General features: G+C 45.4%; 1 protein-coding gene across 1 annotated transcript; it reads left to right on the plus strand.

Moving 5' to 3' along the window:
• The first annotated feature begins 18,495 nt into the window (after positions 1–18,495).
• On the plus strand, positions 18,496–55,418 carry NPM1 (nucleophosmin 1). The gene is made up of 11 exons (XM_063445275.1): positions 18,496–18,677; positions 38,713–38,795; positions 41,490–41,609; positions 42,503–42,596; positions 49,330–49,430; positions 49,503–49,552; positions 49,643–49,679; positions 53,386–53,463; positions 54,752–54,859; positions 54,944–55,018; positions 55,190–55,418. Exons 1-11 carry the CDS (start codon positions 18,617–18,619, stop codon positions 55,238–55,240), a joined length of 858 nt encoding a protein of 285 aa, XP_063301345.1. The 5' UTR covers positions 18,496–18,616; the 3' UTR covers positions 55,241–55,418.
• Positions 55,419–72,089: the final 16,671 nt, after the last annotated feature.

Consider the following 72,089-nt stretch of genomic DNA (forward strand, 5'->3'; position numbering starts at 1 on the left):
CTCCCCAATATAGGATAAGTTTTTATGATCCGTCAAAATGGTAACAGGATGCAAAGTCCCCTCCAATAGATGTCTCCACTCCTTTAAAGCCATGATAACCGCTAGGAGTTCCCTGTCACCAATGTCATATCTGCTCTCAGTACCCGATAATTTTTTGGAAAAATACCCACATGGATGTAATGGTTTATCCACACCCAACCTTTGGGACAGGATGGCACCTATACCCGTCTCAGAAGCGTCAACTTCGAGTAGGAAAGGCAGAGTAGTATCAGGGTGAACTAAAATTGGTGCGGAAGCAAACAGCTCCTTGAGAGTCTTAAAAGCCAGAAGTGCTTCAGTAGACCAATTCTTAGTGTCAGCCCCTTGTCTGGTCATATTGGTGATAGGAGCAATAATAGAGGAGTAACCCTTAATGAAACGTCTGTAATAATTAGAGAAACCAATAAATCTCTGAATGGCCTTGAGACCCTTAGGTAAAGGCCAATCTAAAATGGATTGGAGTTTCTCCGGATCCATTTCAAACCCCTCTCCAGAAATCACGTAACCAAGAAAGTTAGTCTGGGATTGGTCAAAGCTACATTTCTCTAATTTGTAGTACAAGCCATGTTGAAGAAGTTTGTGCAAAACCCTTCTGACCTGTCCGTGGTGGGTCTCAATATCCCTGGAATGTATAAGTATATCATCGAGGTATACAATAACACAGTCATGTTGAAACTCCCTAAGAACTTCATTAATTAGATCCTGAAATACCGCCGGGGCATTACAGAGACCAAAAGGCATTACTGTATACTCATAGTGCCCATAACGAGTATTGAACGCAGTCATCCACTCGTGTCCCTGCTGAATTCTCACCAAGTTATAAGCACCTCTAAGGTCTAACTTAGTGAAAATCTTGGAACCCTTTAATCGATCAAAAAGCTCGGTGATCAAGGGGATCGGATAGGCATTTCTAATGGTTATCTTGTTCAAACCTCGGTAGTCAATGCAAGGTCTTAAAGAACCATCCTTCTTTTTCACAAAAAAAAATCCAGCCCCAGCAGGGGAGGAGGGTCTCCTAATGAACCCTTTGTCTAGGTTTTCACGAATATACTCCTCTAAGACTAAGTTCTCATTCGTAGACAAAGGGTATACATGGCCCCTGGGAGGCATAGTACCAGGAAGTAAATTAATTTTGCAATCAAAAGGCCTGTGTGGTGGTAAGGTATCAGCCTTCCCTTTGTCAAATACCGCCTTTAAATCTAGATACAAGGACGGTATCTGTACTTTAGTAGAGTCGGTAGAGTTATTAAGTGTGTTAACAATACAAAGGGGTGACACTATCTTTAAACATCTCTCTTGACAACCCTGACCCCACGAGACTATTTCCCCTGATTTCCAATCTATAATGGGGTTATGTCTCTTCAGCCAGGAGTATCCCAGGACTATGGGAACAGAAGGAGATGAAATGAGTAGTAGAGATATCTCCTCCTTGTGTAGAATACCAGTAGTTAAGTTAAGAGGTGTGGTTTCCCGGAAAATCACAGGCTCAACTAAAGGTCTACCATCTATGGCCTCAACAGCCAAGGGTGTCTTCCTTAACTGGGATGGGATAGCGTGTTTGGTGAGAAAAACTTGGTCGATAAAGCTCTCAGCAGCTCCGGAGTCTATCAATGCCATAGTCTCTAAAGTTCCCTTCTCCCAAGTTAAAGAGACGGGTAATAGAAGCCTGTGTTCTTTGTAGTTATGAGTAGAGGACAAAATAGAAACACCCAAGGCCTGTCCTCTAGAGAAACTTAGGTGCGAGCGTTTCCCGGGCGATTGGGACAATTCAAACGTAAGTGACCTCTGACTCCACAATACATACACAGTCCCTCCCTTCTCCTGTACTGTCTCTCCTCTTCTGAGAGGCGAGTAAGGCCTATCTGCATAGGTTCTGGAAACCGTGGAGTTTTGGTTTCAGGGCTTTGAAATGATGGAGCTAGTCTAAAGGAAGGTCTACCGGTTCTATCTCGAGTGTTCTGCCTCTCTCTTAGACGTTCGTCAATGCGAGAGATAAAGGAAATTAAGTCCTCCAAATTCTCGGGAAGCTCTCTTGTCGCTACCTCGTCAAGTATTACATCGGATAATCCTTTTAAAAATACGTCTATATAAGCCTGTTCATTCCACTTAACTTCTGCCGCCAAAGACCTGAACTCTAGTGCGTAATCCACAAGTGTTCGGTTCTCTTGTCTAAGGCGCAACAGTGATCTAGCTGCATTGACCTTTCTGCCAGGGGGGTCAAAAGTTCTTCTAAAAGCAGCTACAAAGGCATTATAGTTATAGACTAATGGATTATCATTCTCCCACAATGGATTAGCCCATCTCAGAGCCTTCTCAATGAGTAAGGTGATAATAAATCCCACCTTTGCCCTATCAGTAGGGTAGGAACGGGGTTGTAGCTCGAAATGGATACTGATCTGGTTCAAAAAGCCACGACACCTTTCAGGAGAACCAGCATAACGTACAGGTGGTGTAACTCGGGAAGAAGCACCTACAGTGGCTACCTCTAGCCCTGAACTCACAGGAGGAATAGAAGTATTACGCATCTCCTCAGGTGGATTATTAGGACGTGATAGTAACGCCTGTAGTGCTAGTGCCATCTGATCCATTCTATGCTCCATGGCGTCAAACCTAGTATCAGGAGAACCAAGCTGACAGTTTGTACCTGCAGGATCCATTGGCCCTGTCGTAATGTCAGGATCGGGACAGGGATCCAACACGCAGAGTACAAAGAGTAGCAGATACGTATACCGGACCTTAGAATGGCCGGACTTAACGTAATACTACGTATAGAATGGTCAGGGACAAGCCGAGGTCGAGGGAACGAGAAGACAGGTAAGCGAGAGACAAGCCGGGTCAAGGATAACAGAGAGGACAGGTAAGTAATAACAAAGCCGGGTCAGAACCAAAAGACAAGAGAATACAAGAGCACTGTGTGACTAGGCTGGCTAGAACCACGACAGGGCAATGAGCAAATGCTGAGAGCTCCCTTAAATACCCTGGTTCTAGAGACTAATCACGCCTCCGCCGAGACCTGATTCGTGTCCGGGATTTGACTGACAGGTCGGGCTAGAATAGCGTCATGACGTCGACTATTGAGCGTCACGTTACAAAAAGGCATAGCTCTCTCGCGGCCGGCATTTACATGCGCGAGGGGACCGCGAGGAACGGGAGAATCATGCTGTCTGGATGGAAAAACGTCTAAGTCTCTACCCGTCTCAGGGGTAGAGACTACAGGTACCCTGACAGGTGGCCAGGAAAGCCGATGACTATCTGGATGCCCACAGGCAACAGAAAACTGTGGCCACCAGGACAGCAGTAAGACCCTTAGGGGGGACTAGCTACCCAACTAGCGCAACAGTACCCCCTCGGCAGCTTCCACCACCCCCACCAGTCGCCTCACAGCAAAGGCTCCATCAGCCCAGCTCTGTGCAATGCCACCAGTGCCAGAGGTGGGGACTGTAGCAGATGGTACCAGGGCTGTCCTAAAAGACTGTATTAATATTGCAATTCATGTGTTGTTTCTGTTTTTATGGTTAAAATGTATGTGGGATTCGTATGATTGTTCGGTAGTTTCCATCCGTACTCCACACGAATGTAAACTACTGAACCAATAGACCACCCCAGAGAGAAGTGTGTACGTATCAAGCGTTCACACTTCTCTAACCGCAGGTTAATCGGTACTTTAGTGCTGTGTCTGGGTGGCCGCCGTTCGGTATATGAACACGTGGCGGCGGTCATCTTACGCACGAAAATCTCAGCGGTGTTTGGTCGTCGAGTGTTTGGAACTCAAATCGGACACTCAATTACCCGAACACCGCTGAGACCTCCATGGCTCCGTAACTCACGAACGGGAAGGCTAATCAGCCTCCAGTTCGGTAGGTTCAAAGTACCGAACAAGGGGATTCATACGAATCCAAGATTAATCGTGGATGGCAGTATTTGATGTGTGTTTTACCTCCCGAAAGGAAGACCGACCGCAGGGCCAAAACCCATTCGGATACAACCTCGTGTGCGGTCGGTCAAATTACACCCTCCACCTAACTCCCGAACCCCTGGTCCGATCTGGGTGATTTTTGGATATGCTAGACACCAAGATCAGGGCTACCAGGGGGTACCCCTAGTATTATTGCTTGTTTTGGGGTACATTCAGAACTCTGGGAAAACTACAGTATGTAGTATGTAGTAGGATTAAGTGTCATACTGAGGGGAGGAGATGTGTGGGAGGTAACGGTTACACTATTGGATACTGTACTAATTACTGTGAATCCCTCCCTTGCATGGGAGAATGCTTTATAAGGAGACTGTGTGGATTAAAAGTCAGTTCTGCTCCTGATGCTGTGTGTCGTCCAGTCATTGGGATCTGTATGGGGATATGCGTGGATTACTTATTTGCTAAAATTACTGCTTCATGGTGCTTTTATTACTTGTTCCTGAGCCTCACTGGGATCTATAGTGGAGTTAACCTGTGGAATATCAGGCCTCCGCTACATTGGTGGTAGAGGTGGGATCCAGACTCACAAAGGAACAAGGACTAATGGAACACGGATGGAGAGCGATTATGCTAAGCTAAAAAGAGCCACACTAAAAGACCTACTAGAAGCAAGAGGTATTGCAGCAAGCGACAAAAGGAAAGCAACCCTCATTGTAGAGGTTATGACAGAATACCAAACCGAGGGCAATCCCTGAACAGCGAAATTCAACAAATGGCTCTGAACAGGAAGAATTTCAAAGGCAGCTACAATTTAGGCTGGCCTTCTATGGGGAAAATCCAACGCCTGACATTATCTCCAGGACTATGACTGAAGTGCAGGAATTTATATTACGCCAAAGGCCACCACAGGCCACAATAAGAAACACAGCAACCACTACCAACACAGAGGGTAAGACAAAAATTCCTTACCAAGCTTTTAAAAATTATGTGGAGGCAGAGGAAGACATAGATGCGTTCCTCAAGATTTTGAAAGACTGTGTGCCTTGCATAAGATAAATACTGAAGATTGGGTACCTATTTTGGCTGGGCGGTTAAGTGGGAGAGCAGCAGAAGCCTATAGGACTGTACCAGACAAGGAAATACGGGACTACAGTAGAGTAAAGGAAATTATTTTGGCCCGGTATGCCATCACACCAGAGGCATACCGAAGGCGGTTCCGGGATTTAAAGAAAGCGGAGAAAGACTCGAATGCTGAGTGGGCTTGTAGGCTACAGCAGGCGGCCCTTGGATGCAAGCTAGCAAAGCACGGTCCATGGAGGATGTTATACAAATGTTGCTAATGGAACAATTTTATGATGGGGTAGCAACCGATGTCGAGGAGTGGGTAAGGGACCGTAACCCTATATCCCTCACAGAGGCTGCTAGGAAAGCAGACGACTACCTGGATGCTCGCAGGCCACAAAAAACGGTAGTCCCAAAGGTAACAGTAAAATCCTTTGGGGGGACAAACTACCCCACAGTACTACCACGACAGCTACCATCACCACCACCTGCTGTACAACCGCGTTTCCGTCAGCCTAGCTCAGGGCCCTGTCATTACTGCCAGAAGTGGGGAGATTACAAAAGACCAGGACCACCACCACCACCACCGAGAGCAGCCGCACATCACTACCAAGAGGAGACACCCGCCACCTATGGCTCTGCAGTTCCTGTCACTACAATAGAACAGTGGGAGGTACTGCATGAAGCCAACCCGCTACAAGCCCATGCAGATAATCGCCCAAGATGGCGGATTCCGTGTGTGCCCAGACCAGCGGAGGTGACTACTCCATAAGGGAGATCAGACCAACCAACCAGGCCTCCAAAAACGAATACAGGGGGCAGGAAGAACATAGGCCCAGCATGCCAAGCACCGCGGCCCCGCGAGCAACCTCCTACCCGCCCTCCCCACGAACTATACCTCGGACAGGCAACGGTGGAGGCCTACCCGGATCCATAATGGCTGCTGCACTGGCGCATACCGAACACCACTCACCCATGTCAGCGACTGTCGGCCTTACCACCAAACGAGGTACTCCCGCGACGGGGCTGACCACATACCCGCCCTACACGCAGCATAGAGCACAGCGGCCAGGACGAGGATCCCACAGGGCCCCCCAGCACTCGATCAGCTCCCAAGCGTCCTCCCTAATGGACACTCATATTCGGACATCCAAAAGGGGCACGCCTGACTGGCTGGGGAGACTGGCTGCCTACCAGAAGCACGAAGACACCCCTGGAGCGGCACTACCCGACCACCGACGGACACCGGCACCTGGTCACACCTTCATAGTAGAACGGGCATCGGTTAAGTGCAGACCTGCGACCACAAACAAGGCCTCGGGAACATTATTCAACCTAAGAACTCTGAATCAGCCAGGGTGATATACCTACTACTCGTAGACTATCATTTATTTCCAGCGTGTTTATAATCTAATCTTTCTGATGTGCTATATCGCTTAGCTTAAATGCATGCTTACAATCACCTAACTCTTTAATGTACTCATACCCAGAACGACATATGATCCTATGGGATAAATGTATGATCACTTAGACCATATAAGTATATAATGCAAGTACACCTCTCAAGCGTTGACAAGCATTGCTGAGCATAACCAATCCAACTTCGAGTAACTAACACGTGTCCATAAATTACATCACCACACTCAAAGTTAAGAGATTTGTACCTCGCATGTCATTTAAACGTTTCTCACTGTAATTTTTCTTTCCCTATCATTTAACACTCTATGTACGCTCTCATGCACAAGTCATGCTCCCCGCATATGTTTTTTCTGTATCTGTCTCTCCATGACATGTGTAATATGCTACCATTTTAAAATCAAACGTGATCCTGCTCTACTGTTTTAAAATAATATAAAAAATGTGCCTGTATATCCAATGCCATAACATGTTATAACAGTGTTTACCTACTCTGCCGGATGTCGCTGTTGTGGCACACGCCGGCTGTTTGTTCAATCAGTGCACAACCAAAATAAAGAATTTAAAAAAAAAAAAATGTATGTGGTATTCGTATGATTGTTCGGTAGTTTCCATCCGTACTCCATACGAATGTAAACTACCGAACCAATAGACCACCCCAGAGAGAAGTGTGTACCTTATTAAGCGTTCACACTTCTCTAACCGCAGGTTAATCTGTACACCTCTGAAGAGTTTGACAGCCTTCCCCTCCCAGACCTTCTGGGAGACGGCCGGTTGTCAGGGGATCTAGAGGAGGTTGAACTGGGAGACCGGTTGAGCCCACAGGAGCGTAACGAGGTCAACAACTGTTAAGGGAGCAAGACACCTTCTTAAATGTACCTGGTTACACTCCTCTGGCCACTCACTGGGTAGAGACCCCAGGTCAACTGCCCCTGCGCCAGACTCCCTACCGCATACCTAAGGCGGTACGGGAGAACAAGCGTAAGAAGATCGACGAGATGCTCCAACTGGGGGTGATTAAGCCATCAGACAGCCCCTGGGCCTCCCCAGTACGGTACGACACGCTTCTGCGTGGACTACCGGAGGTTGAATGAAAAGACAGTGACCAGACGCATATCCTATGCCCAGGATAGACGAACCGGATGGCCAGGTGCCAATACCTCACTACCATTGATCTCTGTAAGGGGTATTGGCAGATCCCCTTGGCCCCGGACGCCATCCCTAAGTCAGCCTTTGGCTTATACCAAATTAAGGTAATGCCGTTTGGGATGAAAAATGCTCTGGCTACCTTCCAGCGGATGGTGGACCGACTCCTAGATAGGTTTCAGGACTACACCTGCGCTTACTTAGATGACATCGCCATCTTTAATGATACCTGGCAGGAGCATCTGACCCATATAGGAGCGGTTCTAGACAGGATCAGGGAGGCCGGCTTAACGCTAATGCCTGCCAAATGTAGTATAGGGATGGCCGAGGTACAGTACCTCGGACATCGAGTAGGCTGTGGGAAGCAAAAACCAGAGCCAGCAAAGGTGTAGGCCGTAGCCCAATGGCCAACCCTAGGACTAAAACCCAAGTACTAGCGTTTTTAGGGACGGCAAAATATAGAAAGTTTGTGCCCAAATATAGCGCCCTGGCCAAGCCCAGGGCCGGATTAACATAGGGGCTGATGGAGCTGCAGCTCCAGGCCCAGGCCCATGGAATAGGCCCATTGGTTTTAAAAAAAAAAAAAAATTTTTTTTTACTTTTTTTTTTGTTTTACACACTACTCTTAGGGTTGCCAGGTATTTCTCATGTATTTCTTAGGGTTGCCAGGTATTTCTCAGGTATTTGAGGCTGCCTAGCCGGTGCCGGTATTGCAGTAATACCGGCAATACAAATGTCTGTCTCAGTATAAACATAGATTATTCTGCAATACCAGCACCGGCCAGTAGGGGTCGTTTGTGTGGAGAGAGTGTTTGTGTGGAGAGAGGCAGTGATAAGAAGTTACGGCATCTCCCTCCCTGCCTCTCTCTACTCACTGATCCGTGGGGAGCAGTTCTGCACAGAGAGTCCAGACAGCAGCTCCGAGACATGGGGACGCGGAGACATTGGGACACTGGGGAACATGGGGACCCTGAGCATGGACGTCCGCAGGAATTTTTCCGGGGGGGACGGGGAACATAATTGTAATGACATCCATGCTTGGCCCCTTTTTGACAGTGTCATGAAAGGGAAGGAGCATAGTCATTTTTACATAAAGCAAGGATGAATAGCGTTTTCACAACTATGGTGTCAGGAATATATGTTTGCATTCCTTACACTATAGTGTTCCTTTCATCAAATTACAGGAACATTCTGGTCACCATAACAACTTAATCTAAATGAAAATGCTGTGATGCAAGGAGGCCCCTGGGTGCTCTTTCTTTGAAGGGGTGAAACCGCTCTCAAATGGTTTACCCCCAAAGGCTTCCTTCAGCTCCAGATCTCCAGGTCGCTCAGTGGTATTCGACTTCTGAAACAGAGTGTCAGGAAGTGCAGATTGACATTGGGCATGGGTGCCGCTGATTGGCTAGAGTGGTCAGCTGACACTCTAAGCCAATCGCTAGTTCCCGATTCATAAAAATGGTTTACGTTTTTATGAATGGGGAGCTACTGATTGGCTTAGAGTGCTAGCTGACCCATCTAGCCAATCGGCGGCACCCCTACCCAGCGGCCCTCTGTGTTTCCTGACACTCAGTAAATAAAAGTGAACACATTAACACTGATATTGTTTGTTTTTACCTGGGGAGATGAGAAGGTCCAAAGTTTCCCTGCCAGGCCCAGGTACCAACGCCTTATGATGTGGTGTCCAGAATGAAGTGCTCCAATCTCATTTTCTTCTCCTTCATTTGACACAGTCTTCTTTGCCTTCTGAGGCTCCTTCACCTTTCTGCTACTTTCTGCTTATTTTGCGCCCTTCTGCTCTCTTTCTGATCCCTTTCTGCTTCTTTCTGCCCCTTCCAGCTTCTTGCAGCCCCTTGCTGATCCTTTCTGTTCCTTCTGATTCTTCCTGCCCCTTTCTGCCGCTTCCTGCTCCTTGCAGACCCATCCTGCTTTTTGCAGACCCTTCCTACTCATTTCTGCCCCTTCTTTCTACTTGCTGCCCCTTCCTACTCCTAGCAGACCCTTACTACTCCTTTCTGACCCCTCCTGCCCCTTGCAGACCCTTTCTACTCCTTGCTGACCCCTCCTGCTCCTTGCTGCCTCTTCCTACTCCATGCTGCCCCTTCCTACTCCATGCTGCCCCTTCCTGCTCCTTGCAGACCCTTCCTGCTCCTTGCAGGCCCTTCCTGCTCCCTCTTCCTACTCCTTGCTGCCTCTTCCTACTCCTTGCTGCCCCTTCCTGCTCCTTGCTGCCCCTTCCTGCTCCTTGCTGTCCCTTCCTGCTCCTTGCTGCCCCTTCCTGCTCCTTGCTGCCTCTTCCTGCTCCTTGCTGCCTCTTCCTACTCCTTGCTGCCTCTTCCTACTCCTTGCTGACCCCTATTGCTCCTTGCAGACCCTTCCTACTCCTTGCAGACCGTCCCTACCCCTTCCTGCTGCCCCTTCCTATTTCTTGCTGACCCCTCCTGCCTCTTGCAGACCCTTTCTACTCCTTGCTGACCCCTCCTGCTCCTTGCTGACCCCTCCTGCTCCTTGCTGCTCCTTCTACTTTACCCTCCTGCTCCTTGAAAACCTTTCGACCCCTTCCTGCTTCTTGCTGCCCCTTTCTATTCCTTGCTGACCCCTCCTGCCCCTTGCAGAACCTTTCTGCTCCTTCTACTTTACCTTCCTCTATGCGGTCTCCCCCACCCCCCATCCCTCACTTACCTGCTCTGTAGGCTGCCTCTGTGCTGCTCCCCTGCGGTTTCAGTCATGAGAGAGAGGCAGGGATAAGCTGTAGCTTCCTGCCTTTCTCCATTCACAGCGCCACCTACTGGCCAGCGCTGGTATTGCACTGTATTCTCACACTAAAACGAAAAATAGCAGCACAAGCTGAAAAATCCGGGGGGGCCAAGTACCCCCCTTTACCCCCCATTCGGACGCCCATGACCCTGAGACACTAGGGACACAGTGGCCCCATGTCTCCCAGTGGCCCCTAGCCTGTGTCCCCATGTCTCCCAGCCACTGTCCCTAGTGTCTCAGTGTCCCCATGTCTCCCAGTGTCCCCATGTCTCTAAGTGTCCCCTAGTGTCCTAGTGACATCAGGACACTAGGAGACATGAGGACACAGACTCTAAGGGACACTGGGAGACATGGGGATACAAACACTAGGGGACACTGGGTGACATGGGGACACAGAGGCATGGAGACACAGGGAGACATGGGGACACTGGGCGACTTTGAGACATAGCAGTGTCCCCATGTCTCCCAGCCAGTGTCCCTAGTATCTCAGTATCGCCATGTGTCCTTGGTGTCTCTCAGTGTCTGTAGTGTGCCAGTGTCCCTAGTGTCTCAGTGTTCCCTAGACTCCCAAAGTCCCCTAGTCTCCCAATGTCTCTGTGTCCCCATGTCTCCTAGTGTCTCAGTGTCCCCTAGTATAAAATAAAACATCTCAGGCACTCACTGTGATATTTAGGCAGGTTTATTGGACACCGCAACGTTTCGACCTGTACCCAGGTCTTTATCAAGTCTCCAATGTCCCCTATGTATCAGTGTCCCCTATGTATCAGTGTCTCAGTGCCCCATGTCTCTCAGTGCCCATTGTGTCTCTGTGCCCGTAGTGTCTCAGTGTCCCCTAGTATAAAAGAACAAAATATCAGGCACTCACTGTGATAGCTTTAAGCAGGTTTATTGGACACCGCAACATTTTGACCTGTACCCAGGTTTTTATCAAGTCTCCAGTGTCCCCTATATATCACAGTATCTCAGTGCCCCATGTCTCCCTGTGTCCCCTCGTGTCTGTCACCCAGTGTCCCCAAGAGTCTCAGATTTCCCAGGTCTCCCAGTGTTCCCTAGTATCTGTGTCCCCATGTCTCCCAGTGTCCCAATGTCTCTCAATGTCCCCTAGTGACATGGGGACACTGGGAGACATGAGGACACAAACACTAAGGGACTGGGAGACATAGGGACACAGACATTCCCCCTTTTTGTGTATGTTCGCCCTTTCGGACGTTCTGGTTATGTGATTTGTGTCAGTAGCCCACCCTTTACCGCATCCATAGACTTCCTGCTTTACTGGACACTGCTGTTAGGGGGTATGGGTTTACTTGAAAGATGAAAGCATGAGATTAGCAAAGGGTATGTGTTTTCTCATAGTTGCATCCTATGAGTTTCACTACAGCATCATCTCCATCAGATACATGACGCTTAGGAGGTAGGACTGTTTTAGTGTTTTTGGTCAATAAGATTTTGTAATTAGGCCCATCATAATTATCAGCACCAGGCCCACTGGGCTCTTAATCCGGCCCTGGCCAAGCCCCTTACTGACCTTACCCGGAAAAACCTTCCCCGCCAAGTAACCTGGACCCCGGAGTGTGAGCAGGCATTCCAACAACTGAAAAATGCACTTAGCAATGCTCCTGTCTTGGCAGCTCCCAATCCAACTAAAATGTTTCTTGTTCACACAGACGCTTCTATGTTTGGATTGGGGGCAGTACTGAGTCAAGTCGGGGCCGATGGCGGAGAACATCCCGTGGCTTACATCAGTCGGAAGCTGTTACCAAGAGAAGTGAGCTATGCCGCCATCGAGAAGGAATGCCTGGCTGTGGTGTGGGCCCTGAAAAAGTTGCAACCTTATTTGTATGGACAGCCCTTTTCTCTGCTCACGGATCACAGCCCCTTAGTATGGCTAAACTGGGTGCCTGAGGACAATTCCAGGCTGCCGCCCTGGAGTTTGGCGCTGCAGCCATTGTACTTCAACATTCAGTACCGCCCGAGGAAACAGAATGGGAACGCTGACGGGTTGTCAAGACAAACAGACTTAGAAAAATGATCCGTGAGCCTCCCCGGACATCCCCAAGCCGATCCGTGTTGGGTCAGACTGTGTATGCCGGCTTGTGGGCAAGGGGGAGCAGTGTAGCAGATGGTACCAGGGCTGTCCTAAAAGTCTGTATTAATATTGCAATTTGTGTGTTGTTTCTGTGTCTATGGTTAAAATGTATGTGGTATTCGTATGATTGTTCGGTAGATTCCATCCGTACTCCATACGAATGTAAACTACCGAACCAATAGACCACCCCAGAGAGAAGTGTGTACCTTATTAAGCGTTCACACTTCTCTAACCGCAGGTTAATCGGTACTTTAGTGCTGTGTCCGACATGACAAGTTACAGGCTGCCTGGCAGGGCCCCAACAAAGTGTTAGAACAGTGATGTGACACCACATATATAATTGACTCCTGTGCAGGGGCTGGAGGGAGACGCATGCTCCATGTGAACATGATAAAGCCCTACCAGGAACGCTCCGAGTAGGTGACCGCTACGCACCCACCTCTGAAGAGTTTGACAGCCTTCCCCTCCCAGACCTTCTGGGAGACGGCCGGTTGTCAGGGGATCTAGAGGAGGTTGAACTGGGAGACCGTTTGAGCCCACAGGAGCGTACCGAGGTACAACAACTGTTAAGGGAGAAGCAAGACACCTTCTTAAATGTACCTGGTTACACTCCTCTGGCCACTCACTGGGTAGAGACCCCAGTTCAACTGCCCCTGCGCCAGACTCCCTACCGCATACCTAAGGCGGTACGGGAGAACAAGCGTAAGAAGATCTTGTGGGCAAGGGGGAGCAGTGCAGCGGATTGTATTGGGCTGTCTCTAAATACTCTGGTTATAATGTTATTTTTGTTTCATTTACTTTCTGTATACCTGTATTGTATGAAGCATTTGTCTGGTTGTCCGGTAAAACCACTCCGTTCGGCATACGAACAAACTACCAATGCTCACCCAGTCTCCACTCCTTCAAAAAATTTGTAAAAAACCCACTTCTTCATAAAAACGTATCACTTAAACTGTTAATAGCTCCTGACTTATTCCTCTTCTGCAACTGTCACTAGTCTAATACTATCCTTACTTTTTGTGTCATTTTACCCCTTTCCCTCTAGTATGTAAGCTCATTGAGCAGGGCCCTCAACCCCTCTGTTCCTGTGTGTCCAACTTGTCTGCTTACAACTACATGTCTGTTTGTCCACCCTGTGGCGAAACCAACCTCGCCACTATGAGCTGGAGAAGCCTGGTTGCTCGCCTGCTTCCTTTGGACTATGGACCAGACTTTAAAAAGCTTTATTTTACCTGCAGAAAGGCATATTCGTGCCTTTCAGCCGGGGTGTTCAGTAGATTCCAGCTACCGAACAAACTACCGTATGAGGGACCACCTAGGAGATGGAGTGTGCCGTCAATTAACCGCCCAGAAGCTGCGGTTAACCGCAGCTTAATTGATGAACGCTGGGTGGCCTTTGTTCGTTTGCCGACCACGAGATAGCGGCCATTTTAATCGTGCGAAAGACCAGCGGTGTTCGGCGAGGATTCTATGGAACTATAAACGGACACTTAATTGCACGAACACCGCTGAGCCGTCTGTCGCCTGGGTCCTATCGTACAGGGTTAACCGAACACTGGAATTCGGTATTTCTATGGGAATTGTAGTAACCCAGATAGCTATACCATGGAGCCTATTTGTGTGATTAAAGACTTTGGCTCCATGGCGATTAAACTGTATTCGTGTAGTCTGGGTGCCAGTCACTTAATAATGTGCACCCAGACCTGAGCTATCTGGGGATATGTAACATGTCTGTGTTGGGTGGAATAAAAGTGACTTTATATATTTTAAAGCATAATACTGTATTTAGATCCCCACATGTGTAATGGAGTCTTGTCTTTGTCCTGGGAGGTAATTGGATTACCTCTACAATTATCTCCAGGGCAGAAGAGAGGAAACCAGGATGCATTGTGGGAATGTTTACTGCTGTGTGTCTGTAATTGGTTTATGTCTGTCCTTTGTTACAGTCTTCCATTTGGTCCCCTAGGGGAGTGTCCACCAGGTGGGAGACCTGCATAAATACTGGGCAGGTAGCCCTGAGTAAATGAGTTGCCGTTTAACCCTGAAGCTGGAGTGTGTCTCTTTCTTGGGGGGGAAGGGGACTGTATGCCGACTGCCAGGAGTGTAAGCTGTCCATATTGCTTTTCCTGTTCGGCTGCTTCCAGGGTTCGTGTGTCTGCTGTTCGAGAGTTGGTGAATTCGTGCAGTTTGGGAGTTCGGGAAGTTGGTGCTTATGGTAGCTGCTGGTCTATGGAAAAGGGGATTATCGCCTAAACGCATTTTTCCCCTTTTATGCTGAAACGGTCCGTTACACACCCATTGTAAAGTGCTGCGGAATTTGATGGCGCTATATAAATAACATAATAATAATAATAATAATACGAACACGTGGTGGCGGCCATCTTGCCATTCGAATGTACAGGGGTGTTTGGTCGTCGAGTGTCTGGAACCCAAATCGGACACTCGACTACGCGAACACCGCTGAGAACTCCAGACTTCCATACATTCGTGCCGAAACAACCGAACGGGCCGCCGTTCGGTAGAAAGAATCATAAGAACAAGGGGATGCATACGAATGTAAAAACAATCTGTTCAGCCTGGTATTTTCATGCATTTCAACTCACGAACAGAGACCGACTGCAAGGCCAAAATGTATGGAAATACACTCGGCTACTGCCTCGTGTGCGGTTGGTCAAACAAATTAATCCACATAACTCCCGAACCCCTGGTCCGATCTGGGTGATTTTTGAGTATGTAGCTCAACCAGATCGGAGCTAACAGAGGATACCATATTTAGAGAAAACGGGGAAAAGTGTATACTGAATAATTGTCTGTCATACTGAGGGGAGGAGATGTGTGGGTTGTAACTTGTGTAGGATTGATTACTGTACAAATTACTGTGGGTGTCTCACTTGCATGGGAAAGATGCATAAAAGCAGGGTATGTGGAATAAAAGTTCTGCTCCTGATACTGTGTGTCGTCCAGTTATTGGGAATCGTGATGGGATATTACTTGATTATTATATTTACTATGGATGCTGTTTAACCTGGATTAACCTCTTGTCCCTGCATTAGTATTGTATTACCAGCGGAGAAGTCTATGGGAAACCAGTGCTCCGCTACAGACATTTTACTCACATTAATTTCTGTCCATCACAATATGATGTACTCTATAAATCAAGACACATAAATTAATTTATTTATAATTACTTTTTCTAAGCAGCTGGACATATTATCCACATGCTATTATTGCCAAAACTGTGAATAAATGTTTTTGGGTTTTTTTTCCTTTTTTTTTTTCACTTTTTTGGCATTTGTTTTTTATAATTAATGAGAATGTATCTATGTATATGTGACATCAAATTAAAGCCCCGTTTGCCCTCTAAAAAATTATGTATAATATGTGTTGGTGCAATAAATAACAGATGCAATTTTGTTTAAACACAAACAGCAAAATATGCAAAACTGGCTTGTGTCCTTAAGTGTAAGACAAACTTCTGAAGCTGTGTCCTTAAAGGACCACTATAGTGCCAGGAAAACACTTGTTTTCCTGGTACTATAGGGTCTCTAGGTCCCTCCCACCCTTAGGGCCCACCTACAGCCGGGCTCTAGGGGGTGGAAAGGGTTAAATCTTACCTGTTTTCCCCCGCCGGGCTCCCTTGGCGCGGGAACTCTCCTCCTCCTTTTCGCCATCATCGGCTGAATGCGCATGCGCGGCAAGAGCCGTACACGCATTCAGCCAGTCCATAGGATAGCATTCTCAATGCTTTCCTATGGACGCTGGCGTCTTCTCACTGTGAAAATCACATTGAGAAGCGCGGAAGCGCCTCTAGCGGCTGTAAATGAGCCACTAGAGACTGGATTAACCCATAGGTAAACATAGCAGTTTCTATGAAACTGCTATGTTTACAGCAGAAAGGGTTAATCCTAGATGGACCTGGCACCCAGACCACTTCATTAAAGGGAAACTATTGTTTTCCTGGTACTGCAGGTCCCCTCTCCCTCCCACCTCCCACCTCCCAATCCCCGGTTGCTGAAGGGGTGAAAACCCCTTTAGTGACTTACCAGAGGCAGCGACATGCCCCACGTCGCTGCTTCTTCCTCCGCTGCCGCTCCTTCCCTGCATTACATCGGCCGGTGTTCTATCAAAAAACCCTACCCCGTGAAAATTCCCTACCCTCGTCACTTCCGGTGACGCGGCCGCACCGGAAGTGACCCTCATCCAATGGAGGAGGAGGGTGTGCGCCGCCGCGCAGGCGCACAACAACTAGGCTAGGTAGGGATTTTTCACGGGGTAGGGGAAATTAACGCCACAGTGCGCACGCGCGGCAAAGTACTCCCGTCGGAGGTACAGCGCGCGTGCGCACTTGTGGCAAGGGAGAGAGGCTTTAATCCAACGATCAGAGTTCGCGCGTGCGCAGTTTAGGGGTAGGAAAATTTTATGGCCATTTCTCCTGTGAAATCTCCATACCCCTATACTGCGCGTGCGCGGACCCAATAGACCGCGCGTGCGCAATGTGGGGTAGGGAAATTTCACAGGAGAAATGGCCATTAAATTTAATAATAAGGGGGTGCTGGGGGTTAATACTATAATAAAGGGGTGCTGGGGGTTTAATACTATAATAAGGGGGTGCTGGGGGTTAATACTATAATAAGGGGGTGCTGGGGGTTAATACTATAATAAGGGGGTGCTGGGGGTTAATACTATAATAAAGGGGTGCTGGGGGTTAATACTATAATAAAGGGGTGCTGGGGGGGTTAATACTATAATAAGGGGGTGCTGGGGGTTAATACTATAATAAGGGGGTGCTGGGGGTTAATACTATAATAAGGGGGTGCTGGGGGTTAATACTATAATAAAGGGGTGCTGGGGGGTTAATACTAGGGAAATTTAATGGCCATTTCTCCTGTGAAATTTCCCTACCCCACATTGCGCACGCGCGGTCTATTGGGTCCGCGCACGCGCAGTATAGGGGTATGGAGATTTCACAGGAGAAATGGCCATAAAATTTTCCTACCCCTAAACTGCGCACGCGCGGGGTGTGAAGCGCTGTCTGCCCAGTAGTGCGCACGCGCGCTGACCCTCCGACGGGAGTATTATGAGGCGCGTGCGCACTGTGGGCTTAATGTCCCCTTCTCGATGTAAAATCACCTACCCAGTCGGTGTGCGCTTGCGCGGCGGCACACACCCCCCTCCGGACGTCACTTCCGGTGCGGCCGCGTCACCGGAAGTGACGAGGGTAGGGAATTTTCACGGGGTAGGGTTTTTTGATAGAACACCGGTGCGCGAGACTGAATCCGCCCACCGGCCGGGGAGACCTAATGCGAATGCGCGGCATTAGAGCTACCCATAGGAAAGCATTGAAAATGCTTTTCAATGCTTTCCTATGGGTAATTGAGCGACGCTGGAGGTCCTCACACAGCGTGAGGACGTCCAGCAACGCTCTAGCACAGGTTTTCTGTGCTATGAAGCAGGAAGTGCCCTCTAGTGGCTGTCTACTACAGCCACTAGAGGTGGAGTTAACCCTGCCAGGTAATTATTGCAGTTTATAAAAAAAACTTCAATAATTACACTTGCAGGGTTAAGGGTAGTGGGAGTTGGCACTCAGACCACTCCAAAGGGCAGAAGTGGTCTGGGTGCCTGGAGTGTCCCTTTAAGCTGAAGTGGTCTAAGTGCCTAAAGTGGTCCTTTAAGGGGTTAAGTGTTTGTTCAGCTTCTGAAGCTGTGCCCTTTAGGGATTATATACATTGATGTATAATTTAGAATTGTTGTGGAAATTGGAAACACAATAAAAATTGTAAAATGTCTTTTTTTTTTTTTTGTGTAGGATTCATCTTCCAATGCCTGGCACCATAATTACTTCCTAAAGGTGTAGTGGCAATGCTGCTAAGTGAACAAAATGTTAAACAGCGAATTATGTTTGCATATGAACGTAACAATTTTTTTTTAATAGTTAGTCCTTAACGGGTTGCGTTTCCCACAAAAATTAAACATACGGTTTTAACTTGAACACAAACATCAAAAACTATAAACCTACGTCCAATCAGTTTTTGGATTACTCAGACGTGATCGCATGGAAGTACCAACCCTCTTCTCGCGCTGTACATCGCGAGAATTTGTTGCAGGGCCCTTATAAAGTCGCTGCCCCACGTTTTCACCTTTCTCAGATATCCGTCCAGTACAGTCGTCGTACGGTGTTGTGTGGTGGTACGAAAAAGATGGAAGATAGCATGGATATGGACAACGTGTCTCCTTTGCGCCCTCAGAATTTCTTATTCGGTATATATTTCCTCATTGTGCCGTGTAGCGTGATGAATATTTGTGCTCCCCTCCTATACTTTGGTTTTACTTAATTTTTAGGGATTGTAGCGTTTTTGCATGTTTAATAGCCAAGGCGCGAATAATCCCCCATGACTTCTATAATGCATCCTTTGTCTTGGTTACGTACTTTTCTGAGTCGCAGCCGGGGGAGTGATATTGCAATATCTTATGGTTAAATTGCCCATTATATAGTATTAATTGCCCATTATATAGTATTAGTTGATATTGCAATATCTTATGGTTAAATTGCCCATTATATAGTATTAGTTTCTCAGGATATTTAGTTTTTTTTTTTTAAAGTTATTTTTTGTATTGTCCTTGCGAACTGCCGTTATTGCGCGATGCCGTCCACGTGCTACGACTTTACCGGAATGACTTGTACTTCTATAAAATGAGAAACGCCACCTACATTTCTTCTTTCTTTTTATGTTTTTGTTGCATGTCGAATGTTAACCTAGCTGGTTTTCTTTGAGAAACGAATAATTTTGTCAGCACGTGTTCGTTTATTGTATTAGTAATCTTTAGAGTATCTTAATCTGTGTGATTGGATCAAGACTAGTTTAGATCACAACACTTTGTGTAAGGATGTGGGCTACTAGTCTGTGACTATTGCTCTTTCTAAAGCACAATTGAGTTTACACTGCATTCCTGTTCAGTGTTTCAGTGTAACTATTGCAAAGCATTCAAATCCTATCACATGTTTTTTGTTTAGTAATTGTAGGTCTGTGGGCCCACTGGCCTTTAACATACATGGTGTTTATAGGGACACAGTGTTTAAAAAATATATATTTTTTATAACTGGATTTATTATGTGAGTGCAATTGGATTTGTCATGTTAAGTCTGCACTATACTTTTTTTTTTATTTTTTATTTTTTTTTAACAGTAATGTCTTCCATTAGAGCAGAGGTAGGCAGCCTTCGGCTCCTAAATGTTGTGGACTACATCTCCCATGATGCTGGCAAAGCAACAGGGAAGGTGTAACCAACAATCTTTAATACTGAAAGTTGCCTACCCCTGCACTAGAGGTTGCTTCTGCTGGTGTGACATTTGGGCTTTGTGACGTTCAAGTCCTCATGCATTGGATGCGCAGCACTCTGTAAAGGGACACTATGTCAGACCACGTCAGCTAATTGAAGTGAACAGTGCAGCTCTAAGTATGCCTCCAGTGGCTGTCTCCCAAACTGACCTTTGGGCCAGTATCTCCTATTTTTCCGATAGGAAAGCATTGATTCAGTTCTTTGCTTTTGGGTGGTCTAATAGTGCGCAAGGCAATTGCAGCGCATGCGCAGTAGCGTCCGCTCATCGCGGAACGTCTGGTTGCTGCGTCAACCCAACGCAGATGGACACTGGTGCTGGGGGCGTGTGGCAGAAGGAGGGGGCTATAGTTCCATAAGTACAGCATTGTATTCCTGGCACTATAGTATCCCTTTAAAACTTTGCTGTTGGCGCTAAATCCTAAATGAAAACAAAACAATGATGATTTTTTTCTTTTCTAAGAGCTATACTTTTTTTTTTTTTTAAGGAGCTCAGCAAGTCCAAGCAGTACTTGGAATATGACTTGTTGATGCCAGACCACATTGGAGCAACTATGGTGGTCTGGATATTTTGCCTGATCAATATTGTCTCTATTTACAATCACTCTGTAAATGAGAGGGGAGCATTGGGGACCTGATGCACATGCCCAATGAGTGTTACACACCCACACTTTCGGTATGTGGGTGGATCAAAACGTAAACCAAACCTGGCATATTCTGCCTTTTTCATAAGTGCACCCACACTTATTAGATCTAATTTTGTTCAGGAGACATGGTGTTTTAATTTCATAATATTTATATATGAAACATAATTTTCTGAGTAAAAATCCAAAGTGAGAAATATTTAAGAAATACATTTCAAATTTTGCATTACCTTTTTAACACTGAATGTCGTATTACACTTAGCTCTTACTGAAATAAAACACACACACACTTGTATTCAGCATTGTCTCGTGGGTACAACAGTATTCCTCACCTCCCCACTTGGACAGGTTTTATGGGGTTTTGGAAACTTGCAAAAAAGGAGTAATCCGTATATTTGACCCTGCAAGATTGGTTTGGCACTATGTTGCCTTTAAGACCCTATGGCAGCCCAGGAAAAAAACATTAACCCCATCATGGCATACAATTTGTAAAAGTAGACAACCCAGGGTATTCAAAATGGGGTATGTTCAGTCTTTTGTAGTAGCCACTTGGCATTCATGTCTGTGTTTTTTAATTTTTTTGCATTTTTCACACAAATTGCTCTTCAACAATGATGTCATCTGCATCATATATTTTACTGCTCTAAAACACTCATGCTTGTGATACATCGCTGAACACAAATACCCCCCATGTCCAGTCTTTTTGTAGTAGCCCCTTGGTCACAAACACTAGACAAAGTTAGCATTCATATTTCTGAATTGATATAAGTCATCATATATTTTACTGTTTTAAAACACTTTATTTTCAGCAAAGTATCCCACGTACAATAGTTCTTATGGTGTTTTGGAACGTTACAGGGTCAAATATAGAGCTTGCAAATTCATTGGCTAGGCTTTCTGCCTGGGTTGTCAGGCAGGTCCCCCCAGATTATACGTCATCTAATTGCTTAACACAGGGCTTGACAAATTTGCTTAGAATCTAGAAGTCAGCAAATAAAGTTAGGAGCCAGGCTTTTCAATATAAAATATGCTATTCTTAAAGTAAGGCTATAGTCACCAGAACCACTACAGCTTAATGTAGTTGTTCTTGTGTCTATAACCTGACCCTGCACACTTTTCAATGTAAGCACTTCTAGTGAGTCACTCCGACGGCCTCTACTCCAGAGGTCAGTGCTGTACAGTGCGCAGCACCTCCGTTTTAGAGTCTCCATGCTCTGCGTGGAGGTGCTGAATGTTCCCCATAGAAATGCATTAAAGGGACACTCCAGGCACCCAGACCACTGCTACCCATTGGAGTGGTCTGGGTGCCAACTCCCACTACTCCTAACCCTGCAAGTGTAATTATTGCAGTTTTCTATAAACTGCAATAATTACCTTGCAGGGTTAACTCCACCTCTAGTGGCTGTCTACTAGACAGCCACTAGAGGTCACTTCCTCTATCATACCACAGATTATCTGTGCTAGAGCGTCGCTGGACGTCCTCACGCTGTGTGAGGACCTCCAGCGTTGCTCATTTCCCCATAGGAAAGCATTGAAATTCTTTGTCAATGCTTTCCTATGGGGTGCGCTTATGCGCATGCGCAGCATTGCCGCGCATGCGCATTAGGTCTCCTCGGCCGGTGGGCGGGATCAGTCTCTCACCAGCCGACTGAATCAGTAGGAGAAGCGGCGCGGAGGAGGAGACAGCGACGAGGGACATCGTTGCTGCCTCAGGTAAGTGTCTGAAGGGGTTTTCACCCCTTCAGCAACTGGGGGTGGGAGGGAGAGGGAACCTCCAGTGCCAGGAAAACAGATTGTTTTCCTGGCACTGGAGATTCCCTTTAATTTATCTGAGGAGATACTGATTGGCGCAGCGTGGTGTCTTGCCACACATGCGCATCTTTGGCTGAGATTACCCAGTTTGATCAGTCATGGATGCAAGGCCAGCACAGCGTGGGGGAAAAGGTGAGTAAAAACACATTTTCTTTGTGATTGGAGGGACACCAGTCACCAGGGCATTCACTGGCACTGACTCGGACACATTAATGTGATCACCTAGTCTCTCTAGATTTTGGGAAAGCTTGAGTGGTTTGGCTTTCCCTGTGGTACAATGGGTCTTCAATAATCTCCTTTCCCTGCTCCATGGAACGCTGTTTAGTAATGCCGGGGCTGGAATTGCGTCTTATTCTGGCTCCCGGCATAACTAGAGGGGGCAGAGCAGGGAGGTTAGAGCTTCCTCATGCGCCTGCCCATTTAGCTCAATCTTCCAGGAGCCTCCTGCGCATGCCCACCCACCCTCTCCCTGAGCTGCCTGCATGCACAGCAATGCTCTCCCTCAGCAGGCACATGATCTTCCTGAGCCGCCCGGCTGCACTCATAGGAAGCCAACCACCTCGGGGGGCTACATGTGCCAACAAATCCTAGTAGCCCTGGCACCTGCGATTTGTCAAGCCCTGGCATGACAGTAAGCAATCAGATAAATATTTACTGTGTGTGTGTGTACACATAAACTTGTGCTCAAAAGTTTAAATACCCTGGCAGAAATTGTGACCTTTTGGAGTTGACTTTGAAAATGACTGAACATGCAAACAAATTTCTCTTATTGAAGGGTAGTGATCATATGAAGCCACTTATGATCACATTGTTTGGCTCCTTTATTAAATTGTAATAACATAAATCCCCTAAATGGCCCTGATCAAAAGTTTACATACCCTTGAATGTTTGGCCTTGTTACTGACACACAAGGTGACGCACACAGACCAAAATAGAGCTATAGGGTCATAACCATAAGCGCTATATTTGAAGAGGAGTCAACCAGGCCTATAGAGAAAGGAATACCTTCCACACACTGTAGTATGATGGTGTCTTAAATGTTTTGGAGATGTGAGCTATAAAGGCACAGGGAATCTTGTGAATTTATTTGGGGGGAGGGAGAGGGATGGGTTCATACAAGATTACCAAAAACTTTGCATGACCTGGAGGCATTTTGCCAAGACGAATGGGCAACTATACCAGCTGCAAGAATTTGGGGGGCGTCATAGACCACTACTGCAAAAGACTGCACGCCCTCATTGATGCTTAAGGGGGACATTAGGCATCGACTGATTATCGGTCTTGCCGATATTCTGTATTTTCGGCGGTATTGGCCAATATAGATACTGATACTGTAGATAATGCATCTCATGGCCGCCGGGCTCATTACAAGCCTGGCGGTCCTGGGGGGGCCGGAAGCAAGCTCTTGCCTAACTCACAGCAGCTCTAGTGTAAATCTCGGGCCGTCTGAGTGTTGCCACGGGTTACCAGACCGCAAGATTTACACTGTGGAGCTGCTGGGAGGTAACAGCTTGCTGCCGCCCCCCCCCCCCCCCCCCCACCCCACTGCTCAGCCAATGCCACTGGACCACCAGGGAATGCTACAGCCCCCTCCCTGGCCAGGTAACAAGCAGGGAGGGAAATGAGAAACATTATATGTATATGTATATGTATATGTATATGTATATGTATATGTATATGTATATGTGTGTGTGTGTATATGTATACTCTGCGCCACGTGTCCTTTGAGGGGGCTGCTTGCCTCCCCCCTCTCTTCTCCTTCCCCCCCCCTCTCTTCTCCCTCCCCCCTCTCTTCTCCCTCCCCCCTCTCTTCTCCCTCCCCCCTCTCTTCTCCCTCCCCCCTCTCTTCTCCCTCCCCCCTCTCTTCTCCCTCCCCCCTCTCTTCTCCCTCCCCCCTCTCTTCTCCCTCCCCCCTCTCTTCTCCCTCCCCCCTCTCTTCTCCCTCCCCCCTCTCTTCTCCCTCCCCCCTCTCTTCTCCCTCCCCCCTCTCTTCTCCCTCCCCCCTCTCTTCTCCCTCCCCCCTCTCTTCTCCCTCCCCCCTCTCTTCTCCCTCCCCCCTCTCTTCTCCCTCCCCCCTCTCTTCTCCCCTCCCCCCCTCTCTTCTCCCTCCCCTCCCCCCCTCTCTTCTCCCTCCCCTCCCCCCCTCTCTTCTCCCTCCCCTCCCCCCCTCTCTTCTCCCTCCCCTCCCCCCCTCTCTTCTCCCTCCCCTCCCCCCCTCTCTTCTCCCTCCCCTCCCCCCCTCTCTTCTCCCTCCCCTCCCCCCCTCTCTTCTCCCTCCCCTCCCCCCCTCTCTTCTCCCTCCCCTCCCCCCCTCTCTTCTCCCTCCCCTCCCCCCCTCTCTTCTCCCCCCCTCTCTTCTCCCCCCCTCTCTTCTCCCCCCTCTCTTCTCCCCCCCCTCTCTTCTCCCCCCCTCTCTTCTCCCCCCCTCTCTTCTCCCCCCCTCTCTTCTCCCCCCCTCTCTTCTCCCCCCCTCTCTTCTCCCCCCCTCTCTTCTCCCCCCCTCTCTTCTCCCCCCCTCTCTTCTCCCCCCCTCTCTTCTCCCCCCCTCTCTTCTCCCCCCCTCTCTTCTCCCCCCCTCTCTTCTCCCCCCCTCTCTTCTCCCCCCTCTCTTCTCCCCCCCTCTCTTCTCCCCCCCTCCTCTTCTCCCCCCCTCTCTTCTCCCCCCCTCTCTTCTCCCCCCTCTCTTCTCCCCCCCTCTCTTCTCCCTCCCCTCCCCTCCCCCCCTCTCTTCTCCCCCCCTCTCTTCTCCCCCCCTCTCTTCTCCCCCCCTCTCTTCTCCCCCCTCTCTTCTCCCCCCTCTCTTCTCCCCCCTCTCTTCTCCCCCCTCTCTTCTCCCCCCCCTCTCTTCTCCCCCCCTCTCTTCTCCCCCCCTCTCTTCTCCCCCCCTCTCTTCTCCCCCCCTCTCTTCTCCCCCCCTTCTCTTCTCCCCCCCTTCTCTTCTCCCCCCCTTCTCTTCTCCCCCCCTTCTCTTCTCCCCCCCTTCTCTTCTCCCCCCCTTCTCTTCTCCCCCCCTTCTCTTCTCCCCCCCTTCTCTTCTCCCCCCCTTCTCTTCTCCCCCCCTCTCTTCTCCCCCCCTCTCTTCTCCCCCCCTCTCTTCTCCCCCCCTCTCTTCTCCCCCCCTCTCTTCTCCCCCCCTCTCTTCTCCCCCCCTCTCTTCTCCCCCCCTCTCTTCTCCCCCCCTCTCTTCTCCCCCCCTCTCTTCTCCCCCCCTCTCTTCTCCCCCCCTCTCTTCTCCCCCCCTCTCTTCTCCCCCCCTCTCTTCTCCCCCCCTCTCTTCTCCCCCCCTCTCTTCTCCCCCCCTCTCTTCTCCCCCCCTCTCTTCTCCCCCCCTCTCTTCTCCCCCCCTCTCTTCTCCCCCCCTCTCTTCTCCCCCCCTCTCTTCTCCCCCCCTCTCTTCTCCCCCCCTCTCTTCTCCCCCCCTCTCTTCTCCCCCCCTCTCTTCTCCCCCCCTCTCTTCTCCCCCCCTCTCTTCTCCCCCCCTCTCTTCTCCCCCCCTTCTCTTCTCCCCCCCTTCTCTTCTCCCCCCCTTCTCTTCTCCCCCCCTTCTCTTCTCCCCCCCTTCTCTTCTCCCCCCCTTCTCTTCTCCCCCCTTCTCTTCTCCCCCCTTCTCTTCTCCCCCCCTTCTCTTCTCCCCCCCTTCTCTTCTCCCCCCCTTCTCTTCTCCCCCCCTTCTCTTCTCCCCCCCTTCTCTTCTCCCCCCCTTCTCTTCTCCCCCCCTTCTCTTCTCCCCCCCTTCTCTTCTCCCCCCCTTCTCTTCTCCCCCCCTTCTCTTCTCCCCCCCTTCTCTTCTCCCCCCCTTCTCTTCTCCCCCCCTTCTCTTCTCCCCCCCTTCTCTTCTCCCCCCCTTCTCTTCTCCCCCCCTTCTCTTCTCCCCCCCTTCTCTTCTCCCCCCCTTCTCTTCTCCCTCCCCTCTCTTCTCCCCCTCTTCTCCCTCCCCTCTCTTCTCCACCTCTTCTCCCTCTTCTCCCCCTCCCCCTCCCCCTCTTCTCCCCCTCCCCCTCCCCCTCTTCTCCCCCTCCCCCTCCCCCTCCCCCTCTTCTCCCCCTCTTCTCCCCCTCCCCCTCTTCTCCCCCTCCCCCTCCCCCTCTTCTCCACCTCCCCCTCCCCCTCTTCTCCACCTCCCCCTCCCCCTCTTCTCCACCTCCCCCTCCCCCTCTTCTCCCTCGTATAAAGGGAGCAAGTCGGTTGTGGTGTGTTGAGACCGACGATACGGTAGGCCTGTAAATAAAGAGTTGTGTGTGTGTGTCTCATTTCGTCAGATCTAATGGGTCCGATAAGGATGGAAAAGTTGGATGGCTATTGGTAATCTCTGAGAGGAACGTGTGGGGGGAATGGATTCCTGAAAACCTGAGTATAATCTTGTCTGGTATGATAGCATGAAGTTATGGTAGTTTTGGCCATAGGTTATCCTGTGTTGTTGAATGCCTGTAAAATATATAATTAATGGTGTGTGGGATAGTTTAAGGTGGCAAAACCTAGGAGAAATGTTATGACACGGGTTGAGCTATTTTGTGTTCCAATGAGATTCTTTAAGCCAGGTGAAAAGCTGTTATGCGTTCTACAAGTATGCTGCATGCATATGTCTAATCCATGATTTTGTCTCTGGAACAAAAGAGTGGCCGTGACTGTATGGGCGGCTGTATGATGAACAGGCCTGGAATATAAATGAAAATTGTTGGCAGGGATGCATACCCTCCCCATGAAAGTAAAAGAAATGTGATAAGTGGCCAACCAAGTGAGTTCCCCAGAAATAATATGATCGTATGGATGATGAGTGGCGTTTGTTGATATGACATGTGCTTAGTTGTCTGAGTAACAACGGATTGATGACCCTGACCATATGCAATCGTTCAAACCCGTGGTAGACGCCACGTCTGGCCATCTGGTTGGAGAAGTGTCAGACAATCCTGGAAGGAACATGCTTTTACCATGCCAAGTGGTTAAGAAATTCCTCCCCATGTGCAGGTCTGCTGTGGCTGGGGTGTCTAGGGACATCCTCTGATCATCATGTAGGAAGTGTGAGGGGAAAAAAGGGGAAAGTACTCTGGATGTGAAAACGTGGTCTTGTGGTATGATTTGTATGGCAAAATTAAGGAACCTGGTAGGGATTGTAGGTCCTTGTGGTTGTAAGAACTAAGCAAGAGGTAGTGATTGATGTAGTTGAGAATGTTCCCTATTTGTCTTGTGGTAACTTGCGTGTATGGATGCCGACTCAAGTCGTATGCCCAGTAATGTGGTGATAGTGTCTAGGCCTTCTGTTTCTTATGGGGGGTACTGGGATGCCCAAGTGGTCAACCAGACTAAGCTGCCGTGAGGCTTCTAGTGAAAAATGTTATCTTTGATCAACAAGAAGTCTTCTAGATAGTGTATGACTGTAAGGCCTCTGGATATGTTATCATAACCAGCAGAGAGTATCTGCGAATATCGATAGTAGGCTAATCTGTAGCCTGAAAGTTGAGCGGGGAAAGGATTGCCCATTTTATGCCATGTAAGTGCCAGTGTGTAGGGTAGATGGTAGCCGTTTACTGCGTTGATATTGGTCTTACTTAACCAAGCTTCAACCGATGCTTGAGTGATAGCTGTAAAGGTAGATCAATGGTGTTGTATAGTAAGGAAACTCCTCGGAGGGTATGAGGGAGTTGAGACTTGGGGTAGTGGAGGTGTGTGGTGCCAATAAGTCTATGGTTAGTCTTTGTTTAAGGAAAGATTCCCTTGGGCCAATACCAATGTTTTTGGTGCCATGCTGTAAATGGTGGAGATTGGAAAACCAAAGTAAAAACCCCTCTGCAAATCTTAGCTATGAGTGTTTACAGCCAATGGTTCTGTTGTGCTGACTGTAAGTGAGGGCATGTTATATTCCTTGAAGGTGTATTTGATACCTGTATGGGAGCCCTTTGAAGCTCCAGAGCTTTAGTAAATCTACTACAAGTTTGGAAGGGTGATGAGTCAGGAGTGTTGAAAATGCATTGGTGAGTAAGTTTTTTGTAAGTTGTATTGGGACACATGGTTTCTAATGTGCCCTGAACCATTTGAACATATATGCAACAGTGTATATGCAATGCAACTACTCATATCAATTGTCTCTGGTAGTTCAGAGGTGCTGGTACCTGGAGCCTGAGAGTGCTCGTCTGTTTGTTTGGGACAAAATCCCTTCTGTATGGGTACCTGCACAAATAAACCTCTCTACATATTCCAAATGCCAACCCAACCAATGGATGGTCAGTTTCCGATTTTTACTTGGATCTGACCATCAGATACATCGTCATACATATGCCTTGTTTCCCCAATGTGCTGGGATAATATGTGCAGGGTTAACGTCTTGTGTATCATAAGAATTGATTGTACCAGGTAACAGAGTTTCGGTTGGGGCTGGTTGTACAGTAGCGTGAGGTCTGTGGTGACCGACTCGTACATTTTTTGGGGGCTCATGAGTTTTTGAGTGAGGCTAGCATGGCCTGGGTGTCACCTGAGTTGGTGTTGCTGGGCCTTCCCCTGCCTCCGTGTTGTCCGTTGATGTATGGAGGAGTTTGAAAAACTCTGCTTTCCTTCCTGTTGTTGCCTCCTTAGGTTGGTTATATATGTGTGGGATTGTCCAGGATCTGATTGCTGCTGGACTAGCAACATCTCCTCTGCTTGAAGGTGTATCACTTACAATGCGAGACGGCTAGCTCGAGTGGCCCGAGGGGTGTTGGCCTCGCGGGACCACTAACAAGTGTAATGCAGAGAAAAAAGGGGGTAATACCTATTGGGCCCTAGAATCCTAATTGCCAGTACGCTTTTACTATTCCAGGGAAGGTAAGAGATGGATAATTACGTGTGCAGGTGTATGTACCCGGTAGTATGGTATTGAACCTGACCATCCGTATAGGTTTTTTAGTAGTAACTGTAACCTGAATAGACAAAGCCATATGGCATAGACAAAGCTTATCTTAATACGTACAGTATATGTGAAAAGTAAAGTGCCGTGATGTGTAAATATTAAACATCATAGCCATACTGGTTAAATATGTATCAATCTTAACCCATTAAGTGCCGTATGTACAAGTGAAAAAGTGATCTGTTCCACCTTGTATGTCCCCTTGCTTAGGGGAAAGTCTGTTGTGTGAGCAGCGTGCTGTGAAAAATGTATGTGAACTATATTACCAGTTATGTATATACAGATGCGTCTGCTACTGTGTAATGTGTATTTATACCAGATGTTGCTATACTACTTGCTATGTGAATTGTTGTATGTCTTATTGGATGGTAGGGGTCAGTGAACATGGTGTTGCAAAATGCAAGTGCACTGGAGTTCTGCCGAGTGCCCTATAGGTGGCAGTGTAGTTGGGTACTGATTGGTATGTGAAATGTTGCTTGTCTGTTGACCTATAGGGGTCAGTGTTTTGGTGTTTGTAAAACCCCATGAAAATTGTCAATGTACTTGACAGACCTGTAGGTGGCAGTGTTGATAGAACCACTGTTGGTCTTGATGTGAGATGTAAATTGTGAATTAAACCTGAAGTTGAGCTCGTGCTGGAGTTTAATTTATGGTTATGTCTAAAACAATCTTACGTGTAACTTGTATATGACATGTGAAGACTGTTTTGCTGTTGACCAGTAGGGGTCAGAAATGCTGATTGTATGGTAAAAATACCCTTTAATCCAAATGCAAGGTTGACGTGAGATTCTGAGTGACCTGTAGGGGTCAGTGTGGTTTATGGGAAAAAAATTGTCCGGGAGCTATGCACCATCATTATAGTTATATGACAGGGAAAGTAACAGTGTCCATTTGAAAATATACAATATGTGAACATAATGGCTTAATAACAGTCATTGTAACAAACCAATGTGTAACAAACCAATGTTCTGTTCGTGGGTTGTAAACGCACGAAACGTGTGTGTGTGTGTGTGTGTTACAATAGTAAATGCATGAACTAGTTCACGTTTGGTAGAAAATTGCACGAACCGTGAGCCTGGTATGTCAGGGAAACAAAACAAAACTAGCAGTGAGACTCGAAATTCACGCACAGAATTGCTTAGTATGTTAAGGCAATTGAAACAGAATGTGTTCCCGTTCGGGAGTATGCTAATGCAAAATGAGTCATTGACGGATATAAACAAGTGAATTTAAACAAATGATATGCATGAACAGACTTAGACAAAATGCAGCCGTAAATTGAGGACCTTACGGTTTGTGAGTCACTTGGACACCATCCACGGCGATGGATTGAAGAAAGAAGGTGGTAGGCCGGCAAAGCCTGTGGCTGGATTCCTGACACAGCTCAGCTTAGAAAACATCATGGAGTAATCGGGTAAAATGGCATCTGTATGACCCGGAAGTGGAAAACCTTCTGATGCTGACTTCAAGCGATATGAAGTCAGGTAAGGGGTTTCCCTTATATAGGGGAGTGAATTAATTTAAGCCCCTCCCACAAATATAGGCCAAATGGCCTTAAAAAAAAAATATATATATATATATATATATAATTATTCCTGACATATGGTGGCAGTACAATAGGGATGTACTCTTCCCTCGGGACAAGCATCTGAAATAAATAATTAACATAAAAAGTTCCTCCCCTTACCAGGTATAAGAGACCCCACCAGCCCTCGGACCTCAGTTCTCTTTCTTGTTCCAACAGGAATGGACAGCATCTGGAATGTGGATGGTGAGGCACATGGGTTGCTGCTTGGGGGATCTGGTCTGATAGCCTCCCGGGTGGAGAGCTGAATGGCCAGAAAAACATCCTGCGCTACATACATACATACAGAGCAGGTATGTAAGCCTACGGAGCAGGTATGTAAGCCTGCTTTTATGCTGCGTGCAGTCACCGGCAAAGCAGGGAGGTTGTCTCTAGTGATAGCAAATCACTGTCATTGGAGACGCATGCGCACAGCGGTGGAACACACGACCAGGTGGTTATGCGTTCCACCGGAGTTCCGACTGCGCTATCGCGCATGCGCGGTCTGAACTCCCCAAAATGGCGCCAGATTTCAAAGGGTCTGCCTATTTATACTGTGCAGATCTTACTGTCAGCATGGATGCTAGGCAGTGATGGTCTCCCGTGTCACCAGCCCCCCCACACGGGTCAGAGGTTTTAGAGGTATGATTCTTTAGGTTTCTAATCTTTAAAACTCTGTTTTTTATTGTTTAAACTACAAATATGGTTTATTTGATTATGTATTGCAGATATGTTTTGTCCTGTTTCTACTGACAATATGGATAAAGGAAAAAGTACCTACTCCTGCTTCTAAAAAAGCCAGTTCCAAAACTAAACATCTCTGTTGTAGTTAATGCTCCACTCCTTTACCAGGTGGTTTTAAAAGGAAAGTCTGTAATATTTGCTCTTCTTTGACGCTAGAAAAATCCAAGCAACAAGAGATGAAATCCTTTTTGTCTTGGTTTCAGGATAATTTGGTCCAGACTTTTGAGTCTTTTTAAAGAACCGGTTCACACTTCTCCTATAAAAGCTACTAAACAAAAAGCTAAAAGGAAGAGAACACAGTCTAGTTCAGAACTCTCTTCGGGGGAATGTGTTTGTGTTTTTTATTTTTTTGTGTTTTGTTTTTTAGAATCCTCTAGCGACTCTTCTGATACTGAGGTGGGTTTTCCTCATGATGAGTTGAGAAATTTATTAAAGAGGTTAATGTGATCCTTGGTGATGAAACTGTAGACAAAGCCAAGAGTAAAGCACTTCCAGTCCAACAAAAAATGCTGGATTTAATTTTCAGAGAATGGAAGAACCCGGAGAAAAGGGCTTTTATCTCCAGACGTATTAAAAGTATTGTTAAAATGCAGGAGGAAGATAAATGGGAAGAACTACCGGTAGTTGATGTAAAAGTGGCTCAATTATCTAAAAAAAAAAACTAACTTACCTATTGGGGAAGTTTCTTGTCTGAAAGACCCTACGGATAAGAGGGCTGAAACTTCCAGCAGAAGGGCTTATCAGGCTGCAGGTTTTCAGGCTAAAGCAGCATTAGCCTGGGCTTCAGTGGTGAGAGCTCAGAATCTTTGGCTTAATACTTAGGAAGAAGGTCTGGGTGATAACCAAGACAACGGCCTGTTCCAAAATGTAAGGTTGTCTAATGAGTACCTTATGGATATTGTCACGGAGATGATTAAGCTTTCGGCTCGTGTCATGGGTTTGACATCTGTAGCCCAAAGGGCACTGTGGCTTAAGTCCTGGACAGCAGACACTGCATCAAAATCTGCATTATGTGAACTTCCCTTGGAGAAGAAAAAGTTGTTTGGTTCTCCTCTAGAAGAGTTAATCCGACAGAAGACAGAAAATATACCTGGAAACCCAGGTATAGAAATTTCCAATTCAAACACCGTAGGGGATTTCAAGAAAAACCCAGATTTTTTTTTTTTCGTCAACAAAGGAGAAATACAAGATTTGACACACACAAAAAGACCATAAGTCTGACAGAAACAAACATTTCTGACACCATCAGAGTGGGCGGAAGGTTGCAAGGTTTTGTTCACAGATGGAGGAAGACAACTACAAATCCATGGATTTTAAATCTGGTGCAAAAAGGATACCGAATAAAATTCTTAGATGTTCCAAGACCAAGTTTCCTTGTCTCCTCCTACCAGTCAAAATAAAAAAAAAATAAAAAACATGCCCTTCTTTCTGCCACTGATGTAGAATTATTTAAAAATCTTTATTGTACTAACTCCATTTTAATCTCACATTATGACAAACCCTCCATTTTGTCTACATTACATGACAGAATTTCCTAACAGCATTTAGTATAATGAATAGACTGTATTTTCTAAAAAGACATAGCTGACTCCGGAATTATTGAATCTCCTGTAACATGCAACAAAGTATAACCAAGGCCATGAGAACACTGTACTAATGAAATGTTCTATTCATAAAAGAACCTTGCACCTGACCACAAGACTGACATCACTAACTACGTAAAATGACGCCCAAGCCCCCCTTTCCACCGAGTAAACCTCATGTTGGGAAAGATGGCGCTTGAGCCATCTGTCCACACCCGGTGGGAGGACACCTAGCTAGTCACTCAAATCCCTGAGCCAATTAATAATATTGATGGGTGGACACTGATATAGTCACATAACATTTAATCCAATTAATGATGTTTATTTGTTATTATCTGATATTCAATGATGATGTCATTTTGCCTTTAAAAGGGTCTGCATACCCGTTTTCTAACCAGACGCCATTAAATTTTCTGAAGTGCTTTTAACCTGAACTCCATGTGTCAGTGTGAACTTACTTCTGCGTATACGCAATTTAATCATCTCAGATTTGGACAGGAACAGACATTTAAACATATTTGTTTATTTCTAAATTAATCTACATCACCACCATCTCCCTATTAAGAATAGGTGTGGTAGAAAGGATTCGAAATTCCCAAGTTTATCAAGGGGTATACTCCCATTTGTTCCTAGTCCCAAAACCGGACATGTATTTTCGTCCAATCTAAAAACCCTGAACAAGCTCATTCCTTACCAACATTTCAGAATGGGGACTATAGCGTCTGTCACTCATATCCTTCGGAAAGGAGATTTCATGGCAACTTTGGATCTAAAGGATGCCTATCTGCATATTCCTATGGATGTGAAATCAAGAAAATACCTAAGGTTTGCTATAAGGAAAGGGAAAACAAAACTATCAATTTCCAATTCAGTGCACTTCCATTCGTACTAGCTTCGGCACCCAGGATTTTTACAAAGGTCCTCACACTGGCGGTCACAGCTCTTTTTTAAGGTTGCAAGGAATCGCAGTAGTACCATACTTGGACGACTGGTTGATAAAGGCAGATTCAAGAGGCGCTCTAGAATCAGATGTGGCCTATCCACTAGAAATCCTGGAAGAACATGGTTGGATTATCAACCTAGAAAAATCACACCTTACCCCTACAAGGTCTATCCTGTTTCTAGGATTTTTGATAAAGTCAGACACTGTCGATTCCTTTGACAAGAGAAAAGAGGAAAAGGATAAAGATTTTGATAAACCTTCTTCGGATGTCAGAATGTTCGGTGAGGAAAGCCATGCAGATTTTAGGTCATTTGACCTCTACAATCCCAGCAGTAAAATGGGCCAGAGCGAAATCAAGGCCCTTGCAGTGGGAAATTCTTGTCCAATGGTCAAAGAAGGAAGAAGACTTGGATGCAATAATGAGTATATCAGATCATACAAAAGAGAATCTCTTGGTGGCTGGAGGGAAAAATTATTTACAGAAGGCCTGTCCTTTCGTCAAAAAATCTTGGATCATGATTTCGACAGACGCCTCAAATACAGGTTGCAGAGCTCACCTCCTGTATCACTTAAGACAAGGTGTTTGGTCGCAAAAGGAAACAAAGGAATCTTCAAATTTCAAGGAGTTGTTGGCAGTACTCTACGCGCTTCAGCAGTTCAAAGTTTTCATTTTGGGGAAAGCTGTAAAAATCCAGTCATCTCCTTTGCTCACGTATTATGTCCTGGGCTCAATGTCATCTGGACGACATTTCAGCCGTTCACATTCGTGGTATAGACAACATTTGGGCAGACGATTTGAGCAGATCGAAATTGTCCCCCAAACGAGTGGTCTCACAATCAAGAAATTTTCGCTCTGGTGGAGAGATTCGGTCTTCCAGTCATAGACCTTATGGCAAGAAGATCCAATGCAAAAGTAAGTTTGTTTGCCTCCCTCTTAAAGGTAGACAGGCCGCTTATAATGGATGGTCTTTCGATCCGGTGGGAGTTTCCCCTTGCTTACATTTTTCCCCCAGTAAGCCTAATCCTGAGAATTCAGCAAAAGGTGACATCAGATCAAGTGCGTCTAATGTCTAGTACCGTACTGGCTAAACCGCAGCTGGTTCTCGGTTTTGAAGAAAATGGCTTTAAAGTACTGGATTCTTCTGGTAACACCGGATCTTCTGGAAAACAAGGGCATTCCGGTGGGAGTTTTGAACCTGTTCAAGTTGAGAGCTTGGCTGCTTCGAGGCTAATTCTGCATAATAGGGGTATTAAAGAAGAGAGGTTTCAGTTACTATTAAATTCTACCAGGAGCTCTACCTCTTCTATATACTTAAAGATTTGGACGAGATTTTTTCACTGGTGCATTTCTAATCGTTGCATAAGATCCTCTCCTTCTACTGATACAATCCTTCATTTTTTATTTTATTTTTTTACAAGATGGTCTTGCTCAAGGTTTTAATCTGTCTACCCTCAAATTCCAAGTTTCCGCTCAAAGTAATTTTTTTGGTAAAAAAATTGGGCTTATAATCCCCTTTTTGGTGGCCATTACTTCAGCTAAGAGGATAGGGGTACTCCAGGCCCTTTCTTCGTCTCCTGACTTTATGAAATTTTATCCGGATAAAGTGGTTATGTTCCCTAAGCCTTCCTTTCTTCCGAAAGTCATCTCCTCCAAGGTTATCAACCAACCTATTTTTCTCCCTTCCTTTAATGGTCCATCTAAGCCAGATTGGGAATTTGATTGGAGCCAACTAGATGTGGGTAGGTCTCTGAAAATCTACTTAGACCGCTCCTCTGCATATAGGATGTCTGATCATCTATTCGTGAATTTCTTTGAAAAATGTAAAGGCCAAGTTGCCTCCAAGGCCACTTTGGCAAGATGGCTGGTGGATACTATAAAAATGGCTTATTCTTCCTCGAATCTTCCTCTGCCAGCCTCCTTGAAAGCACATTCTACTAGAGCCATGGCTGCCTCTTGGGCCCGAAATGCGTGTGCCTCTCCGGAAGATATACGCAAAGCTGCTACCTGGTCTTCTTTCAACACTTTTTTTTTTTTTACAGACTAGATGTATTCTGACGCTGATTTTGGGCACAAGGTGTTACAAGCTGTTATTGCTTAAATTCCCGCCCTTAGTCTGGGATCTTGCTATATCCCTATTGTACTGCCACCATGTGTCAGGAAAAACTGCAATTTTACTCACCGTAAATTCCTTTTTCCTTAATATGATGGCAGTACAGCAATCCCTCCCTTTATGTATATATTTTTTTGTGTTCTATGGATTCACTGTGGTGTTCTTGGTACGTACTGAGGTCTCTTATACCTGGTAAGGGGATGAACTTTTTATGTTATTTCAGATGCTTGTCCTGAGGAAAAGGGAATTTACGGTGAGTAAAATTGTGTGTGTGTGTGTGTGTGTATATATTCATATTCTGCATGATATTGATGGATATATAGATATATATCTCATGCATTATATACAGACTACACCAGTGGTAGTCAACTCTTTTTTACCTACCGCCCACGAATGCATCTTTCTTGATGGAAAAATGTATTTACTGCCCACGCAAGTGAAAACTGGTGGGCGCGAGGGAGCAGAGAGGTTAGAGCTCCCTCGTCGCCTCGGTTTTGAACTCTGCTGCGCTGGGGGTGGGGGGTGTACAAACACTATACACACTACACACACCCCCTGCATTCACTATACACACTACACACACACCCTGCATTCATTTATATATACACACTTCATCCACTACATGTGGCATGTATATTTTGTGCATTTACTTTATTTATTTTTTTTAAAATGGTAAATGTACAGGTTATCGGCTATCTGCCTGAAAGTTCAGATTATTGGTATCGGCTTTAAAAAAAAAAAAAAAAAATCGGTCTATCCCTAGGGGACATCACACCATATTAAGAACTAAGGGTATGCAGACTTTTGAACAGGGGTACTTTTTTTTTATTTATTTATTTTTTCCTGTGTTGCCATGTTTTGTTTTGATTGTGACATTCTGTTATAACCTACAGATGAATATGAATCCCATAAGAAATACGTGTTTTGCCTGCTCACTTTTGTTTTCTTTAAAAACTATACATATATTACGAATTCTCAAATGGTATACAAACTTTTGAGCGTGTACACATACACTTTGAAAACTACAATATATATTTCAAATTTGATATTAATATATCAGTTACATAGGCTGAAAAGGTGTGTGTGTGTGTGTGTGTGTGGGGGAAGTTCAGCCTTCCTTTTTTTTTTTTTCTGTTCTTCCAAAGAAGGCAAAATACAAAGTTCAAAGCAGTCCGATTTATCCTTGGATCAAGAGGCTATTACCCTACAGTTGCATAAACCTATTAAATTTATATAATGCCAAGTATTTAAATATTTTTTTTGATAGACGTATCTTTTTCAAAGTACAGGAACACTGGCATTATGTGTAAAATAATTCTATAACATGTACAGTGGGACCTGAATTTAATGCGTTCTCCGGGACGTTTCTTATTGCGAAACATTTGTAAACCGAAACACTGTTTCCCATAGGAATGCATTGAAAACCAATAAATCTTTTCTGGAGGTCAGAAAAGAGTCAAAATGAGCTGGCATGGAAACCAACCCACAATGCAGAACACACAATAAAAGGCATGCAGACGACGAAGCTCAGCTCCCTACCTTTCCACAGCTTGAGAAATGCACCAAAAAGTCCCAAAACAACTGCAAACAATTTCCAGAATGACTCCAAAACTCGCTGCAAAAGCCGCTCCAACACCTCCACACTCGATGCCATGTGCTACCCACAGTCTCCAGCATGCAGGGGGCGGTGCTATAAACCTCCCAGGTGCAATGCATCCTAGGGAAACTTTATTTGTATTGCGAAAAAATGTTTAAACTGGCATTATTTTCAATGGATTTTCATTTGTAAACCGAAAATTATGTTAACCGAGGCGTTTGTAAACCGAGGTCCCACTGTATATATTTCTTGCAAGCCTTTGTTATAACCTGTTAATTATTTGGGCACTTTGACAATCCAGGCAGCTCTAATTCACCTATTGTGGCCTTGTGATGACATGGCCCTGGAGGGCCGGAAAGGTACAGTTGCTACAGGTAGACTGCCTTGTCGGGTGGCCCCAACCAGGATTGCCGTGGATTGTTGGTCTAGCTAAGTGCAGGGAGGCTGGGCAGACTATGACGCCCTGCTGCGTTTAGAGCCACTTCCTTAAAGGACCACTATAGTGCCAGGAAAACATACTGGTTTTCCTGGCACTATAGTGCCCTGAGGGTGCCCCTCCTGCCAGGCTGGATGGAGTGGAAGGGGTTAAACTTGCCTCTTTCTCCAGCACCGGGCAGGGAGCTCTCCGCCTCCTCTCCTCCTCTTTGGCTGAATGCGCATGCGCGCGCATTCAGCCAGTCTCATAGGAAAGCATTTACAATGCTTTCCTATGGACGCTGGCGTCTTCTCACTGATTTTTTTCACAGTGAGAAGCTCGAAAGTGCCTCTAGCGGCTGTCAACGAGACAGCCACTAGAGGCTGGATTAACCCTAATATAAACATGGCAGTTTCTCTGAAACTGCTATGTTTATAGAAAAGTGTTAACCCTAGCTGGACCAGGCACCCAGACCACTTTATTAAGCTGAAGTGGTCTGGGTGCCTATAGTGGTCCTTTAAGGATGGCATGATATGCCTGCCATCCTTAAGTGGTTAATTGAGTGTAGAACGGGAAATTTCCAGTACCTAGACAACAAAGATATGACTGCTATAAAAGTGTGTGTGGTTTTTAATATACATATGTTTATAATTTCATTTTATCTCTAGGATGTGAACTTAAAGCGGATAAAAGAGAATATTCATTCAAAGTTGATGATGATGAAAACGAGCACCAACTTTCACTAAGAACAGTAAGTATTCTGGACCACGCTAAACATTTTTGTGTACTTCTTGGAAAATATGTTTAGAAGTCAGTCTTCATGCATGTTTCAGTATGGACTGCACAAATCCTATGAGGCAATTAATCTAAATAGTCTGGTGCTCCATGTTTATGGGGTGGTAAACACCCTAGAATACTTCAAAGTCCAGTGTATAGGTGCACAGATTTCATGATACTGCAGAATTTTGATCAGAATAAGCACAACATAACGGAGAGACCAGTACAAGACAGCCTTTCAAGTTATGTGCTTAGAAAATGTCTATGATGGAATATGTCTGCATTTGTCATAAATCTAAAAATATTGCTATAATTAACACTTGTCTTACGCTTAAGGACAGGCCATTTTTGCTTTTTTTTTTTTTTTTTGGCTGTTTGACAACTGTCATTTATTGCACCAACACATTTTGTACTTCGTTTTTTTTTTTGTTTGTTTGTTTTTAGAGGGCAAACAGGGCTTTAAGTCTATGTCCCATATACATACATTATCATTAATTAGATGCCAAAAAATTGAAAGCAAAACACACTTTTTTCAGTTTTGACAATAGCGTGTGCTTATGTCCAGCTTTGAAAAAGTTATTCAAAATAAATTAATATTTGTCTTGATTTATATAGTACATCATATGTATAGGATTTCAGCTTATTTTGAAAGCTACATGTCACAAACTACAAGGACTAAAAAAAGTCAATTTGGAATGTTTGTCTTGTAAGCTTAATAGCAATCACTTAAAGCGAAATTGCCGCACAAAAGTATATATTTATATAAAGCACACATCACAGGCCATCTACCTAAGGGTAGTCTGACTGTTTACGTAGCAATTTCACTGCCAATCTCTGCTAAATAGTGTAGTTAAATTGTGTTTTATGTGTTAGAAATCCCCAAAAAAGTTTTGGTGTGTTTTTGTGTATTTCATAAAGCTGATGTATACTACTGCTGTAGAAAACCCCATTATTGTGTTCAGCCATATCTATGGAGTAAAACGATACCCCATTCTATGCCTTTGCCACTATCCTGTGAAGTTAGTGCCATAAGAGTCCTGACATTACAGTTTTTACAATTAGAATTTTGATAAATGGATTTGATGTGTATCACATTTTAGGGCATTGTAGCAGTTTGACAGTTAAAATTACCCTGTAAATGCATACCATTTGTGAAAGCAGACACCATGGGCTATGTAATATGGTATATTTTGAGCTTTAGTATAGTTATTTAAGCACCAATTTCTTTTAAATCTTATCGTATCTTTTGCTTTTATATACACGTTGCATTTCAGTGGTTAATTTTGGAAACTTTTTGGAGTACAAAATGACCCTCTGATACCGGGTTTTTGTGAAATAATACAGGGCTAAAATTATATACGGCTCAGTATTTTTAATCTTTGGGGACATATGGGACATACCCCATTTGCAATACGTTAGGTTGTCTACTATTGCAAATGGTATGCCATCATAGGGGTAATTTTCATTCTTGGGACCATAGGGTCTCAAAGGCAACGTAACCAATCTGGCGAATTCCAATGTAAAAAAAATGAAACATAAGCCTTATATTTGACGCTGTAACTTTTGAAAACACCATAAAACCTGTACATGAGGGGTACTGTTGTACTTGGGAGACTTCGCTGAACACAAATATTTGTGTTTCAAAACAGACGCATCACCGCAATAATATCATCCGTGTAAGTGCTGTTTGTGCGAGAAAAATGCAAAAAACGTCACTTTTACTGGCGATATCATCATTGTAATACATTTTACTGTTTTGAAACGCTAATATTTGTGTTCAGCGAAGTCTCCCGAGTACAACAGTACCCCTCATGTACAGGTTTTATGGTGTCTTGGAAAGTTATTGGGTTAAATATAGTGCTAGCAAATCAAATTCCCTATACTTTTGGCATGGGTTGTCAGGCAGGTCCCGCTAATTGTAATTAAGATACCGAATTATGTAAAAAATATTACATTAATCTGTATGTATAGATTTCGTTCTATGTGTACAGTTGTTAGAACAAAATAAAACACATCTATATATTTTTTTGATAACCTTTTTTAATGTATTTACTATATATATATATATAGATATAGATATAGATATATATATAGATATATATATATATATATATAGATATATATATATATAGATATATATATAGATATATTTTATATTTCCAGCCAGCAGGGGGACTACCTGTCATTACCTGCAGGAGCTGCTGCGGGGGACTCCCTGGGAGTGGTTCCCCCCCCCCACCCCTCAAACCGCGATTGCTGGCGTGGGATCGCCGGCGACCGGGTAAGTTTAAAAAAAACTGAGGGCGTACTATTACGCCCTGCGGTGTTTAGAGCCGCTTAGAATAGGGCGTAATAGTACGCCCTCCTGTTTTAAGGGGTTAAATAAGAATAAGCTGGCCCTTTATAAATTCCAACACTGATGAAACGGTTCAATGGTGGTCTGATTTTTTTTTTTTCCATGTTAATGGGTTGATCACTCATAATAGAACTTAACCCCCCCAAAAAACCAAGTAGCTCAAGAATGTGTAATTATATAAACAATGCCAGTTGGCTGAACTGGATAAGCAATATTTAAAAAGAAAAGTGTCTGTCTGTGTCTTCAATAACATTGACTATATTTGAAATGTGCAGCATTGCATTTAGCCAGTTTTGTGGTCTTCTCTTATAGGTTAGTTTAGGTATGTCTGCTAAAGATGAATTGCACATTATTGAAGCAGAAGGAATGAACTATGAAGGAAAAATGATAAGAATATCACTTGCATCCTTAAAGCCATCAGTGCAACCAACGGTATGTATAGTATTTAATCTTCAATTATTATTGAAGTTTTGAACTTGTAATTTAAAAACAACACCGAGGGAGAAAAAAATTAATTGATGCAGAATACTCAAAAGATTTGCTAATCTGTAATAAAACTTATCAAACATTTCTTCCTGAACAGTTGCATGCCATTCCAGTCCTCAATTTTGGTCACTTTGTGGGGTCTGCATATTTTACAAAGGTTCTCAATGAAGGTATCTGAGACTATGGTTGCTTCATAGACTGTTGTACTCTTGCACATGTGCAAGAAAATGCGTTTTTCCTACTGTTGCTAGTGACTGCTGGGAAGAGACAAAACTTGACAGCTGTAGCTCAGTGTTTTGCCAAGCAGAAGTAAGACATACTACAAAGTAGTCTCTTCTTTGCCTTTTAAGTATTTTAAAGGGATATTATAGGACTCAAAACCACTTTAGCTTAAGTGGTGGTTAGATCATGCCCCTGCCATCTTGCTGCTGAATTATGTTTTAATTTTCCATTCAATGCGAACTTGCTTTAAAAGTTTCTCCTGCTTTGTAAATTGAACTTTATCACACAAGGAGACTCCTTCTAGGAGGCTATGGCTGAGCAGGCACTAAGAAATTATAGATTAAACAGATATTTTAGGTTCCTGTATTCCTCACGGTACTTTCTCAGGAAGTGTTTAGGAAGGTTGTGCAAGTCACATGCAGGGAGGTGTGACAAACTGTATAAACACTGACTTAACTTCATGCCACTCCAGTCTCACTAATCAATTCTCTGCGATCTTGATCAGTTTACTCAAACATTCAGCATTGTTAACTAGTGAGAAGTTAAACTAAATTATTTAATTGAGCCATTGGTATACTGTGACTAAGATTTTAAAGTGTGTGTGTATATATTTTCAGGTGTCTCTTGGCGGCTTTGAAATTACTCCACCAGTAACTCTGCGATTGAAGTCTGGTTCAGGACCGGTGTATGTTAGTGGGCAACATCTTGTAGGCAAGTCCTTTTAAAAAAATTTTTTTTTTAATTTTTTTTTTTTGGGCACCCTGCTGCTTTACAATCCCCTCCCCAATGCAAGTAGCTGGTGGCTTTTATTTCAGGGTTTACATGTTTTATTACCTGGGTCTGCCAGGTGCTGCTCTGGCCCTTCCCGTCCTGGAGCATCTCTAAGCTCTTATGAGACCAGCTGTGCTGGACCAGCTTATTGGTTGAGTGTTAGCGCCAAAGCCTTGCAGGTCAGCTTACACTTCTAAAAGTGGGAGGAAGCATTGCTCAGTGGACCCTGAGAACAAAGTAAAAATATATTTAGATTTTTCTGTCACATGGTGGCAGAACGTATGGGTTGTGCTTCCTAATTGGGACAATCATTTTGCTAGATAGGTGATTAAGAAGTCTCTCCCTTTTAACCTCTAAAGGGCTTCCCCTGGTAAACCCACATCTGTTCTTCCTTGTCCCAGCACAGGAGAGATCTTGTATGCAGAAATGGGAATATCAAATGGGTAAATGTTACACTTCCAGGTACACTGGGAATCCATATAATTCTGCTGAAGTAGCTGCTTTAAAAACCCTGTCTTCAAGAAGGCTGAGACGTCAATAGACTATCTTTCCAGACTGCTGGGTTTCGGTATGTCTTTTGCTGGCAGGTGCAGTGGTGTCCAAAAATTAACTTTGTTTACAATTGTTAATGGAGCTTATTTAACCCATTAAGACTGCAGCCAAATGCTGTGCTTTCTCAGATATGGGTTGATCTAGCTCTTGATACTCCTCCAGTTGAAGCACAGCATACCTGAACGATACTGGATACCACAAGCATGATAAGCACTCGGTTGTTAACTACTCCTTACGCTTAGCACAGCATACTTGAGCGATACCAGACAATACAAGTATGATAAGGATCCAGTTGCTCGATCCCTTCTAGCGGGCTCTTTTTGCCAGGGACTCTTCCAGCACAGTACTGAATAATCTATCCTGTGACCCAGAGATTCATCAGTGCACTATCTTATCTGCCATTTAAGCCTAGAACCTGTTTTTTGGGGGGTTATCTAATAAATATCTACTTCAGATTTTATATACTTTACACTATGTTGGTTTATTCAAGCCGTTTTTTACTTTTTGATACTTATGCCCTGAATCTATCGGGATACAACTGTGCTCAGTTACCTACATTTAGATGCTATCAGAGACTATCATAATGGGGGAGAGCAATTTCTTATGGTATCCACTGTCAGTTTCCCCGATCATGACTTTCATCTGATTCTGCTGTACTTAGAGCCACATAGACAGATTTACATTACTTTGAGCTTGACTAGCTATAAGATATACCCATTCTGTTGCCACTTGGCCAGTACGACTAGGGTTACCTTATTGTATCGACCTATATACACTGCATATCTCCCCTTAGATACTGTTTCCACTTTATCAGTATCACTATCTGGCTATTTTGTCATTAATACACTTTGTATACATCAGCTCCAGCAGTTGGTCCTATTTTTATACTTACTATCACCCTTTTTTTTCATTATTTTTTTCTCTTTGGTGTCTGGGATATTTAGATGCATTTATCCAGTATTGGACAACAAAGTGTTTAATTTTCTATGCATATGTATATTAGGCACTAAATGCCAATTACCTTTTACTCAGTAATTTCCATTAGGGTAATAGGACTGGAATCAGGTGTGCCTCTTTGCAGACCTGTTTCAAGCCCTCTCTATTCTCTTTTATCTGGCTTAGGCCCTGTATTACCCCACAACCACTACAAATTTGGTGGGAGCTTCTCTCCAGTTTTGTATATCATAGTATTTTGGTATGTATCTAATCCGTGACTGGCTGTCACTGTGTTCACCTCCTGCAGACCGCAGTAATTGCCTGTAGTTACATTTGTCAGCCAATAGGCTGACACATAGTAACTCTGATCGCAGTGACAGGCTGTCACTGCGATCATACTCTACAGATAGCAGTCACTGACCGCAGGGGGACTGCCCGGGGGCGATCTGCAGAGTAAAAATGCCGCTGCTCCACCTGTCAGCCGATATTTTTTTTTTTTTTTTTATTTTTTTATCAGCTGACTCATGGTAAATACCGATCGCAGTGACAGCCTGTCACTGCGATCGGAAGCTGCAGGCTGCGGTCCCCGGGCACAGGGGGCTGCCTGGGGGGCTATGCATGCCCCCGACCACGATCTGCAGCAGCCATGTGCCGCCAGCAACGTAGGAGGCAAGACCACCCAGGAAAGTTCTATGCCGCCCTGCGGCGTTTAGAGCCGCCCAAATAGGGACGGCATAGAACGCCCTGCGGTCTTAAGGGGTTAAGTCTCCTGATAAGCAGCTCGTCCGTTTCCTGTTTTATTTGTGATTGTCACATACTTTATATGGATTTGACTAATACAATTTGACCATGACAGCCAAGATCGTGGGTTGATCCACTGTTTCCCTTATATCCTGGTGACTTAAGCTTGGACAGCAGATCAGCATCCTTTTCAGTCCCCTGTTTACTCCAATTAGGAAAAAGGGGTATCTTTTATAACCGATCTCTAAAAAGGAAGAAAATCTTTGCCTCAAGACAAGTAGAACTAGGTCCGACATGGTTTGGCATTTCAGACGCCAAGAAGCTTGTAGGTGTAATCTTGCATTTCTATACGAAGTGTGGATAGAGCACAGTGGGTTTAGACTTGGGGTTCACAGGTTAATTTCCCCTGCAGGGTTTCATCCCTTTGGGGTAGATGACTGGAGTACCATTCAATGGAGTCACTTAACATTCCCAGGATGCATTAGGGAAACTGTATATGTCTCTTGCCTGGCTTTAAAGTAGAACCTACTTGCAATCACTAGTTTCTTGATCTAGTTAAATAGGGCACTGCTTGCTTTTTTTCAAATCTGCTCAATACATACTCTTCCGAACATCTGAAACTCTATTTACAGAAATCATGTGGATTCAAGGAGTTTGAGGTGTGGTTTTACGAATTACGAAGTTCGTAGGAATCTCCTGGTTATCAAACTCTGATCATTCCTTTGAACCAATTAATTTAAATTCATAATTGGTTTAATCGAAGCTTCTGTAACTGATTCTGCAGAAAGGAATTTCATTGTGTGTATAGATCAGATCTTTCCCCACATATCCCATTGACATACATGGAAATATACAGACACGGTGACACCCAGATACAGATACACGCACACAGAGATACACAGGTGGAACGTCACAGAAACCACTCCTTTTGCGCCCAAAGGAACGGTGCCAAGAGTGGCAGTCCTCCCGACTTGAGCCGAGCAGACGCTCACCCCCTCACGAAGTTTTCAGAAAATATGCCATAAGTGTAGATTTTTTTTTTTCTCTTCAAAACACTCCCATAATAGCATATTTTAGGGAATGAGACATTCGCTAGTTTTTGATTATCGGGACGGTAGCTAGCAGAGCGCTACAGCAACACTCTTGGATACGAAGACTATAATGTATTTTCTTCTCCAGGAAACGTGTGTTGTTTTTTCTAGGTTCGTGTTAATCTTAAAACGTTGCCTCAGCATCTACTGAACTCCAATTAAAGGTCCAATTATTAATAAAGCAACAACTCCTCCATAAGAACATAAATGAGATTGCTGGGATGTCTGACATCTTAAATTCCTGCAGTCAACTGAGCAAAATCTGGATTTGGCCGCTAGAGTAGAAAATTCTCTCTTGTGAGTCAATGTGGAAATCTTGGATTTCTGTCTCCCAGACTCTCTTTAAAAAAAAAAAAAAAAAAAAAACGGAAGATCGGCTAAACTGGTGGCTAACGTCAAGCTTTGTTTTTTTCTGACTAGTCTGTCCTTTCTGCCTGTAGAGGGAGTCATTTTCTCCACAGACTGCGTCGCTCGTCTAAATGTGCCAGCGTTCTTTGTCCTAAGAAAAATTGTCTACTAATTTCAGAGCTCTTAAGGCAGTTCTTCAGATCTTCGTTGATTGAGGGACCTACTACAATCCGTTCAGACCACGACACTGTTTCCCTCACATCAACAGGCATTCCACTCATGTGTCGACAATGTCATCACCTACACCTCGGCAAAAGAATTTGGGATTAAGAGTAATGGTCTATAGAAATAATCAATGTTCACATTCTACAGAGATTTTGAGTGCCCGGATAGACCTTATGGCAAAGGGGGAGAACATGAAGATTCTCAGGTTTGCTTCTGTGTACAGGACAGAGACCAACTATTCAACATGAACTATCTAAAAGTATTTCTCTGGGCTTAAATTTTTCTTAGACTGTTCCCAAGACTTCTTCAAAAGAGGTGAACGGACAGAGCAGCGGTCCTGACAGTCTTTCCATACTGGCCAAACACAAGCCCGTTTTCGGTCTTGGTGGAGATGAATTTCAAGTTTGGGAATCTTCCAATCTCAAACTCTTTTGGAAGACAGGATATCCTGCTGGAAGTGTTAAGTAGGTTCTTATTGACAGTAGGGCAACTGCATGGTGGATCCTTCATCTCCTGAGTCTTCATGAGTCAGAGCCCACTTGTTGCATGTAATCTTCTAGTCGTTCCGCCTCTTAACTTTTACGTGAGGATTTGGGTAGAGTTTCTACATTGCTGTAAGGAACGTAATTGTCTTCTAGTTAATTTGTCCGGTTGGTTAAAATTTACACTTCCTGCAGGAATTTCCACAGGTTGGGTGTTTCCACGTTAAGACCAAATTGTATTCCCAAAGTTCTTTCTGAGAAGGGTTTGGTCTTTGTATATACTGGTAGAAGTTTCTTTAAAGCAATAGGCTTCTTGGGCCCCCCAGGAAGTTCTGTTTCCCTCCTGGGATCTTCATTCTTTCAGATCCCCTTTTACTTTGGAGGTGGTTTCTTTTTTAATATGCTATAGCTTAACCAGCATTCTTAGTGGCCATTACCTTTTGCCAAGAGAGTAAGCGTGCTTCGGATATATCATCTTCGGTGGGATTTCTTATATTCCATCAGGGTGAAAGTTGTTTCATCCTAAAACTTCCATTCTTCCAGTTATGCCCTCTCCCCGCTGGAACTAGATGGCATATTCTAGAGTAAAAAAAAAAAGGCATTTCAGATGTACCTATCAATATCAGCCAAATTCAGATCAGATCACCTGTTAACTTCTATGAAAGTTTTGGTCAGCTTTTAGCATCTTAAATGTCTAGCATTTTTAGGCTAGATGTACTCTCTGCCTCTAAAATTGCGTTGGGGCGTAGGTACTTCAAGCTGTTTAGGCATAATGCCCATCCGATTGGTAATCTTGCTATATCCCATACGTACTGCCACCATATGTCAGACATTTTTACTCACCATAAATTGTTTTTCTTAATATGGTGGCAGTACAAATCTTCCCTCTAAATTACAATTTAGCTTAGTTTGTTGCTTAGGTGTGTTAGGTTTTTGCTACGACTGAGGTGGGTTTTTCCAGGTGTGGCAAACTCACCCATTTAAGGGAGTTTGCCATGAGTTTTTGGAGGGGCCTGCTTGCCCGCCTCCTACCTCATGACTAAAGGCACTTTCAACAGTCACTAGAATTGTATGTAAACAGAAGCATTGCCGATCTGCTAAATGGCAGTGTTTCACATTGCAGTTTTATATTGGCGGGGGCACTGCACCCTAACAACTTCATTGAGTTTAAGTGTTCTGGGTGCCTTTAGTGGTCCTTAACTGAAGTGTGAATGTTAAAGTTAATTTTAACATTTAAATAATCTTGTAAAAAGTGTGTTGTCCTTTATTATTTTTTTTTTTTTGTACCTACACTCTGTTTACAACCCTAAGAGCAGGAAACGATCGCTGGTTTCTTGGCTGTATGGAAGTTTCATAATTCAACATCTGAATGTGGCAACCTATCCTGTTTTAGGTGCAGTCCATCAGGGCTGTAGATTGTATCAAAGCATAAAATCAGACCAGTGCTTTTTAAAGCCCTAACCCTCCTTGCTACACAACACTTATTAATCTCCCTATTCTCCTGTAGTGCGCAGCACAGGTACTCTCTGAGAAACCGGCTACCTCCAAGGTAGTATTTGCAGTGTTTGAGTCTATACTGGTTTATAAGGGGAAGGGAGTTTTATTTGTGACTTGGCTGTAAAAGGCATTTCATATTTTAGTTTTGAGTATGGATTAATGAAGTACTGAGACCTCAATTGGCCAAAAAGCTATGACCTAAATAAAAGTTCACTTTTAATTATGTTAGTAGGGGGGCTGTTCACTGAATTGAGAATTCAAGTTTGATTCAAACTGAAAAGTGTCTTCTGGTCAGCTACTCTGACATCAAATTATAAATTCGCTTTAAAAGCTCACATTAGTGAATAACCGAGTGTTTCACTAAATGAGAATGGAACGATTCTTAGTTTAGCTTACTATAGACACTTCTCTTTATTTTATTTCTGGAATTTATAAAGCACCAACATATTACGCAGCACTGTACAACGGTCATTTTACGGATGTTCCTGTGGGCTCAAGAAAAGTGGCTCTCAGGGAACAATTATTTCTAGTGAGGTCTTGTGCCTCCCTCCAAATGGCTTTCTTTGAGGTAAGGGGGTCAAAACAGTGGCATTAATTCACCTGCTTGAGGTGGAGCTTGCGGCCAAGCTGGAGTTCTAGACTAAACCTGGTCGACTTCCGCTAAAGACATTGCTATACTCTGGCTTTTACTGAGTTACGTGAAGGGGAGAGCTAAGGGAGGGGGTAGTCTTTTGATTACATTTTATAACGGGATATAGCCACATACAATTTCAATATTTGCCCAATATTCTTCTCTTCAAGCTTTAGAAGAGGATCTGGAGTCTTCTGATGAGGAAGAGAGCACAGCTGATCCAAAAACAATAAAGCGTGCTGCTTCTATAAATGCATCGAAGATACCCCAGGTATGTTACATCATTGCTTGAGTTGCTCTTAAGTATTTGGCTTGAAACTTAATACTTAAATACATTTTACAGAAAAAGGCAAAGGTAGAAGAGGAAGATGACGAGGATGATGATTTTGAAGAGTAAGTGTCTGTCTGAACATGTGATGGTTACTGCAGTGCCTGTTCTTGTACTGTAGTAATGGCCTAAACATTGTAACCATTGTCATTTAGGGACGATGAAGAGAAAGATGAAGAAACTCCAATTAAGGTAACTGAAGACCCTCATTATTGCTAATCGCTCTGGAGTGACCTGTTAATGTAACATACAATTATGTGTAGTATATTACACTGTAATTATTTATCATTGCCATTTATATAGCACCAACAGATTCCGTAGCGCTTTACAATATTCTGAGAGGGGATTTAACTATAAATAGGACAATTACAAATAAACTTACGGGAACAAAACACATTAGGACAGGAATTTGCAGTCAACTAAGGGGGGGCTGCCCTTTAGGAGAGGACAAGAGATGGGTATGTGAGGTAGGGGTTAGTCTTGGCGGCAATAAGCTTTCCTAAAGAGAGGTTTTAAGGCACTTCTTAAAAGATGCAAGACTAGGGGAGAGTCTGATGGCGGTAGGCAGGCTATTCCATAGGAAGGGAGCCGCCCGCAAGAAGTCCTGAGTTGTCCGTACGGGTGCAGACAACGGACAGGAGGTAGTCACGGGCAGAGCAGAGAGACCGAGAAGGGACATACCTATGGATCTGTGAGGCGATATAAGAGGGGCTAGAGTTGTTGAGTGCTTTATAGGTGTGAGTTAGTACCTTGAATTGACTTCTATAGCATACAGGAAGCCAATGTAAGGACTGGCAGAGGGGTGAGGTGTGAGAGAAATGACTAGAGGAAAATCAGTCTAGCAGCAGCGTTCATTACGGACTGTAGGGGTGCAGTACGGCTGGAGAGGGTTACAATAATCCATGCGGGAAATTACTAGAGCATGGACAAGCTCCTTGGAGTATCTGGTGCAAGAAAGGGGCGGATGCGGGCTATGTTTTTAAGATGGAATCTACAGGATTTAGCAACATGCTGGATGTGAGGCTCAAAGGTGAGACCAGAGTCAAGTATGACGCCAAGACAGCGCGCTTGCAAGGATGGACTGATGTTGGTACCACAAACTTGAAGGGAGAGCGAAAGAGGAGGATCAGTATTAGGAGGAGGAGGAGGAGGAAAGACAAGGAGCTCAGTTTTTGAGAGATTGAGTTTCAGAAAGCGGGAGGACATCCAGTCAGAGATGGAAGAAAGGCAAGCAGTGACATGTTGCAGGACGGCAGGGGTGAGGTCTGGGGAGGAGAGAGATAGCTGGGTGTCATCAGCGTACAGGTGGTAGCGGAATCCAAAAGAGGTAATAAGTTTGCCAAGAGAGGCAGTATAAAGAGAAAATAGAAGGGGACCAAGGTAATGATACCTCCTCCTGTCTTGGTTGGAGCCTTGGGGGACTCCAACCGAGACAGGAGGAGGTATCATTATAAAAAGAGACACTGAGCGTTGGGAGAGATAAGAGGGGAAAACCACGAGAGGACAGAGACCAAGCGACTGAAGAGTTTGAAGGAGAGCATGATCAACGGTGTCAAAGGCCGCTGAGAGGTCAAGAAGAATTGGTATGGAGTAGTGGCCTTTGGATTTAGCTGCGATTAGGTCGTTGGTAAATTTGATAAGCGCAGTCTCTGTAGAGTGGAGAGGGCGGAAGCCAGATTGAAGGGGGTCAAGGAGAGAGTTGGAATTGAGGAAATGAGACACACGGGTAAAGACAAGTCTTTCCAAAAGCTTTGAGGAAAAAGGGTGCAGGGATATGGGACGATAGTTAGAGGGGGTGGATGGATCGAGGGATTTTTTTTTTTTTTTTTTTTAGTATAGGTACTAGGGGCATGTTTAAGGTCAGCAGGGACAATGCCAGAAGAGAGGGAGCAGTTGAAGATGTGTTAAAGAAGGCACGAGACAAGTGGAGAGAGATCTGATAAGGTGAGATGGGACAAGATTGAGTGGGCAAGTGGTGGGGCGAGAGGAGCAAAGAAGAGCAGCCACCTGTTGGTCAGTAGCTGGGGAGAATGTCTGAAGGGTAGGAAAGGCATGATCTATGTGTGGCTGAGAAACAGAATGGCAAGGAGGGGAGAATTCTTTCCTTTGCATGTTACTTCACTGACAAGATTGAACAAGCTGTTATCAGCAGTAAGGTTAGTGTGGGGCAGGGGTAGGCAACCTTCGGCTCTACAGATTTTTTGGACTACATCTTCCATAATGCTTTTACAGCCATATTGCTGGCAAAGCATCAAGGGAGATGTAGTCCACAACATCTGTAGAGCTGAAGGTTGCCTACCCCTGGTGTGGGGGGTAGCCACAGCAGGGCGAAGAAGAGAATTAAAGGTGTCAAAGATGCCTGGGGTTGCGGGAACTAATGAGAGGAAAAGTAGGACTGCTTGGCAAGGGCAAGGGCTGCACTGTATGAACACAATATGAATCTATAATGGAGAAAGTCTGACTGGGTGCGAGACTTCCTCCAGGAGCGTTCAGCACAACGGCAGCATCTTTGCAGGTAGCGTGTTGATTTAGTATGCCACGGTTGGGGGCGGGTCCTCCTTGAGGTGCTTGTTTGGAGTGTCGCTGCATCGTTCAAGGCAGATGTAAGAGTAGAGTTATATGTGGAGATGGAGAGGAGAGGATTAAGGTCCCTCCTGAGTTGAGGGGGGTTAGGCTGAGGTTGTTGAGTGAGGGGGTACACGAGAGCAAATGATAAGAGGTGGTGATTAGAGAGTGGAAATGGAGTGTTGCAGATATTAGATACTGTACATGCATAAGTGAAGATTAGGTCAAGGGTATTGCCAGCTACATGGGTGGGAGAATTTGCCCACTGCGATAGCCCGAGGGAGGAAGTAATTGAAAGTAGTTTAGTGGCTGCCGAGGTCAAAGGTGGGTTTATAGGAATATTGAAGTCCCTTAGAATTAAGGATGGAATGTTAGAGAGGCAATAGGGTAGCCAGGCAGCAAAGTGGTCAAGGAAGATAAGAGGGGAACCAGGGGGATGATAAATAACAGCAATGTTAGCAGAGAAGGGTTTGAAAAGGCGAATTGAATGTATTTCAAATGACGGGATGATACCTCTACTCAGAAGATTCTGCAGGACTTGGTTGCTTGGGAGTGCTGGGTGTTAATGCTGTTTTAAGGGGCCCAGTCTGAAATATAAGGTCTGAGGTTAGAAAAAATAAACACTATTATGGGTGGGGAGACATAGGGCTATCTGGGTAATTAATTAGAGATGAAAAACTAAAGGAGAGAACTTTGGGATAAAAAGATATAAAGGATCAGATAGGTGAAAGTCATAAACCATGAACATAAATGTACTAGATTATCAGTGAGAGTAGTAACACTAGCTAAACAAACAATTAACAAAGTCTTAGAGAATGAACATAAAATGACATGATCATACCAACTTTAAGAAAAACAAACAGAACATCAGGATGGGAGATATAGTTATCAATTAAGTAGTGATAGTATAGGGAGGGAGATGGAATAGAACACTATTTTAAAATAAGAGTTTAAAGGAAACGGTAATGCAGGAATTCTTGAGTAGATCTTCCAGAGTTGATACCTCTGCTCAGAAGATTCTGCAGGACTTGGTTGCTTGGGAGTGCTGGATTTGCTTGATCCTTGCTTGGACTGGAATTAATTTCCCAATTCTTTTCATTTCAATGTACTAGTGGGCCCAAGGTGTTGGGTGCTTTGACAAAGTTTGGTCTTGTGTCAGAGGTGGATACTGTTCTGTTAACTACACTGAATTTTGATACAAAAGCACACTTTATCTATTTTCAATGCCATTTCTGACAACTTTTGATTCTTAAACGTGTTGAAACAAAGTGTGTGATATTTAGATTTCCCCCTCCTTTTATTCTCTTCTCATTATGCTTCTATGGATATCTAGATTCCAAAATCTAAATCTGTGCAAAAGTCAAATCATAACGGGAAGGCTACAGAACAGTCTACTGCAAAATCTCCAAAGGTATTTTATTTTTTTTATATATTTTTTTGTGTGTCCATAAGAAATGAAGTCCCTAGATTTAAACATAAGGGGAAGTTGTGTTATGTTGGTAATTTTAAAATTGCTGTTGTGCTTTTGGCATTTATTCCAGGTAGGCCTCCAGGTAACCATAATGTTATTTATTGCAGTCAATCATAAGATCCATCATGGTGGTGAAAATTGGAATCTGGCTTAACACTACCTTTTTTTTTTTTTTTTTTTTTTTCTTCTTTTTTTTGTCAATCTCTATTTTCTGATGCAAAAGAGGACAGGTTGCAAAAACATACATAGTAATATAGCGTCTTAACATATACTGAGTTTGCATGCATTGTACACAAAATGACAGTTACTAACATGCTGGATAATCAAACTTAGTCCGAAATCCCAGGTGGCGAGACCCTGTAGAAAGCTATGGGCAATAAGAGTGGAGAATGAGGGTCAGAGAAAAGCGGGGCTAGCTGAACAGGGGATTCCATGGTAGAGTACCATTAATGCTCGTGAATCCATTAACAGTGGTAGGATACATAATAAAACGGGTATAATCCAAATAGCTTGGCATGGGAACTCGCAGCGAGGTGGTGTCTCGAAGGGACTTTGCCTCCAGCCGCAGTGTCGAAGGGTAGGGGAAGGTACAGGTCACCGCGTTCGACTGGATTAAAATGGCCGCCGCCACGTGTTCGACTGTAATGGCGGCCACTTCGACGACTTCGGCACTTTGACTGCATCCAAAGTGCCAGTTTAAAAGTTGTAATACTGCTCCACAGTATTTAAAGGGCCAGGAACAGCATACAAACATCCATTGTGCCCAAATACCCTTCTTACAGGGTTAATACACCCCAGGGCCATAGTCGCAGGGCAGGAGGCTAGCAACCAGGTTTCTCCAGTTCACAGTGGCAAGGTTGGTTCTGCCACATTGTCTAATACTGCAAATGGTATGCCATTATGGGGGTAATTTTCATTCCTGGGCTACAATAGCCTCAAGGCAACGTAACCAATCTGGCGAATTTCAATGTGAAACTGAAACGCAAGACTTATATTTGACTCTGTAACTTTTAAAAACGCCAAAAAACCTGTACATGAGGGGTACTGTTTTACTCAGGAGAATCCTTGGACGTACTATGCTGCCAGCATTTAGGGCCGGGTCCCCAAGGATTGCATAGTACATCCACCGTCCTTGAGGGGTTAAGCAAGAAAAAAATAGAAAAGTGCTTCTAGGTCTTCAAAACCACTACAGCCATCTCTATAGTTAGATTGTCTCCTATATTTCCAGACGCCTGAGCAACAAGTAAAACCAAATAAACCCGTAACACCAAGGACTCCCAAAACACCTTTCACACTTGAAGAAATTAAAGCAAAAATGAAATCTTCTTTAGACAAGGTAAGCTTGGAATTCGCCAAAAACTTATGTAGCAGTAAAGTAGAACTTCAGTTAGTTTACGTTTAATAACTATCTGCTTTATAGGGTGGAAGCCTTCCAAAACTGGAATCAAAGTTTGTGAACTATGTGAAGAATTGTTTTAGGACTGATGATCAAAAGGTAAATGTATTTATTTTCTTACCTATTTAAGAACAAATAACCCAAGGAAAAACTTGGCACAAACAGCAATATCATAGCTGTCTGTTTTAGACTTTCTACTTATGGTTTATTTTACCGCCTGTATTTTCTAATCCAATGTGGATGATTTAATTTTTTTTGTTCCCACTGCAGATAATTCAAGACCTCTGGAAGTGGAGACTGTCTCTGAAAGATGGAAAATAATCTGCATCTTTGTTCTGTGTCAACTTGGTTTTTGTCACAGAATACTTTGATATTTTTGTTTTAATAGCCATTTTTCACATTGGAGTGTTTGTGGGGTTTTGTTTTTTATTTCGTAAATTCAAAGTGACATTAACATGTAACATACTAAAGTGTGTTAAAATAAATTTCACGATTTTTACTCAAGTTGTCTTTATTGCAATCACTCCCCCTCCTCCAACAAATTAATCCAGTAAGCTACTTGAAAGCATTGTAAAATCCAACTCTTCACCTTAGGGAGGTTGAAACGATGTAAAGGAAAAACACTTTGTGCTAAATACTTCTGGATATTTAAGGCAACTAAAAATCTGGATCACCCGAAGCAGGAAAAAGATGGCCTTTGATTCCCAGGAAAACCTACACGACTGACACAAGCTTGTTTATCAGTAACCCAGTTAAACGCCGCTTAATGCCCAACATTATTCTTGGTTTAAAAAAAAATAAAAAACTTATTGGAAGTATGTATTAAAATATTTCAGGCTAATGGCTTCTAGATTTAATTTAGTTTGTTAAAGCACTATGTAAAGTCCTGTTTTACAAAAACTGGCTGCATACAAGCTTACAGGGACATGCATCACTTGACTTGTGTTGCTGGAGCCTGCACCCTGATCAGACTAAACCATTAGTTACATAGCTGACGAGAGACTTGTGTCAATAAAGTTCAGCCTTCCTCACATGTTTTTGCTGTTGATCCAAAAGGCAAAAAACCTAGTCTGAAGCGCTTCCAATTTTGCAACAAACTAGGAAAAAATTCCTTCTTGACCCCAAAATAGCAGTCAGAAGTCTCCTTGGATCAAGCAGCTATTGCCCTATGTAACGGATCGCCTGGCACCCCGCCTGGGTACCTCCGTTGAAGGATGCTCCTAGCGTTTCCTGAGGACTCCAAGCACTGCAGCAGACACCACAACCACCGAATCAGAGAAGCGTATAAATCCTCTCAAGCATATGAATGCTGTAGACAGTTGAATAGGAAACCATACAAATAGGTTTACACTCCTAGCAGTCCAACTGGAACAGCATACAATAAATCCTCCCCCAATAATGAGACAACACTTCACTTTGAGGGTTAAGCAGGAACTGAGGCTGGCACTCCCAGCCTGGTTTTTATTACAGTTGTTGCAAATACAGGTCCGCCCACAGGGAGGGACAACCAATCAATCGGTACAATACACACAGACACTCCCACACAAAATCATCCCCTCTGCCTGTAATAGGATTACTGAACACAATGGGTAATCTCATTATCACAGGCAGAGGAATACAGTTTTATAAAACATATCACAGGGATCTCAAAACATGCAATAAACCCATATATATCCTCAGAACCAGGGGATCTGGGTGAACCACATATCCAAAATTCACCCAGATCCATTCAGTAGTTTGGAAGATAGTTTAATACAGATTCCGCAGAACATATACAGATTATATAAAAAATAATTACTGTATAATGTGTCCCCTGTTGTATAGTTTAACTCACACGATGTCTTTGTGTGCCAAATACTGTGGTGGAATCTCGGTAAAATAAATTTAGTAGGCCGAGATTACCACGTGGCATGTGTACGTGCATATGCTGACGTATCGATCAGTTGGTTGCACGAGGCAAGATACGATCAGTAGTGTACGGAGCATGTGCAAGAATACAGGATGTAGTATTCCCCTCCTCCATTGTGCTGGACAAGCCATGCGGTCAAGCAGGAAGTTAATTCTTATTTGTATTGATTGGTCAAGAGTGTGCGGGTGGAGCTTAATATGGGAGGAGTTATGTGCCTATATAAGGAGCCTGCACTATTGTCCGGGGCTCAGAACTTGCTGTATTTTTGGTGACATTAGTCCCTCTGAGTCCCGATCGGTGATCCAATAAAGAATCTCTTCCTTCCTGAAGAAACCTGTGTCCATCTCTCTGTGCTTTACTTCCGTCAGTTTCTCCGGTATCAATACCAGCGAGATGGCGCCGTGTAGAAAAGTCACAACAATGTCTGTGAGTTAAAATGGCCGCCATCCATTGTTCTCACCATGTGCTTAATCCATTGTTCTCACCATGTGCCTCTGATGCATGAAATGATGGTCACCCAGTAACTCCACAGTATGTCCCCAGATGGTTCTTAAAGGGCCAGTAAGGTCATACATAATCCATTATGCCCAAATATTGTACTTGAAGGGCCATATCTCCCAGGGACCATAATCACAGGGCAGGAGGTGAGCAAGCAGTCCCCTCCAGGAAACTGGGGCAGACTCTGGTGCAGGGTCCAGTCTGCTACACCCCACTAATTAGAAATTATATCCTTTTATTTGCCTTCGATGAAATCTCCTTTCTTCCAGCCTAAATGTGACCTTGTGTCCTATGTTTATGAATAGATTTCCAGATAAAGGTTTGTACAGGCCCCGAATATATTTGTATAATGCCATCATATCCCCTCTCAGGCGCCGTTTTTCCAAATGAGGCAGATTTACATTTTTAACCTTTCTTCGTAACTAAAATGCTCCATTCCTTTTATCAATTTTGTAGCTCGTCTCTGCACTTTTTCTAGTGCCATGATATCCTTCTTTAGAACAGGTGCCCAAAATTGCACAGCATATTCAAGGTGTGGTCTTACCAGCAATTTATAAAGAGGAAAAATTATATTTTCATCCCGAGAATTTATGCCCCTATTTATACATGACAAAACCTTACTCGCTTTAGCAACAACTGCAGACTGACATTTCATATTGCTACCTAATTTGTCTATAACCATTCCCAAATCGTTCTCGTGTGTGGTTATCCCTAGTTCACTATCATTTAGGGTGTAAATTGCTTGTGCATTCTTAACATCGAAGTGCATAACTTTGCATTTCTGTTAAATTTTAATATGCCATTTTAGTGCCCAGTCCCCAATCTTTCCAAATCACTCTGCAGCAAAGCAATATCCTACTCACATTTTATTACTTTATAAAGTTTTGTGTCATCTGCAAACACTGATACATGGCTTTCAATGCCTATTTCAAGATCTTTTAAAAATGTTAAATGCAAGCGGTCCCAGAACAGAACCCTGAGGGACACCACTTTCCAGTTTTGTCCAGCCTGAAAATTTACCATTAATGACAACTCGTTGTACTCTATCCTTAAGCCAATGTTCTACCCAAGAACAAGAATATTCATCTAGACCAATTTCTTTTAGTTTGAAGACTAACCTATTGTGAGGAACCGTATCAAATGCCTTGGCAAAATTCAAGTAGATCACATCCACTGCAACACCCGGATCTACTTCTACCTACTTCTTCATAGACAGCAATTAGGTTAGTTTGACATGACCTATGTTTCATAACCATGCTGATTATTGCTAATAACCATGTTCTTCCCAATGAATTCCTTAATATTATCCCTTAATAGTCATTCAAATATTTTCCCAGTCACAAAAGTTAAAGGGACACTATAGTCACCCAGACCACTTCAGCTCTAAGGTTAACCCTATTTGGCTATTTTTATATATATTTTTTACTGTATTAATAAAGGAATATTGGCTTTTTTACCTTTTATTTGCCATATACCTTTTATTTTATTTTATTCATTTATTTTTAACCTGGTTACACGTCACTTTGGAGCCGACCATCGTTTAAAGAATCCTAGGTGGGGATTGTACCACCCACGCCATCATATTGAGCAGTATATCCTGCTCATGCAAATGTGAGTACACCCTTTACTTCTCAGACTTATTTATAATTATACAGTGAGCACTATATTTGGTCTCTATCTTTTTTTCATATCGAGAAATTATCCACACCTATATCCCGACAGTGGGGGGTCAACGCCACTGAATGCCAACTACACTTGAGCGAGTACACGCTCTTGAATAGGTGAGTGTAATACCTCCCGAATACACACTTTATTTTATCTACTCAATCACAGTTTACACTATTGGAGTTTCCTCTATCCTCTCATTTACATGTCCGTCATTGAGACAAGATCCCCTCAGCTATAGAAGACCCAGCCTCTCATTGATATCACCATCAAGTCTCTACTATCCTACTGGAACCTACAAGAATTTTAACATATATTGGGACTTTTATACACATATCTATTTTTACTCTCTGTTTGCCTATTTATTAAATGTGAGTACATATATATTTTTATCTACTTATTGTTATACTTTCTGTATAGCGCGACCTATTATTGTATTTTTGCTATTTCTCTTTTGAGGACGTTGGAGGGAACCTCATATCCATAGGTTGCAGCTTGTCTTTTCTTGTTTATTCCCCTCTAGAGCACTCAGCGCTGATCCTATACCCTTTCTAAGGTTAACCCTGCCTGATGGATACATAGCCGTTTATGAGAAACTGCTATGTTTACATCTGGTGTTAAGCCAGCCTCTAGTGGCTGTCTTCCGGACAGCCACTAGAGGCGCATCAGCAATGATTGAGGCATATTATGAGGGATGATGGTAGAGATAGAGGGGAGATAGAGGGATGATGGCGAAAGAGATAGAGGGATGATAGAGATATAGTGATAGAGGGATAATCGATATAGAGATAGAGGGGAGATAGAGGGAAGATAGAGATAGAGGGATGATAGAGATAGAGGGAAGATAGAGATAGAGGGATGATAGAGGGAAGATAGAGATAGAGGGATGGTAGAGGGAAGATAGAGATAGAGGGATGGTAGAGGGAAGATGGTGGTAGAGAGAAAGATAGAGGGGTGAGAGATGATAGAGATAGAGGGATGATAGTGTGACAAAGTGCCCTTCGCCACTTGGTCCTGGAGAGGCCTGCTTGCCAGCCTCCTCCCCTGTGACTATGACTCTTTGATGAATTTGGCTTTAAAGCCCCTATTCTACCTTCAGACAGACTATTTATGTAGGTTGCTTTATTTCTATTATGTTTTAGTCACCCTGTACCCATTATAGGTGCAGGGTGTGTGTAATGTAATTGTTTATAGTGTGTGTGTGTGTGTACTGTGAAATGTATTGCCTGCTCTCCTGTACCGCGAAGGATTGCTACCAACTAGGTGGATTTGGCTTTGGAGCTTGTGTAGTGCCCTCTGTTGGTAGCAACAGTAATATGCACTACCTGAATAGCAAGACTGGTAATTTGCATATTCGGGTAGATTTGCATATTGCTAATTCTGCATGCAGGAGAGACATTTTGTGTTAATTATGGTCTTCCCCACCCATTTATAAATATGTAATTATGTTATAAGTCACTGTGTGACAGAACCATCCGTCTGTCTATTTTTTGTGGATTCGTCTATTTTCTTCCAGTCCGTATAAGTGACTGTTTCCAATATCATAGCCATACGAATGACTGTTTGCAACGAATAAACCTACCGAACGGATGGCCACCCACAATAGAAGTGTGCTGCTGGTTAACCTTTTGATCCCAATTAGAACGTTGTGGTTAACCGCAGACACTTCTCAATTAAACCGACTTCAGGGTGGCCGTCGTTCGTATGTCGACCACGAGGCAGCGGCCATTTTAAAACGTACGAAAGCCCAGCTCTGATTCCATGGAACTAAAAACGGACACTCTTTCTGCCGAACACCGCTGAAACAATGAGTCGCCTGGCTGTCTCGACAAACCCGTACGAACACCGTCTGTTCGGGAGTTTTACCGTCGACGAAAGTACATAACCCAGATAGCCTTCCCAGGGAGTCAATCGCCTGCCGAAAGACCGTAAGAACTTTGACTCCCTGGCGATTGAACTATACATATAGGATCTGAGCGCTATTCGTCAATAATGTGCCCTCAGATCCCGGCTATCTGGGGATATGTGATGTGGGCGTAAAATGTACAGTTATTATAAAGTTATGTATTTTTATGTCTTTTCTGGTTTTAGATTTAAAATGGCGATGGGTCTTTGTCCTGGAGATAATTGTATTTCTTCCCAATTATCTCCAGGGCAGAGGGGAGGGAACCATATTGCATTGTGGGAAAAGTCTGGGACTGTATGTCTGAAATGTCCTCCTGTACTTCTGTAATTCCAGTCTTCCATTTGGTCCCCTAGGGGAGTGTCCACCAAGTGGGAGACTCGCATAAATACGGGCGGGTAGCCCACAGTAAAGCCAGATCCTGTTTGACCCTCAATACGGAGCTTCTGTCTCGTTATTGGGGGGATTTATTATTTACGCTTAGAGACTGCTTATTGGAAACGTATGCCGCTTGGTGGATGTCGTGGTTCGGCTGTTAGCGTCAGTTCGTGGAGTTCTGTTCGGGAGATTACCGCTTCCCCTGGTTATGGTTCGTGGATTACAATTTATACGAACGGAGAATTGATATGGTGAGAGGGGAAGGTGGACTAAACGGCGCTTTTACTTACAGACACTTGGTGTGTCTTAACAATTGGTGGCAAGCGACGGGATGAATCCCACAGCACAGAAGGTCAGCAACATAGCCCAATTGAAGGAAAGAAATGTAGTATGAAGAGTTAAGACGTGCTACTCTTAAGGACATACTAGAACGCCGAGGACGATCAGCAAGCAATTTAAAGAAACGTGAAATTATTGCTTTGCTAGTGGAAATGGATGCAACACAGGGAATGGAGAGAGCTAATGTGCCCAGCAGTTTGGATTTAACACCCGAAGAAATACAATTTAACCGGGCAGTACAAATAAGGCTGGCACACTTTGGCCCCAACCCCTCAGCAGACATTGTGGAACGGGTGCAAGCCGCAGTAGCAGCACACCAGGCGCTCCAGGGAAGAGGAGCTGCAGCAGCAGAGGTACCCAATAACAATTTCGGAAGGAAAAAGGTACCCTTTGCTGCATTTAAAACTTTTATTGAAAATGAAGGAGAAATTGATGGGTTCCTGGCCGACTTTGAAAGGCAGTGTGCCCTACACCAGGTACCCACAGATGAATGGGTCACCATCCTCTCTGGGAAATTATCCGGCCGGGCTAGTGAAGCATTTCGGGCCATCCCAGAAGAGGAGATCACCAGCTACCGGGCAGTGAAGGATGCGCTCCTAGCCAGGTATGCGGTGACCCCAGAAGCTTACAGACGACGCTTCAGGGAAACCAACAAGCAGGTTGGTGATTCTTATGTAGAATGGGCCTGCAGGGTCCACCGTACTGCAGCCCACTGGATGGCAGGATGCCAAGCAGTAACTGGGGAAGAGGTGCTGCAGGTGTTTTTACTGGAACACTGCTTCGATAGATTGCCTGCCGGGGTCCGGGAGTGGGTCATTGATAGAAAACCCTCTACCCTACCCGAGACGGCCCGTTTGGCAGACAAATATACCGACGCTCGCAAATTGGACAGTACAGTTACCAAGGTCCCTGCCAGAATGGAGTACAGACCAGCAGAGTGCCCACTGAACAGCGCCAATCAAGCTCAGTCCTGGAGACGACCAGCCAACGGGAATCAGCGTCCACCACAGCCTGCTGCTCACTGTGTAGAGCAGGAGGAATTCTGGGGCATCCTGCACGAAGCCGACCCGGTGCAAGCCGCCCATCAGGATAATCGCCAGCAACACCGGCAGACTGTGAAACTGAATGGCCGAGTGGTAAATGGACTTAGAGACACAGGAGCCACCATGACACTGCTCCAAAAGAACTTAGTCTCAGAGCACCAGCACACAGGAAACACGGTGGCAGTGAGGGTAGCAGGGGGAGCCGTATTCCGTTTACCTGTTGCCCGTGTTCACTTGGATTGGGGAGTGGGCGCTAGACACATAGATGTCGGAGTTATGAAAGACTTTCCCGCTGATGTCCTTCTTGGGAATGATTTGGCCCCTTTGGTTTTGGCCTATGCCCCGATGGGCCCCCTGGACGTTAACCCAGTGACTACCCGTGCTCAGGCCCGTGCTTCTGGAACCAGTCCACCTGCTGATGAGACCCAGGTAAGACCCTTTTCCCCGACTGGTACCTTAGATCAGGCCCCCTTACGCTGGGATTCCCCAGAGGAGTTTGGGAGGGAAACCCGGGCAGATTCGACCCTCCAAAAGTACAGGGATAGAGCAGATGCTGGAGAGGAAGGAATAGACGGGGAACGGTATAAGTGGGTGGGGGACAGGCTATATAGAATCCCGAAACCTTCCCAAAAGAGTGTAGCCCCTCCGCCGAATCGACAGCTGGTGGTGCCCGCAAAATACCGGCAGGAGATTCTGCGGATAGGGCATGATGTCCCGCTAGCAGGACATCTAGGGTCCCGCCGCACGGCCTATAGGATCTCACAGAATTTCTTTTGGCCCAACTGTGGCAAACCTAGCCACTTCTGGACTGCAATATAGAAGGTTGCCTGTAGGCTGTATTGTGTGCTGTGTATATTATGCTGTATGTATACTGTATTATGGTGGTTCGCATGCTGGCAGCCGTAAGCTACCAGCATGCAGAACACTTCGTTCGACGAACAGCGACTATCCGGGCTGTTCGCCAAACGAATCCGGGCTCCCCTGATAGACCACACACTTAGAAGCGTGTGGCACTTGTTAGCCGATTGCAACAATGTTGCAATCGGTAATTAGAGGCTCTCCTAGGTGGCCGTCGTTCGACTACCGACCAAGCGGCGATCGGCCATCTTGGATTCGCCATTCTTCAGCGGTGTTTTGTCGTCGAGCGCCTGGAACTGAAAACGGCTACTCAACGACACGAACACCGCTGCCCTTCCAGGCCGTTCAGGAATCCGGTGTTCGGTAGGAACGTTCCCCGAAATATAATCGACAGATTGAGGGGAACTTCCATATATAACTTTATTTTGTGCGACGTTCGGTTATTTCAGCTGGGAGCTGAGCGGTATTCTCTCAAAAGATGCGCCCAGATCCCAGCTATCTACCGAACGTTCGGCCCGGTCAAAATACCGAATAAAACTTAAAAACTGTATTTTAATGTAAATTGTCGGTTTTGCTGCACGAGGGGATAATCTACTTAATCGTCCATTTTAGTGGGAGTATCCCTCTCGTGCAGCGGGGTCTGCTGGGAGAATTATACTGCATGCTGGGATAAAACCCCTGGAACCTCTCTAAGAAAACCCCTTGCATGGGGAACTGTATAAATATGCAGCTTGTGAATAAAGCCAGTCAGTTGACTCCCAAACTGTGTTTCGTCCGGTTATTGGGAGGATTGGGGATATTGCCTTGCTTTCTAACTCTGACTGTGGATTACCTGTGATACCAGCGGAAATCGTGGACTATACTACTGCATTCCGTTACAATTGGTGGCAAGCGACGGGATCCAACCTTACAGCCGAAAAGCAGTGTTCGTGTAAGCTGAAACTACCGAACAAGGAAAGCAAAGGGCAATTCGTATGGAGATTGATTATAATGTATTGAAACGGCAGACATTGAAGGAGCTACTGGAAGCCAGGGGTAAGATAGCCAGCAACAAATCAAAAGCTGTGCTGATCGCTGAGCTGATGGAGGGAGACAGAGCTCGCAGCGCTACACCTCCACCAGCCATGGAAGAGACCCCATACCAGAGAGAGAGCTGAGGACAAGGTTGGAGTTTCTACCGCAGCCAGTACCTCTGGATATATTGACCATACTGATGTCAGATGTACATGATTATCTGATGGCAAACCGCACCCCGGAACCACCATCCAGGGCAGAGTCTGTTACTGCCTCCATATACGGACAGGTAAAGCCCAAAATCCCATATCACGCATTTAAAGTGTTTTGTGAAGAAAAAGATGAGATTGACGGGTATTTACAAGATTTCGAGAGGCTGTGTGATTTGCACGACTTGGAACCAGCCGTATGGGTACCCCTACTGGCAGGCAAACTATCGGGTAGGGCAGCAGAAGCCTACCGCGCTGTGCCCCGAGAGGACAGCAAAGATTACCCAAAAGTAAAAAGGGCGATCTTAGAGAGGTATGCCATTACCCCAGAGGCATACCGGCGCAAGTTCAGAGGCTTGCGCAAACCCGAAAAAGATTCCCATGCAGAGTGGGCGCACAAGCTGGACCAAGCATCACAAGGGTGGATACAAGCCAGCAACGCTACCACAATGGAAGAATTGAGGCAGTTAATGCTGCTGGAGCAATTCTTTAATGGCTTGTCCCCAGAGGCACAAGAATGGGTGAGAGATCGGAAACCCCTCACCCCTCACGGAAGCGGCTCGACTGGCTGATCAACATTTTGATGCCAGGAGACATCACGGACTCCAAAATAAGACTTATCCTCGACTCACCGTGTCACCCAGTAACTTTACCCCTACCGGCCCCACAGTACCACTGCCTAGATCCACGCCAAGTAATCCACCACCCCCCTCCCGATACAACTACCGGGCTAACATCCAGTGTCACACCTGCAAACAGTGGGGACATATCTCCCGAGAGTGCACTCAGAACCGGAGCAGACAAGCGTGGAACCAGGTCCGACAAAATTTGGCACCAAGGGCTGCTGCTCATCATTATCAAGTAGCACCAGCCACCCAGGAAATATTGAGCACCCAGACCGAGGAACCTCTAGGAGTACTCCACGAGGTGATGTTGGTTCGAGCCACGGACAACCGGCAGCATCATCGCCAGCTAGTGACCCTGGAAGGGAAGGAGGTACAAGGGCTCCGAGATTCCGGGGCCACCCTAACTTTGATTGCACCTCATTTAGTCCCAGGTTCAACCCACACTGGCGGATCAGTGGCAGGGGGAGCAGAGTACAGACTACCCACTGCCAAGGTGCATTTGGATTGGGGTGTGGGAGAGGGGACTGTGGAAGTGGGTCTTATGCAAAATTTACCCGCAGATGTTGTACTGGGGAATGACTTGGGCCAGATGACTTCTGCTTTTATACCCCAGGCTCCACACCAGGAAGCCCATCCAGTGACTACCCGGCAGCAGGCTCGCACCACGGCTTCACCAATACACTCTGAGGCTCAGGTAACCCCCCATGACCCCCACACGACCCACATGTCCTGGGATACCCCGACTACCTTTGAGGCAGAGGTGAAGTCAGACCCCACCCTACAGGTATATCGGGGTAGAGTACACACTGACCAGGCAGGGCTAGAGGGGGAGCGGTACACATGGGAGAAAGGGCTACTGTACCGCATCGCGGAGAGGGAAATAGGAGGGTCTGTCACAGTGACAACCAAACAGCTAGTGGTACCCCAGAAATATAGGCAGGAGCTACTTAGGATTGCTCATGATATTCCCTTGTCCGGACATCTAGGGATGACCCGTACCCGGTATCGATTAACGCATGCCTTCTTCTGGCCCGGAATTTCTAAGGATGTTCAACAGTATTGCACCTCCTGTGACGTTTGCCAACGAGTAGGTAAACTAGGTGACCGCCACAAGGTCAAGCTATGTCCCCTCCCCATTATTGCAGAGTCTTTCAGTAGGGTAGCTGTGGATATAGTGGGGCCCCTGCCAAAGCCCAGCCCCTCTGGAAAAAGGTATATCCTAACGGTAGTGGACTACGCCACCAGGTACCCCGAGGCCGTAGCACTTACTAATATTCACGCTGAAACAGTAGCTGAGGCCTTAATGAAGGTATTTTCCAGGGTGGGGTTTCCAAAAGAAATAATATCTGACCGGGGCACCCAATTCACCGCCGAGGTCACCCAACATATGTGGAAGGTATGTGGCATTAAGCCAATAGTCAATTCCGCCTACCACCCCCAGTCCAATGGACTATGCGAGAGATTCAATGGTACGCTGAAGCAGATGCTCCGTACTTTTGGGGAAACCCACAAAGACTGGGAGAGGTTTTTACCTCACCTGCTTTTTGCATATAGAGAGGTCCCCCAGGAATCAACAGGATTCTCCCCGTTCGAACTACTGTTTGGAAGAAGGGTACGAGGGCCCTTGAATTTAATTAGGGAACACTGGGAGGGAGAGAGTAGCACAGATGGAACCCCTATCGTATCATACGTACTGGAGTTCCGGGACCGTATGGAGGTGCTGACTCAGACTGTGCGCACCAACCTCCAGGCAGCCCAACAACGCCAGCGCCGCTGGTACGATAGGGGAGCCAGAGACCGCAGCTTTCAAGTGGGACAGAAGGTTTTGATTTTAAAACCCGTCTGCACAGATAAGCTGCAGGCCATCTGGCAAGGCCCATACCAGGTGGTGGAACAGAGATGTGACACAACCTATGTGATCGGCCCCTGCTCAGGGGTAGGGAAGAGACGCATGCTCCACGTGAACATGCTCAAACCCTACCATGAGAGGATAGAGGACGTGACGGCGATATGTGCCTCCACCTCCGAGGATCAGGAGAACCTGCCCCTACCTGACCTATTAGAACCAGAAGAGGGGGTTCAGCTGGGGGAGCGGCTAAGCCCTCAGGAACGTGCCCAGGTACAAGCGCTGATCGTAGCTAAAGGGGCTACCTTCTCCAATTTGCCTGGGTACACTCCGCTGGCCACCCACCGAGTCGAAACCCCGGGACAGCTACCTATGCGACAGACTCCATATCGGGTCCCCGAGTCAGTCAGGACCCATATGAAGGCAGAGCTAGACGAGATGTTACAGCTAGGGGTTATCGAACCCTCAGATAGCCCCTGGGCATCGCCGGTAGTGCTGGTACCTAAGAAGGACGGCACAACCCGGTTCTGTGTCGACTACCGGAGGCTAAACGACAAAACGGTGTCATATGCCTACCCGATGCACCGAATAGACGAGCTGTTGGATAAGATGGCACGGGGCCAGTATCTCACTACCATCGATTTGTGTAAGGGATACTGGCAAATTCCACTAGCCGATGATGCCATCCCCAAGTCGGCGTTTGTCACTCCGTTTGGCCTGTACCAGTTCCGGGTCATGCCATTCGGAATGAAAAACGCTCCGGCCACCTTTCAGCGGATGGTAGATCGGCTACTGGACGGCTTTCAAGATTATGCCTGTGCGTACTTAGATGACATCGCCATATTTAGCCAGACCTGGGAAGAGCACCTACGACATATAGGGGCTATACTAGATCGTATCGGAGAGGCAGGGTTAACCCTAAAACCCAGTAAGTGCCACATAGGAATGGCCGAAGTGCAGTATTTGGGGCACCGAGTGGGGTGTGGGCAACAGAAACCCGAGCCAGCCAAGATTGAGGCCGTGGCAAAGTGGCCCACCCCAAGGACCAAAACCCAGGTGTTAGCTTTTCTAGGTACTGCAGGGTATTATAGAAAGTTCGTACCCAACTACAGTGCCCTGGCCAAACCCCTGACGGACTTGACCCGCAAGAACCTTCCCCGACTGGTTGTCTGGGCCCCAGAGTGTGAACAGGCATTTCAACAACTTAAGACTGCTTTAACCAATGCTCCTGTACTTACTGCTCCTGATCCAACTAAAAGATTTCTTGTCCACACAGACGCTTCAATGTTTGGATTGGGAGCAATGCTGAGCCAAGTGGGAGCAGATGGCGGAGAACATCCCGTAGCTTACTTGAGCCGAAAGTTGTTGCCCCGTGAAGTGTGCTACTCCGCCATTGAAAAAGAATGCCTGGCCGTGGTGTGGGCCCTCAAAAAAGCTACAGCCGTATTTGTATGGTCAACCTTTTTCCTTACTCACAGATCACAACCCGTTGGTGTGGCTGAACCGTGTGGCTGGGGACAATGCCAGGCTGCTGCGCTGGAGTTTGGCGTTGCAGCCCTTCGACTTTACCATACACTACCGTCCAGGGAAACAAAACGGTAACGCCGACGGGTTATCCAGACAAACTGAACTTGAAAAGTGATCTGTGAGTACTCCCCCGGACATCCCCAAGCCGATCCGTTGGGATCAGACTGTGTATGCCGGCTTGGTTCTGGGGGAGCATTGTGGCAAACCTAGCCACTTCTGGACTGCAATATAGAAGGTTGTCTGTAGGCTGTGTTGTGTGCTGTGTATATTATGCTGTATGTATACTGTATTATGGTGGTTCGCATGCTGGCAGCCGTAAGCTACCAGCATGCAGAACACTTCGTTCGACGAACAGCGACTATCCGGGCTGTTCCCCAAACGAATCCGGGCTCCCCTGATAGACCACACACTTAGAAGCGTGTGGCACTTGTTAGCCGATTGCAACAATGTTGCAATCGGTAATTAGAGGCTCTCCTAGGTGGCCGTCGTTCGACTACCGACCAAGCGGCGATCGGCCATCTTGGATTCGCCATTCTTCAGCGGTGTTTTGTCGTCAAGCGCCTGGAACTGAAAACGGCTACTCGACGACACGAACACCGCTGCCCTTCCAGGCCGTTCAGGAGTCCAGTGTTCGGTAGGAACGTTCCCCGAAATACAATCGACAGATTGAGGGGAACTTCCATATATAACTTTATTTTGTGCGGCGTTCGGTTATTTCAGCTGGGAGCTGAGCGGTATTTGTAACAGACCGTTTTGCTCAAAAGGGGATAAAAATCGTTTAGGCGATAATCCCCTTTTTCCTAGACCAGCAGCTACGGCAAGCACCAATCTTCCGAACTGCAAACTGTACGAATTCTGGAAACTCCCGAACTGGAAACACACGAACCCTGGAATCAGCCGAACAGGAAAAGCATACAATCTGCTTACACTCCTGGCAGTCAGCATACAATCCAATTCCCCCAAAAACGAGACGACACATCGGTTTGAGGGTCAAGCAGAATTGTTTTACTGAGGGCTGCCTGCCCAGTATTTATGCAGGTCTCCCACCTGGTGGACACTCCCCTAAGGGACCAAATGGAAGACTGAAACAGCAGACAGACATGTATCACTTTAGTACATACAGCCACAATACTTTCCCACAATGCATCCTGGTTTCCTCCTCTCTGTCCTGGCGATAATTAGAGAAGTAATTCACTTATCTCCCAGGATACAGTATATCACTTTAAAATACATAAAGACACATTTTATACATAAAACACAGACATGTAACATATCCCCAGATAGCTCAGGTCTGGGTGCACATTATTAGGTGAATGGCACCCAGACCACCCGAATACAGTTTAAGTGCCATGGAGCTAAAGTCTTTAATTATACGAACAGGCTCCATGGCATTGCTATCTGGGTTAAAACATTCACATAAAACAAACTACCGAATTTCCCTGCATTCACCAAATCCATACGAATTAGAACCAGGGGCTGGAGGTTCAGCGGTGCCTGCACGTAAAAGTGTCCGATTTTGGTGCATGAAAGCCGGGCAGAAAAGCGCTGGCTGCCCGGGGAGCTCCAGAACACCGCCACCTAGCGGCCGCTAAGTGTAACAGCGGCCACCCAGTAACAAGCAATTAAGCTGCGGTTAACCGCAGTTTCAGGGAGGTAAATGGAGGGCACACTCCAGCTTCTGGGTGGCCAATTAACAGCGCCGGCCGGCTTCCCACGGCTCTGGGGAGGTTGGTGAACGGCTGTTTGTTCGGTAGATGGAATCTACCGAACTGCTTTGCAGAAAGGGAGAAATAAATCCTTCTGCACAGCAAAATTAACCCTTTAGCTGCCGGTCCATAATCTAAAGGCAGCAGGCGAGCAACCAGGCTCCTCCAGTTCACAGTGGCGAGGTTGGCTTCGCCACAGTATTCTCTCAAAAGATGCGCCCAGATCCCAGCTATCTACCGAACGTTCGGCCCGGTCAAAATACCGAATAAAACTTAAAAACTGTATTTTAATGTAAATTGTCGGTTTTGCTGCACGAGGGGATAATCTACTTAATCGTCCATTTTAGTGGGAGTATCCCTCTCGTGCAGCGGGGTCTGCTGGGAGAATTATACTGCATGCTGCCATAAAACCCCTGGAACCTCTGTAAGAAAACCCCTTGCATGGGGAACTGTATAAATATGCAGCTTGTGAATAAAGCCAGTCAGTTGACTCCCAAACTGTGTTTCGTCCGGTTATTGGGAGGATTGGGGATATTGCCTTGCTTTCTAACTCTGACTGTGGATTACCTGTGATACCAGCGGAAATCGTGGACTATACTACTGCATTCCGTTACACCAACTTTAACCAGGCTGTGCGGATGTATTGCAGTACTTGTGACACATGTCAACGGGTAGGAAAACGGGGGGACAACCCTAAGGCTAAGCTATTGTCGATGCCTATTATAGGGGAGCCCTTTTCCTGCGTAGCTGTTGACATTGTGGGTCCACTGGCCAGGGCTAGTCCATCAGGTAAGAAGTATATTCTCACCGTGGTGGACTATGCCACTCGCTATCCAGAGGCAGTAGCGCTGTCTAATATAGAGGCAGAGACGGTTGCTGATGCCCTGGTTAGAATTTTTACTAGGGTCGGGTTCCCTAAGGAGATCCTCTCCGACCAGGGAACCCAATTTACCGCTATGCTCACCCAGCAACTGTGGAAAGTGTGTGACATTAAACCCTTGCTTAGCTCACCTTACCATCCACAGACTAACGGTCTCTGCGAGCGTTTTAATGGTACCCTCAAACAGATGCTGAGGACCTTTACAGACACTTGCAGGGACTGGGAGAGATTCCTGCCTCATCTGTTGTTTTCGTACAGGGAGGTGCCCCAGGAATCTACTGGGTTCTCCCCCTTTGAGTTACTGTATGGGAGACGGGTCCGCAGACCCCTGGATCTCATCCGGGACCACTGGGAGGGGGAGACGGAGCAGGAGGGGACCCCCATAGTGCCATATGTTCTGGAACTCCGGGACCGCATGGAGAAACTGTCCCTGATGGTAAGGGAGAATCTCCAGGCGGCCCAGGGGAGACAGAAAAGATGGTACGATCAGGGTGCGCGACAGCGAGCCTTCCAGGTTGGGCAAAAGGTATTGGTGCTCAAACCTGTGAAGGTCAACAAGATGCAAGCATCTTGGCAAGGCCCGTACAAGGTAGTAGCGCAGATCTGCAATACTACTTATTTGATAGCCAGCTGTACAGATGAAAGGGTCCAGAGATCCTTTCATGTGAACATGCTGAAAGAGTACCAAGAACGACCTGAGAATATTGCAGCAGTATGTGCCCCAGCTACAGATGACCCTGAGAATTTGCCTCTCCCCGATCTGTTAGAA

Source organism: Pelobates fuscus, chromosome 3, assembly GCF_036172605.1.
Source record: "Pelobates fuscus isolate aPelFus1 chromosome 3, aPelFus1.pri, whole genome shotgun sequence".
In the NCBI taxonomy this organism is placed as follows: Eukaryota; Metazoa; Chordata; class Amphibia; order Anura; family Pelobatidae; genus Pelobates; species Pelobates fuscus.

Excerpts from the sequence above, each read along its gene's own strand:
- NPM1 (XM_063445275.1), top strand. The coding sequence starts at position 18,617 with ATGGAAGATAGCATGGATATGGACAACGTGTCTCCTTTGCGCCCTCAG. Across the intron at positions 42,597-49,329 it reads TAGTGGGCAACATCTTGTAG|CTTTAGAAGAGGATCTGGAG; the intron begins GCAAGTCCTTTT and ends CTTCTCTTCAAG. Across the intron at positions 54,860-54,943 it reads TGAAATCTTCTTTAGACAAG|GGTGGAAGCCTTCCAAAACT; the intron begins GTAAGCTTGGAA and ends TCTGCTTTATAG.